At 36.0% G+C, this 72089-nt stretch overlaps 2 protein-coding genes across 3 annotated transcripts in view; one reads left to right on the top strand and one right to left on the bottom strand.

The window, feature by feature from the left end:
- Positions 1–15471, bottom strand: part of si:ch211-112f3.4 (EF-hand and coiled-coil domain-containing protein 1) — a 21031-nt gene extending 5560 nt beyond the window's left edge. Inside the window, exons 1-7 of one of the 2 annotated variants that reach the window (XM_056468583.1) lie at positions 15349–15471; positions 14732–15268; positions 11287–11824; positions 5468–5580; positions 3941–4076; positions 1380–1497; positions 1217–1303 (exon numbers count right to left, since the gene is read on the bottom strand). In XM_056468583.1, coding sequence (XP_056324558.1) covers positions 1217–1303; positions 1380–1497; positions 3941–4076; positions 5468–5580; positions 11287–11824; positions 14732–15266 — 1527 coding nt within the window. In that variant the 5' untranslated portion in view covers positions 15267–15268; positions 15349–15471. Of the gene's footprint in view, positions 1–1216; positions 1304–1379; positions 1498–3940; positions 4077–5467; positions 5581–11286; positions 11825–14731 lie in introns of both variants that reach the window. The other variant, XM_056468582.1, reaches the window with a different exon arrangement.
- A 21829-nt stretch (positions 15472–37300) lies between these two features.
- etnk2 (ethanolamine kinase 2) lies at positions 37301–71814 on the top strand. Its single transcript, XM_056468735.1, has 8 exons — positions 37301–37624; positions 49114–49373; positions 53073–53213; positions 58731–58873; positions 59639–59722; positions 63341–63501; positions 63672–63745; positions 70213–71814. The coding sequence occupies exons 1-8, from the start codon at positions 37445–37447 to the stop codon at positions 70283–70285; spliced, it is 1116 nt and encodes a 371-aa protein (XP_056324710.1). The 5' UTR covers positions 37301–37444; the 3' UTR covers positions 70286–71814.
- The last annotated feature ends 275 nt before the right edge of the window (positions 71815–72089 follow it).

Below are 72089 nucleotides of genomic sequence, written 5' to 3'. Positions count from 1 at the left end.
TATTATTATTTACCTCACTGTCGACATTTTAGCATAAAATGACTTAAATGAAATTTCACACTGCTCACGTTTCTAGCATGTGTTCACACATTGATAGCATAATTTAGCATACTGCTAGCATGTTTTTTACCAAGTAGGATTTTTTCTATACTTCCAGCAGGTTGATAACGTTACTTTTCATGGTGCTAAATGGCTAGTTCACCAAAAAAGGAAACTTTCCTCAATACTTTATGAATATCTTTCTTCCGCTGAACATAAAACAAGATCCTCTGAAGAATTTTCCATAGTAGAAACGAACACATGTAGAAGTCCACGGCTGATTTTCCTATACCTATATTCTTATATCTCTTTTCTTATATTTATATTCTTCTTATACTTATATCATATAACAAAAGAAAGAAACTCAAACAGGTTTGGAACAACTGGAGGATGAGTAAATGATGACAAAACTGACATTTTTTTGGGTGAACTACCCATTTAATTTGTTTCTAGCATGATTTAGCATGCTGCTAGCATGTTTTAACATGATTTACACACTGCTAGCATTTTTCCTCACATTTCACAATGCTAACAAGAATTTTATTTAATTCAGCACACAGTTAGCATGTTTTAGCACATTGCTATCATGTTTCTAACATGATTTAATATAGAATGAGTCAAATATCCTGTATCACCATATGAAATATCACATCATATCATGTCATGCCATTGACTGCAGTTAGCAATGATCCTAAATGCACTTAAAGGGAAAGTTCACTCAAAATTATTTTACTCACCCTAAATTGTTCCAACCAGTTACAATTTTTATAGAATTTTTTTTTAACCAGAGATATTTTGGCGTCATGGTGGCGTAATGGGTAGCACGATTTCCTCAAAGCAAGAAGGTCGCTGGTTCGAACCCCGGCTGGGTCAGTTGGCATTTCTATGTGGAGTTTGCATGTTCTCCCCGTGTTTGCGTGGGTTTCCTCCGAGTGCTCTAATTTCCCCCACAGTCCAAAGACATGCGCTGTTGGTGAATTAGATAAGCTAAATTGTCCGTAGTGTATGTGTGTGAATGAGAGTATATGGGTGTTTCCCAGTGATGGGTTGCAGCTGAAAGGACATCGGCTGCATAAAACATAGGTTGGCGGTCCATTCTGCTGTGGCGACCCCAGATTAATAAAGGGACTAAGCCGAAAAGAAAATGAAAGAATGATTTTGACCAATGAAATCTCACCTTGTGTGGAATCTGCAGCAGTAAAGTGAGCGCATCGGTCAGCCTGTCCTCCAGAGCAGATCTCACACTGTCCTCTTTATGCTTCATCTGCAGAGACAGCAGCTCATCAGAGAAGATCATCATGACTCCAGTAAACACACTCAGATCCTTCTTCATGTCTCACCTGTCCTGCTTCAGCTCTCCTGTCGTCCGCCGGAGGAATCCACACACATCCTGCAGCTTCTCTGCTGTGAGCCGAGCTCTGAGACACCAGCCAGGTACAGATCGCAGCTTTCTGACATCTGTAGATGGGGAACATGTCAGGTTAATGCAAACATCCACGTGTTCGTTAATGCAAGTATTAATGCAAGCATTCATTTGTTGATTAATGCAATTATTAACACAAACATGCATGTGCTATGATGACCAAAAATAGATATTATAGGCTTGTGTTTATATACTTATTTTTTAATTTACAATGTAAAAATTCAGGGCGGCGCGGTTTGCATGTTCTTCCTGTGTCGGCAGGAATATAATTTTTTAGTTCTTATCCAACTTTAAATATCCTGCCAGAGCTGCAATGTGACTTAACAAACTAAAAATACTCTCAGTTATTGTGATTTTTATTGTTATCCAACTGTTAATCCCCTCTGATTTTGGGAATAATTTACAGTTAGGTTTAGGGGTAGAGATTATTGTCCAATCCCAATTCTACCCCTTAGCCCTGGCCCTCGTTCTGTGTGTTCCCGTGAAGGGGTAGGGTGTCCCAATTCTCTTTACACTCAAACGAAGATTTTTCAGGACCAGACTCGAAACCACGGGGTAAGAAAATTTCCCAGAATGCACCAGCCACAACGGCAGGATAGTTACACCCGGAAGTAAGGAGATCCACAAATTAGTAATTTTTTGTCATTATTATGAATAATTACAGCAAACAAACATATTTTTTAAAATATTCATAACCACGTTCGTGTTTTACCGTCATGCTTTAAAGGGCACATAGTTTACCTCTGTTTTATGATTTAATATTAATATTATGGTTCTTCTGAGTGTGTCAGTTTAGGTTCAGTTTAAAACAGAATTCAGATTTTTTTATTATAATGTGTTAAAAAGTGTCATGTTGGGGGCGTGTACACAGTTCGCTGATGTATGGGTGTGTTGCTTCACATGTAGACTAGTTTCGGCTTCCGGCCCAACTTAACAAGGGGGCGGGGCCATGAGCTCACCCGCTCTGTGTTTGCAACACAGATAGGCAGACTGAGAGAAGGAGAGGATCCGCATTCAGTCGTACATGTACGACTCTGACACAGACCAAGCAGAGAGTACAAAATCATTTGTGTCTTTGTACAGTTTTACAGCCAACTGTGTGCTAGTTTCAAGTGCCGAGCTTGTACACAGAAACTAATAACCACGCACACTGAATTAACTTTGACTGAGGCACGGGATGCGCCGCTCGAAGCCGCGACACGGCACACCAGACACTCTGTAGCGCGGCAGAAACATGAAGTGTCCCGAATCGTCGCTACGCATTTTTGAATTCTAAACATAGGTTTCTGCAGCGGTCCGCGGTCATCGGCGCCCAGCCGTCGACTTGAGTGTACCCTGATAGAAACCGATGGTTAGAATTCTAAAACGCATGCTAGTTAAGATCACAGGGAGCTTCTGGGATCGCGAGAAATGCAAACGGCTGAAGTATAAGGTAGACTCAATGAGAAGTACACATGTTTGCAAACCTACCTAAAGATATAACCAATAATTCCGATTAGAGCGATAATGTGGAGAATATTGTTCTTGTGTTGAGCCCAATGAGCCTTGCATCTAAAAATAGAGCAAGGGTGTTCCTTTAGTGATATTGCTTCGACTCACGCTGAAAATGGCGGACATGAATCAACAAACTGAGGATATGATGACGCGCCTGTCAATCAATATTGGTGGGCGGGGGGACAGCTCTCCTACGTAAAGTTGCGGTCGGTTTGAAAACCGCTCCAATTGGTCCACCGTTTTTTATGTTGTTAAATTGAAAAAAAAGCACTGGGTGTGCTTATATCACCCCAATATGACAGTCTATACACCATACATGCACATATGTCTGTCTAAACAGCTTGAAAAGTAGATTTTTTACCATAGATTCCCTTTAAAAAAAACGCTAAAATAAAAACCGCTAAATTCTCGCGATCTATAATCCACAATCATAACTCCTGTATAGCAGTCCCACAACATTCTGACACTCGATGACACTTGAATACCCTGTCAGAAAAGTCTAGTGGCTGGGAAAGAGCTTTTTACAGTGTCTGCTATAATATTAATGTTATTTTTGTGTGTTTACATAGATGAATATGGCCACTGTGTTAAATGCACAGTATTACGATCTTATTGTAACATTATATCGTTATGATAACATAATATATACCTTCAGTGATTTCCTGAAGATTAATACCAAAAAATAACACAACTGGTATAACTACAGCAGTCGCGATCGGCTAATCTCTTATATACCAAGACACTGTGATGACAAATGATGACGTGTGCAGGTGTTGTAGTGCTGTCCCATTTCTTAGAGGTAAATTTTAAAGCCCTTCCCCTTCACACTCAGTTTTAAGGGCTAAGGGGAAGTGGAAGGGGTACAAAAATAGATTTGGGATTGACCCTATATTTTCGAACAGGAATGATGTTCCAGGATCAACATTGATGTTAATCCAGGATCACAGTCTATATGGCAAATTTACACCCACCCATAGTACTCACCCTTTGGTGCAGCTGTGTAATCTGTTGATAAGGCGTTTGACCTGCAGGTGGCAGCACTGTCCTTTATCAATAACCTGCTCCTCTTCCTCCTCATCTGATGCTGCTCGACCCTCCACTGACCTCTGCAAATCTTCTTCTGCACACAAACATCACACAGACACCGCTAACTCATGCTATACTTACAAAATAGTCTAATAATTTTGATGTATGGAAAAAACCCACAATGCAATGCACTCTTGACTAGATTTAACTATCAAGGAGTTAAATATACTCTGGAAAACAAAACTGAAAATGTAAAAGCAACAGATTTTTTGTAAAATCTGTATAAAAACTTAGGATGTTATTGTCTAGTTTTCTACAATTCTAGAGTTGATATGATATTGGTGTGTGTGTGTGTGTGTGTGTGTGTGTGTGTGTGTGTGTGTGTGTGTGTGTGTGTGTGTGTGTGTGTGTGTGTGTGTGTTTTGGTTCATTTTACTAATTTACATCATTTAAATTTATTATTTAATATGCATATACATTTATATGATGTTATCATGTTCTGGTTTATTTATATACAGTTGAAGTCAGAATTATTAGCCCCCCAGTCGAAAATAAATTTAGCTTAAAGGGGATAATAATTTTGACCTTAAAATTCCTTTTTAAAAATTAAAAACTGCTTTTATTCTAGCTGAAATAAAACAAAATAAGACTTTCTCCAGAAGAACAAATATTATCAGACATACTGTGAAAATTTCCTTGCTCTATTAAACATCATTTGGGAAATAATAATTCTGACTTCAACTGTATGTTAATATTCTGTATTTGATTTTTATTCTGTATTATTAGCAAATAAGAAAATCGCAAAATTACGAGATTATGAATATATGTTTGTTCATTATTATTCATAAAATATGTTAATTATACAATTATTTTTTACATTAGTTCAGTTTGCACCCCATGACAATAATAAACCATACTGCATATTTTTACTACATTCATTCATTAAAATTCCTTTCACTTAGTCCCTTTATTCATCATGGGTCGCCACAGCGGAATGAACCGCCAACTTATCCAGCATATGTTTTACACAGCGGATACCCTTCCAGTTGCAACCCAGTACTGGGAAACATCATACACACTCATTCACACACATACACTACGGCCAGTTTAGTTTTTTCAATTCACCTATAGCGCATGTCTTTAGACTGTGGGGGAAACCAGAGCACCCAGAGGAAACCTACGCCAACACGGGGAGAACATGCAAACTCCACACAGAAATGCCAACTGACCCAGCCGGGACTCGAACCAGCGACTTTCTTGTTGTGAGGCGACCACTGAGCCACCCTGTTGCCATTTTTACTACATATAAATGTATATTTTTTTATATTTAGTAAAAACATAGTACATAGTATGCGGTATATGAGCATTCGGAACATAATAGTCATTGTGATATTGTGCATGCCAGAAATAACAATAAAAAGTAATTTCTGAAGATATGAATGAGAAGTCGACTCAATGCTGATCTTTTTTTTTAATTCTCCTTACCTCTTTTGATCATAGGATCATCATGACCAATAGAAGAGGGAAATCCAGACCCACGCAATTCAGCCACAATTTCAGATCTGTTCATATTCGCCTCCATGCAGGTGCATTGGGCCCTATGAATAAATCATGAAACATGTTATGATCAAACAACCCTCTGTGCAGGTGACTCCAGACTTATGCAATCAAATTTTTAAAGATCACACAAGTAAAAAAGGATAATTTCTTTAAATGTCACTTTAAGCTGAATACTAGTATCCTGAAAACTATCTAGTCAAATATTATTTACTGTCATCATGGCAAAGATAAAAGAAATCAATTAGAAATGAGTTATTAAATCTATTATGATTAGAAATGTGTTGAAAAAAATCTCTCTGTTTTCTAAACAGAAATTGGGGCAAGAAATATACAGGTGGGCTAATAATTCTGACTCCAACTCTATATGCTAATGCATGAACATATTTGATTCTAGTCCCTGCAGATCTTGTGGATTTTCCGAGTGAGGAAGCAGGCAGGTTTCGACCTGTTTTTTCCAGGTAAGGAATGAGCATTACATTACCACTCTGTGATGCTAATAATGAAATATTAACCCAGATATTAATCTGTTAAGCGTCTACTGAAAGCCAACCATCTACTTGATTGATTGCGAGGTTAATGTGAGCTGAGGGTTTGTAGCACTGGCGTTTTAATGAATGATAGAGGGACACAGACGCTTGTTTGGTAGTTCAGCAAACTAAAACTAACTACAGTATGTGAACGACAGTCTCTAGTTTGTGTAGTCTCTAATGCAGACAGAGGAGTGTTCAGGAAACCTGTCTAAAAACAGTCATTATTTTTGCAGTTGTATTTGGCACACAACAGCAATTCCTCCAAATGAATTCCCTAATTCCCAGGGAAAGAAAGCTAAAAACAATTACACAGTTCCTCATGATAATAACAGAGTAATGTATCCCTTTACATTATCTTCCATTCATACAAAAGGGAGTATACATAATATTTAGAATTAGGCATGAAACTTAAGGATTAACTACAGAAACGTATTAGGTTTAATAGAAGTCAATTTGAACCAAATATAGTCAGTCAATTTGGACCAAAAGCCAACAAATATATATTTTTGATTATTTATGTAATTGTTGCAGCAATAAATATACATTTTTACAATGTTAAGCTCGTCTTTTTTTTTGTCAAAAATAAATAATATGTTGAAAAGAGTGTATACAACCAGAGTTTTCTTGTTATGACACATTAAAGTATGTTGCTAAGAAATAATTACATTTTTTTTACAGCAAAAAAAGTCCATTGGCTCAAATGGGCCATTAGAAATAATCACTAGTGTTTAGCCCTGTGTAAGTCTGAAATTTCATTCATAATGGTCTTAAAAGGGTCTTAAAAAGTCTTAAATTTGACTTGAAACCTGCAGAAACCCTGTGTTTAACAGAGCAAGGAGTTTTTCATAGTAATTCCTATAACATTTTTTCTTCTGGAGAAAGTCTTATTTGTTTTATTTCAGCTAGAATAAACGTTTTTATTTTTTTAATAACCATTATTAGCCCCCTTAAGCGTTTTTTATTGTCTACAGAACAAACCACTGTTATAAAATGGCTTGTCTAATTACCATAACTTGCATAATTAACCCAGTTAACTTTTAAATTGTACTTTGTTGAATGCTAGTCTAGTATCTTGAAAAATATCTAGTCAAATATTATGTACTGTCATCATGGCAAAAATAAAAAGAAATCAGTTATTAAAACTATTATGTTTAGAAATGTTTCTGTTAAACAGAAATTGGGGAATAATATACAGGGGGGCTAATAATTTAGGAGGGCTAATAATTCTGATTTCAACAGTATATACAGTCTCATTAAACCTGTAGTTTTGACTATTTGATCAATATTAATATGATATGTGCATGTCAATACTTTTTATAATGGTGGTAATAATGTAATACATTCTATTTTAAATATATGTCTTTATAAGTGTAAAAATCTATTTATTGAAAAAAAGTTGAATATATTAAACGTTGATATTTACATGTGTTCATTTCTTATAGTTAATTTTGTCATCATTTACTGTACTCATCCACAATGTCTTCCAAAACGGTTTTGAGTTTCTTTCTTGGTTTGAACACAAAGGCAGATGTAGTGAAGAAATTTGGGTACAAAAAAACAGATAATGACTTCCATAGTATTTTTTAATTCCTATTATGGATGTCTGATTTTTAATCGCCAACATTTTGTGTTTAGAACCACTTGAGTCATGTGGGGAAATGGTGAAGAAATTTTCTCTTTTTTTGGCGAACCTTCCTTTTAATAATCACAAATCTGATCATTATATAAAACATATTTTTACAGTTTTTATTAACTAAATCAGTATTATATCTGCTGTTATGTTTGGTAATGATATATTGGAGCTGAAATAACAGATTTGCTTTTAAAGTTTGTACATCAATTTAATTTAACAGGAAAAGCCCTGTTCTTCAGTAAAATTTAAAACAAATATTTTTAATGCACATTTATCATGTTTAGCTTGTAGGAGTACATGAATATATGTGTGCAATTTTTTTGGTATTCGAATTGTGGTTCAACAGAAGCATTGAAAAGGCAAACTAATAAAACGAAGGCAAACTAAATTAAAGGGTACCAATATATATACAGTTAAAGTCAGAATTATTAGTCGCCCTAAATTATTAGCCCCCCTCTTTATTTTTTCCCCCCAGTTTCTGTTTAATGGGGAGAAGGTTTCTTCAACACATTTCTAAACATAATAGTATTAATAACTCATTTCTAATACCTGATTTATTTTATCTTTGCCATGATTACAGTAAACAATATTTGACTAGATATTTTTCAAGACACTTCTTTACAGCGTAAAGTGACATTTAAAGGCTTAACTAGGTTAATTAGGTTAACTAGGCAGGTTAGGGTAATTAGGCAAGTTATTGTGTAATGATGGTTTGTTCTGTAGACTATTGAAAAAAATTTAGCTTAAAGGGGCTAATAATTTTGACCTTAAAACTGGGTTTAAAAAACTGTTTTTATTCTAGCCAAAATAAAACAAATAGATGTTCTCTAGAAGAAAAAATAATATCAGACATACTGTGAAAATTTCCACATAATTTGGTAAATATTTAAAAAAGAAAAAAAAATTCAGGGGGGCTAATAATTCTGACTTCAACTGTATGTATTTATATATATATATATATATATATATATATATATATATATATATATATATATATATATATATATATATACGTTTAACATGTTTCTCTAGATCATTCCATTATGTTCCTGCATCAAGAACTGTAAAACTCACTGACCACAGGCGTCTTTGATCTCTGACTGTCCTGCATCAACATGCGTCTTAGATTCTTCCTCACAGGATATAATAAGACATGCTGATGCTGTAATAGAAGCTCTGCATGATTCGCAGTAATACTCACACTTGAAAGCAAATGACTAATAAGCGTTTGCAGGAAACTGTGGCGTCCTGTGTTATTAAAGCTGGTCATTAACATCAGTCAGGAGAAATTCAAGCATGCCTATGTGACCTGCAGTCTTACTGCTCTGATTCCTGACTCATTCACACAAATTCAAACCATCAGTGCAGAGATAAAAAAAAAATCACAATGCAAGATTTTATGTTGATTGTGGTCTCTGGTGTGTAAATGTCACTTTGAGATTAGACCCTGTTTTACACCTCGTATTCAGATGGATCCACAAAATCTAAATGTGCTCAGACAACATGATGGAATTAAGTCAACTTATTAGTTTTTACAAATGTAAGTGAATCGAACATAAAACAATTAAGTTGTCCCCAAAAACACGCTCCAGAATTGTGTTATTTCAGCTCTTTTTAAAGGTTTAAGAAACTCTCGAGTACTTTTTTTCAGATTTTAACAGATGTGTGTGTGTGTTTAGCATCAGTTAAGACAACGTTAGCACCTGTTAGCTTTAATTGTGGGAAAAACTGAATAATTTTGAGCTTTTGTCAGCTAATTTCACCATTTCATTCCATCATTTTTGGGGCAGGATCAAAATCGGTGACGTAGCGCTCATCTGCTAGTGGAGCGATGATGCGTCGGCTTCTCATTATTATTCATAGCTGTGTTTTCTTATCCTATGAGAAGACTCTGCTTCTTAATTATTCATGAGAGCATGCCTGCTTTCCGAAGGCAAGGCAGACCTGCCAAGCTGTGAGATATGACTGCATTTACACTGCATGATTCAAGTGACTCAATTCCGATTTTTTTCCCCCATGCGGCACAGATCGGAAATGGCCCATGTATGTGTAAGCAGGAAAAAACACATGGATTCCGATTTAGTCAAATCAGATTCAGGCCTTATTCATATGTGGAAATTTATCCGATATGAATCGGATCTGTGCCCTCATGTCTGCAGTGTAAGCAGGTAGATCGGATTTTCACCTGTCAATGCGAGTCGTGCATCATTAAAAACCATAGCGAATGACGTCAACTCTGATGCTTTCATTTCAGAACAGACTTCAGCAGAGTCCCAAACCTTAAATCTTATACACGAGGACTAAAAATGCTTTTATATTGTCATGTAGCACAAGTATTTAAGCATGTTTGATGAGAGAGAGAGAGCGCAACGTCCACCACGTAACCAATGTAAACTAATATAAAACTGTGGCATACATGCGCATAAATCAGGCCATGGACATGACATTAAGATGCCTGCTGGTTTAAAAAGGCCTAGATTAAAAGAAGATGGCAAAATGAAAACTTTTCTGACATACACTTGTATAACAACTAGTCAAACAGAATAAAATAAATAAATAAACCCTGCGAGCAGATTAAATACATGAATGGAGAAAGAGCGCTCATTTATTATCAGCTGTCAGTCAGCGCCCGCTCTTTTTTTTTTTCTTGCTTATTTGCCATGTGCTGTGTAAATGCAGACAATCGGATACGAGTCACTTTTAAAAGATGATGTAAACAGGTCATCAAAAAAATCAGACACAGTCACGAAATCAGAATTGAACATCAAGATCTGCATTGTAAAGGCAGGCTATGACTGGGTGAGACTGCGTCCGCTCACGGCAAGCAGTTTTTAATCGTTCATGAAGGCTTGTATGTGTTTGTTTCTATGATCCACGGGGTTTGTTTGTCGCATGTTTTTCACCGCGATGCTGTCAAGGCCGATACAGCACTCTTGGTACTGTTGGTTTGCAGCAAGCGTTTTTGTCGGTAGAGCTGTACGAGTATTGGAAAATGGCGGACTTTGTCTTTTATCAGATGAGTTTGTTACTGCTCAGACACATCGCCTATATCTGTGCTGCTGTGTTCACACGTGTTTAAAACCCTCCAGATTACCAGCAGGACTAATGGTTGAAATAGACAGAGAAAGAGACCTGCTGCAACCACTGTGTCTGTATTCTGACTCTGGGATTCAGGAGGAAAGAAGTCCTCCTCATTTATAGTGTTTACACGAGTATCTTTATAATGATATAACAAATTATAGTTATGTGTATATGAAATTACGAATAACAAATGTAGCAGGGCTTTAAATTACTGTTTATTTCTTTGCATTTTAACTTTGTAAACTATAAAATCATGTGTCTCCTCTCGGTTTGTGTCTCATTTTGTGCACAAACTGACAACAGTTGTTCGCTCCCCTCTTTTCTCCCTGCTCTGCTGCCATGCCCACTCCTCCCTCTGCTCGCAGAGCTCCACGCCCATCATGCAGCATTTTTGGAAAACCATCTGAGGTAGACTTGAACCGAAAGAGGGGGGTTTCATGGCCCACTAAATAGGTAGCTTGAACAAGCAGCAAACATAATTCTTTTTGGAGTGTATGTACCTGATCTTCTCCATCTGCTTCTCCAGACACTGGACTCGCTCTCGGAGCAGATCCGCTTGTTTGGCCTGGTCTTGTAAGGTCTTCACGTGCTCCAGTCCTGCAGCCAGTGCTCCCCTGACCTCTTCCGTCCTCTTCTTAATCCGTGCGTTTTCCTTCCTGACGTTCTCCAGCGTCTCCTGCATGCGGCTCAGCTCTCCGTAAGCTGCCATCAGCTCTTCCTCCAGCCTCTGGTTAAAGCGCATGGCCTCCTCCAGCTGCCCGTCTCTGGACGCACGAATCAGTTCCAGCTCTCGCAGGAGGTCTTTAGTGCCTCTTCTGGAGTCCCAGTCCATGTGTTTGGGGTGTTGTGTTTTGGTTTTGCAGTCTTGTTTCTCTGGGGTACCTCCGGGTGTGTGTTTTCGGCGTAATGCCACCTCCAGTGATATACAGCGTGCATCGCTGCTCTGGAGGGCTGAACGCAGGTCCTCCACCAGCTCTCTCAGACTGGCGTTCTCCAGCTCCAGCTGCTGCTGCAGTCGTCTCTGTGGGCTAATATCCACTGCAGTAAATGAAGCCAAATTAGATCTCCAGTAGCAAAGACATTTATCATATACAGGGGGAAAATAAGTATTGAACATGTCATTTTTTTTCCTGGAAATAATATTTCTAAAGGAGCTTTTGACATGGGATTGAACCCAATTTTGGTAAAAACCCAAAGAATACAAACATAAAAACAAAATTTGAAAAATGAGTTATGTGTAATAATGAAAGAACACAAGGAGAAAGTGCTGAACTACTGAAATGTATTGAATACTTTATATGAAAGGCTTTATTGGTGATGGCAGCTTAAATATGCCTCTCATATGGTGGATAAGGTCACATGCATTGCTCAGGTGTGAGTTTTTTACAGACTTCAACAGAGTGTAAAAATCTTGATGCTTCGGTGGGTCTCGTCAATCAAAACTGATCTTTACTGTGTTTTCTCTATTGGATTCAGGTCAGGTGATTGGCTGGGCCATTCTACAGCTTGATTTTCTTTCTCTGGAAGCATTTGAGTGTTTCCTTGGCTGTGTTTTGATCATTGTCTTGCTGAAATGTTCACCCTGGTTTCATCTTCATCATCCTGGTAATGTAGATGTTGGACTGAAGCAGCGAATATCAATTAACAATGATGAAGGGCAGAGGGTTGCTGAAGAACTACTGAGAGATTTCAGCTGCAGACTGGGCTTTCACTGCCTTTCTACACCTCCCTTTCTTCGTGTGTTCAATACTTTTTCCCTGTGTCATTATATTTTAGCACTAATTGCTTTATTTGTAAACTAATTAGATTTTTCTTTGCATATATGGATATCTTTGGTTGTTACCAACAATGAGGCTGATAATTTTGACTTCAACTGTATGTATGTATGTTTTTTTATTCTCATACTATCTTAATTATTTATTATTTATTATTATTATTATTATAATTATTATTATTTTAGAATGTTTTTTTTTTATTATTGAAATAGTTCTCTTTAAAGGTTAGAGTTACATCCAGCATTGCAATAAAAAATAGACAATAATCGTGAGCAAATGTATCAGCATCATCACTTTCCAGCTAGTTTATATAACGGGTAAGTGATTTACTAATAAATAGCTTATTTTAATAAAAATGGCAAATTGTATTTAATGCAATTCAATATAATTCAAAAATGTTCTTAGATGATTTTAAATGAAATTGCATAGTTTAAACTAAATGATTTTGTTATCAAATAAACAAAATAGTTGTTTCCTTCCTAATAAAGTTGCTTTGGATTTTAGTTTCAGTAGACTAAAACCTTGTAAAAACTGTACTTTCATTATTTCTTGATGGCACAAACATTACACTCCTGCAAATCTTCCATAAATAAATCATCATTAATTATAATTAAAGGCTAAAAATGTCCCCTGAGGCTTGGGGTTTTTGGATGGCAAAATACAGCTATTAAATTAGTCTTCTTGACAGCTTAGGTGCGTGCGTGTGCGTGAGTGCGTGCGTGCGTGTGTGCGCGCGTGCTTGTTTTATTATCCCGGTGGGGATTTAAATCTGTATACACAGACTCTTTGGGGACTTGTGTCATGGTTGGGGACCTAAATTGAGGATCCAATGGTAAATGAATCACACTAAACCACACAGAACTGAACTGAACTAAATTGAACTGAACTTAAACTCTGAGAACTGAGCAGACACTGTTTCAGTTCACTATAATCTTCTATGTGAAGCTGCTTTGACACAATCTACATTGTAAAAGCACTATACAAATAAAGATGAATTTAATTGAATAAATCATACAGAATAAAAAACATATTTTAAAAGTGTAAAAATGGTGATTGTTTCCTGTGAGGGTTGGGTTCAGGGTAGGGTTGAGGTAGGGGGATTGAATATACAGTTTGTACACTAGGAACACCATGATATCTATGAAGAGTCCCAATCGGGATACACAGAAAGAACAAGTGTGTGTGTGTGTGTGTGTGTGTGTGTGTGTGTGTGTGTGTGTGTGTGTGTGCGTGTGTGTGTGTGTGTGTGTGTGTGTGTGTGTGTGTGTGTGTGTGTGTGTGTGTGTGTGTGCGTGCGCTTTAATGTGCCAGTGGGAACTTAAACCTGGATGCACACAGACTCATTGGGGACTTATGTCACCATGGGAACCTAAATTAAGGACCCCAAAGAGTAAACATGCTTAAAAATCATACAGAATTAGGTATTTATAAATGTAAAAAGATTGTTTCCATGTAATGGGTGGGTTTGAGGTATAGTCTAACTGGTGAAATCATAATAGCAGCCAATGACTATCAAAGCACAATATTGTTCACAGTCAATTAAATAGTGCTAATGTTGTTTTGAAGTCATATTTACATGCGATATCTGACCCAATATTCAAAGTACTGTGGTCAACTACCGTCCCTACTGAAAAACCCGGCTTAAACCAGCCTAGGCTGGTTGGCTGGTTTTAGCTGGTTGACCAGCCTGGTTTTAGAGGGGTTTTGGCCATTTCAGGCTGGTTTCCAGCCTGGTCTTAGCTGGTCAGGCTGGGAGATAACCAGCTAAAACCAGCTTGACCAGCCTAGCCAGGCTGGGAGCCCAGCCAAAACCAGCTATGTCCAGCTTAAACCAGGCCGGTCAAGCTGGTTTTTAGCTGGATTTAGCTGGTCATTTTCCAGCCTGACCAGCTAAGACCAGGCTGGAAATGGCTGGAAACCAGCCTGGAAATGCCTAAAACCCCTCTAAAACCATGCTGGTCAACCAGCTAAAACCAGCCAACCAGCCTAGGCTGGTTTAAGCTGTTTTTTTCAGCAGTTGTGTCCGTGTCATGAGTTTTCACTGAATGAATGTGCGAATATAAAACCAACTTTACCTCAGCTGTCTATGGAGTAAGAACAAGTGTGTGTGTGTGTGTGTGTGTGTGTGTGTGTGTGTGTGTGTGTGTGTGTGTGTGTGATAAGCTCTTACCTACGCTTCTCTTGATCTCCACAGTAGTGTTGGTTTGTTGATGATCCAAACTCTGAGCGGGTCCGGATCTTCTCACTGTCCTCCTCCGGTTCTGCTGCTCGGCGGACAGATCGAAACTGACGCACTTTCTCCTCCGGACGCGCGGACAGCGGAGTCTTATCTCCCTCTCGATGTGCTCGGTCTCCTCGCTGACCAGCAGTCGAGCTCCTGTCTCACCCTCCGACGCTTTTAAAGAGAAAAACCCGCAGAGTCGCGCGTGGAAGTCTTTAAAGTTAAGCACGCGAGGAAGTCCGTCAGTCTCCGCGCTCGCGGGGATGCCCAAAACCAAACACAGACTCCTAAAGTCCTCATCCGAGACGAGATCGTCTCCGTTGTAAAAGGCCAAGTGATGGAACACCTCCTGGAGATACTGGTCCACGCCGGTAGCCAAAACCACGATCTCGTTTTCCGCGCAGGGGTCCGGGCTGAAGTGGTGCGAGAGCGCGCTTTTCAGCCACTCGCTTTTACGCGCCGCGTGAATCCGCGAAACCTGCATGACTGAAGGCACCCGCAGAAATACAGCTTCTTTACACAACTTTCTTCATTGAAAAATATGTTTTAACTTGTTGAATGCTTACCATAAAGGAGTTTAGGTGTTGACGCCTTACATTACAGCGCTTATGTTAAAGCATATATAGCCTAACAGTAATTAGTTTAATCTATAATGGCTTCAAAATCTCTTCCTCAGACTCTTGCTTCAGGGTTTGTGGTCGTGTGTGTCTTCAAAAGACACACTCCACCCTTTGGATTGACAGAGGTGTGTGTGTGTTTCTTTTCCAGGGCACGTGAAAGCTTTCAGATCTGTCCAATCACTGCGCACTCCACGCTGAGGGTTTTTTGGAGCCCGACCAAGAAAAGTGATCTTCCATGGAGCTTGAAGACACTTAATACAGGTAGTGTGAACTCTTTTAAATGGCAGCTTTTATCTGAGTTTACAGATCACTTTGAGGGAGTTTTCAAGCATGACTCACTGGCTTATAAGAGACTGAAGTGAAGCAGGTAACACCCAAGCAGATGTAAGATATGATCCCCGCAAAGCCTGATATTTACACTATATATGTGACCCTGAATCACTAAAAGATTCTTATATTGCGAGGTATGTTTGTGGGAATAGCCATAAATTCATTGAATGGGTCAAAAATATATGCCAAAAAAACATTAAACGTCATGTTGAAAACATTTTGACCATTTTCTTTTGTAAATATATCATAATGTATTTTTAATTAATAATATGTATTGCTGAGAACTTGATTTGCACAACTTTAAAGGCTATTTTCTCAATATTTAGATTTTTTCAGTCACATAGTTCAGCTTGATTATGTATAGTATTCATTTATGTTTAAATATCTTCATTTCCTATCCTTATGTCCTTGTTGTATATGTTGTATGTATGTAAAGTTTCTCTCAGTTGATTAAAAAATAGTTCAGCTCATATTTTTCTGAAATTAACTGTTGTTAATCCCACTTTTATACACTTTTAGCAAAGAGTTCTAGAAACAACATCTTTATTAAGACTGAAGGCCAGTATCTCTGATGTACCTAGGAAATGTTCTTTGTAACTAAATATTTCACTTAAATGTTCATCCATTCATTCATTTTAAATAATCATTTTTAGGGGGTTTCACATGGGAAACACCCATACACTCTTGCATTCACACCCACACATACACTACAGCCAATTTAGCTTATTCAGTTCACCTATAGCGAATGTCTTTGGACTTTGGAGGAAACCCACGCCAACACAGGGAGAACATACAGACTCCACACAGAAATACCTACTGACCCAGCAGGGCTTAAACCAGCGACCTTCTTGCTGAGGTGACAGCGCTACCCACTGTGCCACTGTGTCGTCCTTACTTAAATGTAATTGTTTTAATTGTAACAATAACACTTTAACAATCCTCAAGTGTTGCATGCAAAACTGTTGCAAACTATTTATTTGTATTGAATTTAAACAAACAAATTAAATTTAATAATGGTCAACTTAATTTGTTTGTTTAAATTCAGCCCAAATAAATTGTTTACAACCACTTAACGTAAAAAAATAGAGTAAATCCAAGGAATCATCTTTGAATCATTTTTTCAGTGTAGTGGCTTAATACCTGCCTATTATTAAGATATTGGCTGAATATTAGTACTTATAAAGAACATATACTGCAAGATATTCCATGGTGGCTCAGTGGTAAGCACTGTTACATCACAGCAAGAAGGTCGCTGATTCGAGACCTGGCTGGCCAGTTGCCATTTCTGTGTGGAGTTTGCATGTTCTACCCATGTTGGTGTGGGTTTCCTCCGGGTGCTTCGGTTTCCCCCCACAGTCCAAAGACCGGCGCTATAGGTGAATTGGATGAACTAAATTGGCCGTAGTGTGTGTGAATGCGTGAACGTATGGATGTTTCCCAGTATTTGGTTGCAGCTGGAAGGGCATCTGCTGCGTAAAACATACTGGAATAGTTGGCGGTTCATTCAGCTGTGGCAACCCCTGATAAATAAAGGGACTACACAGAGGGAAAATGAATGAATGAATATTATGCATGATATTCTATATCCCTAATCTAAACTCAACTACCACCGTAATAACTACTAAGCAGCAAATTAGGAGTTTGTTAAGCTAAAAGTCATAGTTAATCTGTTTTAAAGTGAGAATAGTTTCTTAAATTAAAGTGTGACCAGTGTAATTTTACAACTAAAGTACAATTGTATTGAGTTTTTAACTTCTTGTTGAGTACTATCATTGATAAACTGGACTGGCTACTATCAATTCACATGCAAAGTTTACAAGTAATGCAAATATTTCTGAATCCAGCAGATTGGACTGGACTGAAATAATAATCTGTAAATTATAGTCTCATACACTGAACAAAGTTAAACAAAAAACATTCATTTTTACAAAAACATTCATTTTTACCAGCAGTTTTCATGTCATGTGACCAGATGAAAAAAAGGTACTGCTTGTGTGCTTTTAGTTTTTATGTATTTCTAATGTGAGTTTGATTAGCAACTTCCATGACATTTATAACCATACTGAAAGCATCAGCAGATAGTTTACCTCAGTATTAAAAATAAAATAACTGCGGCTGGAAGGACATACGCTGCATAAAAAAATTCATACTAAAAAAATTGGCGGTTCATTCCACTGTGGCGACTCCTGATAAATCGGAGACTAAATCGAAGGAAAATGAATGAAAGTCTTTTTTTATCTTGACCACAATAAATGTTTTTGATTTAGATTAAATGAAATATTATAGTTTTAACCAAAGTTATTTGATGTTTAATGAAGTTAAATGAAGTTAAATGACAATTACAGTAATTTTTTAAAAAGTTGGTTTAAAGTGTAAATGTTTTTCAGTGTAGGCCACAATTACAAACACCAACCACTACTAGATTTCCATTTTAAATCTCTGACACTAGATACTCACCTATGCAAAGACGGCAAGAAAATGAGCTATGGCTTGAGTCACAGGCCTTTGTTTCTTGCCAGTAACTTACAGTAGGTTGATATGGGTGACTTCCAGTAAAAGACCCTTGAAGACACCTGATACAAAAGTCCTCTGTCAGGATAGCACTCTGGAAAACAACCGTCCTCACCTTAATAGCCTATCATCTTAGTTCATGACAAATACTGTCATCCCGCAGGAAATACTCCCACTATTACACCTGATAGTTCATTCCGGCATGTGTCATTTTTGTATTTGCCCACCAAACCTTTTCTTGTGTGCAGTGACTCAGAGAAAAGTGCTTTTGTTGACAGGTAACACTGAGGTAAAGTCGCCTGTCAGTGTTTTTTGTGTTTTTTTTGGAAGCTGAATCACGAGTGAATCGCTGTCCTACTTCTGTTGTTATGTCTTAAATCTACTTGAATCGTGTTATATCTCTTTCTGCAGCGCCAGATTGTCCATCTAGATGTGAGAGATCATCCTATCGTGCATTTTCAAGTTTCTGTCTGGTCTTGATGAGACAAGTCGAGACTCTACAGACAGATTTGCATAACAGCTTTGCATACTGTAAGTCAGTCGTAGATCACAGTGTTTGAGTATTCAGTCCATCAATCTTATATTTTAATTCAATCATTAAGTCATTAAGTTTTAATCATTAAGTTTTGACTCACTGGCCACTTTATTAGGTACACCTTACTGGTAGCAGGTTGGACCCCCTTTTGCCTTCAGACCTGCCTTAATCCTTCGTGGCATAGATTCAACAAGGTGCTGGAAAATTCCTCCGAGATTTTGGTCCATATTGACATGATAGCATCACGCAGTTGCTCAGATTTGTTGGTTGCACATCTATGATGCGAATCTCCTGTTACACCACATCCCAAAAGTGCTCTATTGGATTGAGATCTGGTGACTGTTGAGGCCATTTGAGTACAGTGAACTCCTTGTCATGTTCAAGAAACCAATCTGAGATGATTCACACTTTATTACATGAGTTATCTTGCTGAAGTAGCCATCAGAAGATGGGTTCACTGTGGTCATAAAGGGATGGACATGGTCAACAACAATACTCAGGCACGATGCTCAATTGGTACTAACAGGCCCAAAGTGTGCCAAGAAAATATCCCCCACACCATTACACCACCACCACCAGCCTGAACCGTTGATAAAAGGCAGGATGGATCCATGCTTTCCTGTTGTTGATGTCAAATTCTGACCCAACCATCTGAATGTTGCAGCAGAAATTGAGACTCATCAGATCAGGCAACGTTTTTCCAATCTTCTATTGTCTAATTTTGGTGAGCCTGTGTGAATTGTAGCCTCAGTTTCCAGTTCTTAGCTGACAGGAGTGGCGCCCAATGTGGTCTTCTGCTGCTGTAGCCCATCCGCCTCAAGGTTCGATGTGTTCAGAGATGCTCTTCTGCATATCTCAGTTGTAACGAGTGGTTATTAGAGTAACTGTTGCCTTTCTATCAGCTGGAACCAGTCTGACCATTCTCCTCTGATCTTTGGCATCAACAAGACATTTGCGCCCACAGAATTGTCGCTCACTGGATATTTTTTCTTTTTTGGGTCATTCTCAGAAACCCTAGAGATGGTTGTGCGTGAAAATCCCAGTAGATCAGCAGTTTCTGAAATACTCAGACTGGTCCGTCTGGCCCAACAACCACGCCACATTCACTTAAATCAGCTTTCTTCACCACTCTGATGCTCGGATTGAACTGCAGCATATCATCTTGACCATGTCTACATGCCTAAATGCATTGAGTTGCTGCTATGTGATTAGAAATTTCCGTGCACGTGTACAGGTGTACCTAATAAAGTGGCCAGTGTGTGTGTGTGTATGTGTATATATATATATATATATATATATATATATATATATATATATATATATATACATACATACATACATACATACATACACATATATATATATATATATATATATATATATATATATAAATTTAATGACAAAATTGTTAGTTGCTGCCTTATGTTTTTTAATTTAATCAAATTAACCTTTCTTTCTAGTTATCTCTACTTGCATCAGTTAATCTGACTAAAAATATTAAGCTAAACTGTATAACTTAAAATATATAGTTGAAATCTGATTAATAAAATGTTTGAGTTTTAATGCAGTTTTAAATGTTTAGCTGATCAAACAGTATAAAAAAAGCATCATATTATTAATAATAGTATACATTATATATGATCTTATTTTTAGAATATCGTGATACTATTTATGATTTATCCATTGCTTTTAAATGTGATCAAAATATATTATAATAATACTAAAAGCATTTTTTTTAATCTAGTTTAATCTAATATTTTTTAGCTATTACTTTTAAATCACACTTGGATTGGTGTAAATGGGAAGGCAAAACTGTGCTTAAAGACTACAACGGATATAATCTCTCTCCGATGTCCAACTCCGATGTCCAACTACAATGGAAGAGTGTCAGCTATGTTGAAAATGCTGTAGTTTTGGTGATAATTTCAGTAAAATCTGAATGTTGATTTATGTTACACAATTGATAATCTGTACAAACATGGCTAGTGAAAGTATTGTAGAAGTGATCATTTGAAAATGCACATACAGGCGCAGTAAGGCAAGGCAAGGCAAGGCAAGTTTATTTATATAGCACATTTCATACACAGTGGCAATTCAAAGTGCTTTACATAAACAGGAATAAAAGAAACAACTATAAGAGACATAAAAACAAATAATAAAAATGGTAAGAATAAAAATAAAATAAAATAAATAAAAATAAAAGCTGATAAAATGTGTTATAAAAGAATTAAAGTGCTGTTGTAGGTAGTGCTGTTGCCTCAGAGCAAGAAATACCAGCAAGAAGGTCGCTGGTTTGAGCCTCGGCTGGGTCAGTTGGCGTGTCTGTGTGGAGTTTGCATGTTCTCCTCGTGTTCGCGTGGGTTTCCCCATTTACTTTTTAAAAATCTATTATTTTAATTATAATTGATCATTTGGTATATTGGTGTTGGTATACTTATTTATTAACCATTTTCCAAAATAAAACCTTTTTTTCTTTCTTTTTTTTTCGCAAGGTATTGCTATTCAGTTGTTAAAGTGTTTTAAGCTTTTTTCATGTTTGCTTTATCAAATATCAGAATTTATGATGATAATATTTAATAAATATCAATTTCTAAATCCTCTAATTAGATTAGGTTGCTAATAATTAATCAATTCATTTTCTTTTCGGCTTAGTCCCTTTATTAATCAGGGGTAGCCACAGCGGAATGAACCGCCAACTTATCCAGCATATGTTTTACACAGCGGATGCCCTTCCAGCTGCAACTCAATACTGGGCAAATTGCTATTAGTTATTATTATTATTAATTATTAGATTAAGGTTGCTATTAATAATCAGAGGTATGCAGATATATATGAACATAATTACAAATGTAAATGTACAGAGGGTGTGTAATTAGAGTATCATTTGCATTTTGATATCATGTTTGTTTATTATATAATAGTAATTATGGTATTTTTAATAGCATATTTATTAATGATCAACAAGTCATTAATTATGCTCTACATTAATCTTTTTTCTCTTTGAATTTTATATTTATTTGTCATTTCAGATCGACCAAAAAAAATATCGTACACTTCCTTTGACCCACAATGTGAAGGACAGCAAACATCTCACATCTGAGTTAAAGATTATCCAGAAACCTGTTCACCTGCTTTAGTCAGTCGACAGGTAAAAAGGTAATAGTTTTCCTCTTGTGTTTCAAAGCAGAATTGTGGACGCATTAAATAGCTTAATCCTAAAAGGAGGTCAGTGAAGCACAAAATAATTGAAGTGCAATCTAAACAAAGCACTGAAAGAGTGATGAAATCAATCTCAGATTTACCACTCACTACTAAAGTCTTCCTAATGACGCGTGAAATCGGTGTCATTTCTTTTGACGGATTACTCTCAATCATCTTTTCCAGATTACTCAGATTTTCAGAATCGTCCTTAGGTAAATGGGATAGAAATTGTGTGTGTGTGTGTAAAATGAAACTCCCCCAGATCAATAGAGAATCACATTGCGCTATTCACAGCCGAACATGCAGCTGCTCCTCTAAAGCGTGTTTACTTTAGTTGAAAGGAGCTTATTTGAAACTCAAAGGTTTTGCGAGCCCACGGCATTGTCATAGTAAGAGATGGGGGTCAGAGGTCACAGGACCACGGGGAGAAGATACAGACCGTGTTTCTGGAAGGTGATTGCCCTCTTGATGGCTTTGGGATCTTGGCTTTTGTTCAGTCCATATGTGCTTCTGTGCCTCAAACTCAATGTATGAGGTGTGTGTGTGAGCAGGTATAGACAAACACAAACTCTTGTGCATATTCAGGTAATACCTTATCACACCCTTCCTTGTCCTAGATTTGCTTTTAGACAATAAATCCCACCTCTTCTTGAGGATCTCAAGGTCTCTAAAAATCTAGATGAGATCCACACTCTATAAAATATGTTTTATTTATTAGTTTACATATTTTGTGATGTTTTCTGTTTATTTTACTCAATTTAAGTTGAAGTAATGAGGTATTTAATTAACTCATTACCTTCACCACTGAGTTCAAACTCTTTTCAAATGAGTAGAATTAACTTTAAGTAAATTTTGAGTTAACTACACTCATTTCATTTGATAAAGTTGGGTTCTTCAAGATCCACCTTAAAGTGACATCTAGGTTATTTTGCAAGTCATTGTATATTAATGGTTTGTTCTGAAGACAATTGAATAAAAAAATTGCTTATTAATATTGCTAATAATATTGACCTTAAAATGGTAACGTCTCTAAAAATCTAGATGAGATCCACACTCTATAAAATATGTTTTATTTATTAGTTTACATATTTTGTGATGTTTCCTGTTTATTTTCGGGTTGTGAATTGCATTATGGGATGTTGATCTCTGCTCTGTCGACTTTTAATGTTGAAAATTCAACTCAACAGTTTAACAAAGTGACTTTTATTGACATTTTAGTAGTAGTTTGAAATAATATAATGTATTAGAAATAATATATAGAGAGAAATAAGTCTAAAATAATTATTACAAGGTTTTTGTAGCATAATATGCAACGCCAACCCAGACAATATATCACTTTAAACTATTAGAGATGTCAATAAAAGTCACCGTCTTTTCTTTTCAAGGTTAAAAGTTGTTGAAAGAAAGATCAAACTCCTATAATGCAATTCAAAAGCAGAAAGTAATGGGGAAAAATCATAAAATATGAATCACAAAATACAGAAAACTGCTCATTTATGGATTTTTTACAGTGCATGACCTTTTTTGTGTATATAAACATTTTAATTTCAGTCCTGTCTAGGGGAAAGTTGTATGTTTATACAATAAAACTGATATTCAGCAAATAAGGCAGGGTATGTTTCATATTTTTCAATGAAAATGAAAGGAGTCAGTTATGGTATATGTTTCATTTTGGTATAAATATGCGTACAGTAAAGATGATGGTCATATAAATATGTAGCTATGCGATGCCTTAACATTTTTGGTGTCTGTTAAGATGTTAATATCGTCGGGGTCACCAAATTGTTGGAATATTTAATAAATTCCATGCGTGTTCAATAAAAAAGGTCAGGAGAGGTTTTTCTTCAATGTCAAAAATCGTTACAAATTATTGGATATAAATGAATAATTCGATTCACAGAACTCTGTTATTGGCAACGCAGTGACGCAGTAGGTAGTGCTGTCACCTCACAGAAAGAAGGTCGCTGGTTCGAGCCTCAGCTGGGTCAGTTGGCATTTCTGTGTGGAGTTTGCATGTTCTCCCTGCGTTTGCGTGGGTTTGCTCTGGGTGCTCCGGTTTCCCCCACAGTCCAAAGACATGCGGTACAGGTGAATTGGGTAGGCTAATTTGTCCATAGTGTATGTATGTGTGGGAATGAGTGTGTATGGGTTTCCTAGTGATGGGTTGTGGCTGGAAGGGCATCCACTGCGTGAAACCTATGCTGGATAAGTTGGCGGTTCATTCCGCTGTGGCGACCACAGATTAATAAAGGGAGAAAGCCAAAAAGAAAATGAATGAATGTTATCCTCAATGCAATGCAAAATTTATATTCAGGAGGTGCGCAACAACTTTCATTTCCTGACTTTAACTTATATAGGCAACTGATATTAACAGGTGGAGTTTAATAAAATTCGTCACTTGTCAATCATTCTTCAGTCCTCCATTGGCCGCACCCCAGACATGAGTCCTCTTTTTCTACGAATTTTCTGCACAACAATAAAAGACTTTTCTCAACTGCACATATTCTATTCAGTTTTAACACCTTTCTGAAGTTGAAGCTGAAGTTAAATTTGGACAAACCTTTATCTACTTCTGCAAAAATGCTTCATTAGTATGCTAAACATATCAGACTCGAGAAAAACGCCAGTTAATATACCTTTAAATGACCAATACAAATAATTGTTTAATAAAAAGGAAAAGAGACAAAAATAATAAAAAATATATTCCTTTTCCCCAAGAGTATCAAAATGAAAATAGGCAGTTCCCTATATTGATTTTATTGTTAAGATAGTGAAACCAGCCAGGGTGATTGTGAATGGCGTTATAATATACATGGTTCCCTTTGAAGATTTACCCGATGTGTCCTCGGGAGTTTGTTTTCCAAACTTGCGAAGTCTGAACTTTGTGAACGTAATATTGAGAAAAAGCCCAAAACGCCTCCGCTTTCAGATGTCTCGGTTTTCCCGGTTTTCTCATACGCAGAGCAGAGTTTTAAAACAAAAACGGCCTCTTAATCGTTTTCTAAATGCTTCGTTTTCAATGCTCGAAAACTAATGTGGAGTAGTGTGGACAGAAGGCGTAACCGTAGCAAACTTCAGATCCAGATAGCAAATCTGTTTGATTTTGAGAAGTGACTTCTCTATGAGGTTTAGTTCACTAATTTCTCTGGAAGCACTGAAATTCCCGCAGTTCTCCTTATCATTTACAATGGCCTATAAAAGACACTAAATTCATGTTTGTCTTCCACCTCTGGATAAACTGTTGGGGTGCACAGTTTTACTTCTGCAATAAAACTGGACTTCAGTTATTGAACATACCTGCCAACACTCCCGTTTTTCCCCGGCAGTCTCTCGTATTTCAGAACCATCTCCTGCCACCCTCCCGTTTTGTTATTTCTCCCGGAAAACTCCCTCCGGGCCTCAGCTTTTTTTTGGTAACACCCTCGGGTCGCCAACTTTGGTATAGTATCCGATCGCAGCAGCTGCAACCACCACCACAGTAACACCACAGTACAGTTACTAACGGTTCACAACTGTTATTCAGACACTTCACCTCACCTCACCATACCCCCGCCTCCCACCCCCCGGTCTCCCGGATTTTTAGAGACAAATGTTGGCAGGTATGTTTTTGGACCTGTGTTTGCTGTATAAAATATCCAATGGTCATTAATAGACTATTGTAATAACAACCATTATTACAAGGCTGTCTGAAATACTCGATTCTGATTGGTCAGTCACGATATATTAAGGTATATTATTACAAGATAACAACCACTGAATAACACAAGCTCATCCAGGAACTGAGAATCACCTTGACCATCAATGAATATGTTCCAATCCATATGTTAACATCCACATTCATATGTATCTGCTTGTCTGTCACATTGTAGTTTTGACTAATTTTCACTGTTTAGTGCCATTTGGAGACTGAATAATGCACAATTTGAGTGTATACTCTATCAGCTGTTTTCATTTCTGTCAGCTTTACAATTAATTAAACAATTAATAAATTGTTACAGCTAAGAGTGTTTTGTGACAAGGAGTGTATAAGTGGGAAAAAGTACATTCAGGAAGGTTGTTTTCTCAAAATAAAGGCCTCCAGTCTTAAAAAAAACAGGGCTCAGCTTTGCGTCGGGCTGCCTATAAACCTATTGGGCTCTATTCTGAGAACTCCTGGATGTTCTTTATCCCTTACATAATGCCTAGTAAGATTCATATTTTCACATAATGCCTTGTAAGATTCATATTTTCAGATATCCCAGATCATTTATTGTACTATGTTGTAGATGCCCGTTTTTAGGCACAAACAAAAACACACCGTTCTCATGTGTGTCTTTAAATGTAAATAAGCTGCTGCCTCTGCCTAAATTTCAGAAGGCGGAGTCTTTACAACATGTGTCTCAGATACTCTCAAGACAAATCATTTGGTGCTTATCTATCTCAAGTGGCATTGCAGTTTATTAGGAATGATTATTATCTGCATGCATTTTAAAACCTTGTCAGTTTAAACTTCTGATGATTTTCTCAGAACATATATACAGTTGTAGTCAGAATTATTAGCCCTCCTGAACTATTAGCCCCCCTGTATATTTTTTTCCATCAATTTCTGCTTAATGGAAAAAAGATTTGTTCAATACATTTCTAAACATAATAGTTTTAATAACTCATTTCTAATTACTGATTTCTATTATCTTTGCAGTGATGGTGATAGTACATGATATTTTACTACACTGCAAAACCCAAAAAGTTAAGGCAACAAACCATTTAAGTTCAAAAACTAATTCTAATGAGTACTGTGAACTTAATCCATTTGAATAAATGAAGCAATTTGAGCACAGAAAAACCCAACAAATGAAGAGAACTCAAACCAACTGAGTACTGTAAAAGCCAATAAGTTAAGGCAACTCAAACCATTTTAAGAAAACCATTTGCAACAAACCATTTGAGTTTAAAAACTAATCTACATGAGTACTGTGAACTTACTCCATTTAAGTGAAGTAATGAGGTATTTAATTAACTCATTACCTTCAACACTGAGTTCAAACTCTTTTCAAATGAGTAGAATTAACTTTAAGTAAATTTTGAGTTAACTACACTCATTTCATTTGATAAAGTTGGGTTCTTCAAGATCCACCTTAAAGTGACATCTAGGTTATTTTGCAAGTCATTGTATAATGATGGTTTGTTCTGTAGACTATTGAATAAAACATATTGCTTATTAATATTGCTTATAATATTGACCTTAAAATGCTTTTCAAAAAATTAAAAACCATTTTTATTCTAGCCGAAATAAAGAAAAGACTTTCTCAAAGAAGAAAAAATAGTATTGCATTTACTGTGAAAAATTCCTTGCTCTTTGCAATTGATTTTGACTTTAACTGTACATACATGATAAATATGCACACACAATACACACATACATTTATGAAAAATGACATTATTACATCAAACACCCTGCAGGTTTTTTCCCTGTTTGTTGTTTTGGGATTATTAACCCATTCAACACATATTTGCATTGTAACTTCCCTTTGAATAAAGGCTTCACTCTTCAATCAACAGTCTATTGAAGCACTATTACTTCTTTCATAATTTATAGCGTCTGTGTTTCCATCATCTGCATAGCGAATCTCTCCCAAATGCACCAGTTCCTCTTTGACAACCTACAATGCAATTGTCTGCCTTCAGCTCTGCAGACTCAACAGATGCTGCATGCTAAAAGAGCTGCAGCAGGAACAGTAAAATTCCCCAGCCTTTAAATCAGGCATTGTTGCTGGCTGCTGTAAAGACTGAGGCCGCAGCGGCTCTGGCAGATTTACAAGAGACCTGAGGGCTGTATAAAGCAGGACGTGTGTGGCCTGACACTAAGCAGAGTGGGTTAAAATCAGAAGGGTTTGTCTGTGAGAGACACATAAAGAAACTCTGACGGTGGTGCAGCTGGCTGCCGGAACTGTCCACTGTCTAAATGAGCCTTTAATGATGTCACTTCTTAATAAGTTTTGATGAAATAAACTGAGAAAAGTCATGTGAGAATTATCTGTATAATTCCCTGAATGCCTCCTCAACTGTAAGTCACTTTGGACAAAAGATTCTGCTAAATGTAAATGAATTGAGGACATTTACATAACATTTTATATCTAGTAAACAACCCATGATCTTGGGGTCGATACAGTTTTGGTGCAATTACAGCATACAGGAATCACGCACAGCTGCATGATTGTAACAATGTTAAAAAAATGTTGGGTTACTGAAAATACTCCCAAAAACCTTCAGTTTACTTTGTATTCATTTTGAAATTGCAATCATTTTGTTATGCTTTTGGTGTATTTAAGGATTTTTTTCAACCTAGGCTCATTCTGAAAATGTACCCCTATATACATTTCTGGAGAGTACCAAATACATGCCAGGAGCTACGTTTTTTTTGCAGTTTTTGTTTTCGCGAATCCACCAGAGGCCACTGTGTATGCTTTTTCAGATCTCAAATTTCTCCCGCAAGTGCCATTCGTGCCTTAAATTTTTACGTAAATTCACCAGAAGCCACTGTCGACTGACTGACTGACTGACTGAATGACGGATCAACTGACCGACCCTCCTCCTTTTCTAAACCCAACCAATAGTGTTTTCAAAAGCACAGATTGGCCAGCACCCACCCACTTCCCTAAACTCAATCGACAGTTTTAAAAAGCAATCCAGAAAAAGAAAAGCCCTCGCCTGATTTATACCACGTTTTCAGATTTTACTACCAGAGTAGGGTGTAAAACGTTCCACAGTAACGCGTTACTGTATTCTAAGTACATTTTTCAGAAACTCAGTTATGTAACGAATTACGTTTTAATTTTGTGTAATTTGATTACAGTTACTAACGTCAAGGTAATTGCGTTACATTACAAATATAGTTTTTGGAAGAAAAAATGCTTCTTTTAAATCACGATTTCTGCTGCAATGTTAGTTAATGAGCATGCGCTTTTAAATTGCTGGAGAAGGCAAGCTAAAATGGTTTCTATCGAGAGTGGTTGCTTCTTCAAATGGAAATACAGACGTTACTTCGATTTCATTGAGCATAAAAACAAATATATTGCTGTGAAATGTAGTCTACGTCCAGTCTCTATAAAACTTTCGACTGCTTTTAACTCGACCAGCAACTTGTTCAAGCACTTGAACAGAAAGCATTCTACGACAATACTCGTCACTAAGGAGGACACCGGTGCCAAAAAACACAGCGGCCCAACTCAGCCTAATCAGGCTAAATTAAATTTTTGTGCAGGATTGGGAATGAAGGTATGTTCTGAATGTGAAGAGAAGTGTAGCTGCTTATGGAGCCGCTCACATATTGCGTAGTTTGTGCGCGCGCATATTGCGAGCGCATATTGGGCGCTAGCAATTTCCAGGTGCACACAGTTGGAAACCGCGAGTCACGTGACAAGAACTGATCTATCAGCTTCATACTTTGGAATATGCACATTTCGGTAGACTAATTATCACAGACAAACACAAAACACCCGAACATTGCAGTGCTTTTGCATACTATGGATGTCAATGGTATCCAGTTTTCTTCTTTTGTGTTAAAAAAGGATTGGAACAAGTGAATGATAAGAGAATTTTAAGTTTTGGGAAAACACTTTAGGTCTTTTGAAAATGTCAAGCTGCTGTGATCAAACCATTGTAATGTTTTTCAGTGTGTATTAAATTACTGAAAGAGCTGCAGTTAAATTTTTATTTTTATAGGTATATTGTATATGTTTTAAAAGTAATGTAATTAGTAATCTGATTACTTTTTGCATGAAGTAATTAGTAATGTAATCAGCTTACTATTTTGCAGTCGTAATCAGTAATTTGTAATCTATTACTTTTTTAAAGTAACTTACCCAACACTTTACCACATTCTCATCCTGTTATTTACTTGTTTATTATATTTATTTGGCTTTTGTTTTTGTCTTACCTGCTTTCTGGAACCGTTCTTCTCCAGACTTGAACCCTATTGTCGTGGTCAACTCCTCTCTGCATCTCAAGTCCGCTGACGTATGCGGTGAGCCACTGGACAAACTGGTAATAGTGGAAATGCCATCCACATGGAGGTAAGCAGTTAGCTGGTAAGCATGAAAAGGAAAGGTGTCATAGCGGCACGCAGCATTAGTTTCAAATATGAAATGCAGCCATACGTATCTCTGGCTACATAATTCGCAATCTCCAGAAATGTACAGTATGTAGGGCTACGTTGTTTAATTTTTTTTCTGCATGCATTTAGCTTTATATTGAACTCAAGTATTAATTAAGGACGTTTACATAAGATTTATGCATTGAGTTGTTTTAGTCTGTTAAACAACCCACGACCTTGGTGTTGCTACAGTTTTGGTGCAATTACAGCATACAGGAATGACGCACAGCTGCATGATTGTAACAGTGTTTCAAAAATAAATGTTGGGTTACTGAAAATACTGTAAAAAAACCTTGAGTTTACTTTGTATTCATTTTGATATTGTATTCATTTTTGTGCTTTGGTTGTGTCATTTTTCTGTGTACATTTAGCTTTTTTATTCTTTATTTTTTTATTGAATTTTTGCAGACATTACAAAGAGTATTTTAAGATGTAACCTCAGTATGTCTGCTAACAGTAACATATAAAAGAAATAAATGCTTTAACAGCACACAAACCTTCCCCACAGGCCAGGAAAAACACAAGGGGATAATATATATATATATATATATATATATATATATATATATATATATATATATATATATATATATATATATATATAAAACACTTAGCTTTTTTATATTGATTTTAATTATGTTTTTCAAATTTCAATTTCTATTAACTTTTCAGTCATTCATTCATTCATTTTCTTTTCGCCTTAGTCCCTTAGCTCCCAATTTAGCTTACCCAATTTACCTTTACCGCATGTCTTTGGACTGTGGGGGAAACCGGAGCACCCGGAAGAAATCCACGCGAACACAGGGAGAACATGCAAACTCCACACAGAAATGCCAACTGACTCAACCAAGACTCGAACCAGCGACCTTCTTGCTGTGAGGCGACCGTGCTAACCACTGAGCCACCGTGTCGCCTCTATTAACTTTTCATTCATTGATTCATTTTCTTGTCGGCTTAGTCCCTTTATTAATCTGTAGTTGACACAGCGGAATGAACCGTCAACTTATCCAGCATATGTTTTATGCTGCAGATGCCTTTCCAGCTGCAACCCATCACTAAAAAACACCCATTCACATTTAATCACACACATACACTACAGCCAATTTAGCTTACCCAATTCACCTATACCGCATGTCTTTGGACTGTGGGGGAAACCGGAGCACCCGGAGGAAACCCACGCGAGCACAGGGAGAACATGCAAACTCCATGCAGAAATGCCAACTGACCCAGCCGAGGCTCAAACCAGTGACCTTCTTGCTGTGAGGTGACAGTGCTAACCATTGAGCCAACATGTCACCTCTATTAACTTTTCATCCATTCATTCATTTTCTTGTCGGCTTAGTCCCTTTATTAATCTGGGGTCGACACAGAATGAACCGTCAACTTATCCAGCATATATTTTATGCTGCAGATGCCTTTCCAGCGGCAACCCATCACTAGAAAACACCCATTCACACTTATTCACACACTCATACACTTTGGACTATTTTAACCTACCCAATTCACCTATACCACATGTCTTTGGACTGTGGGGGAAACCGGAGCACCCGGAGGAAACCCACGCGAACACAGGGAGAACATGCAAATTCCACACAGAAATGCCAACTGACTCAACCAAGGCTCAAACCAGCGACCTTCTTGCTGTGTGGCAAACGTGCTACCCACTGCGCCATCATGTCGCCTCTATTAACTTTTATTATTCGTAATTTTTTCCACCATTTTGGATTGGATTCAACAGCAAATGACTTTTAAAAGCACTAGTTATTAATAACAATGCTGGATGTCAAACAAATTTAACCACATCACAACAATTGTAATAGCATAAGTTTATAGCTTAAAAGAGATTTTATTACATCTAATATTTCATCAAATATATTTAATTCAAAGCAAACATTCTTCATAAATGATTCATTGTTTGCATATTGATATTTTTCAAGACAAAAAAAGGTGCATTTGTAAAGAAAGTGACTTATAAAGTTAATTTACGGCTGTCTTGTGTGGTGAAAGAGCCGATCATGAATGTGTCTGAAACCCCATCTGTCCGCTTTCTTTGTTCACTTACCCAGCAGACTGTATTTGTTTCTTGCGCATGTGTGGGTAATTATTTACTGAGTACATGCTTGTGTTTGTAGACATGTAAATGTATAGTGCATATGTGCGCATGAAAAAGAATCAAGGATCTTTACTGCACATGAAGTGTCAACATGAACTTTGAGAGTGTTGGGTGTGGAGACCTTTGGGTCACACTGAAAGAATAAGCCGAGTTTATTCTAAAGCCAACAGGTAATTCATTGTGAGGGCAAACATTTCCTCAACTGCTGGCTATTGCATGAGCGGCTCTATCTCCGTGCAAAGTTTCCACGTTGAAAAATGAGCTTTTGCCCCCTCCAGAAAAGCACAGAACATTCCTGTGCTCGAGGACAATTGAGGATCCCGGGCTGAAGAGGAAACAGTGGACAGAGAGAGACGTGTATCTGCAAGTGTGAAAGCATGACGTCAGTGTGTGCAGTTTACGCTCTGTCAAACAGAGAACCTGTGCAGGAGAGCGACTGTTTCCGGTGTTATTAGACACGTCAAGTAGATACAGTATTGGAACATTGTTGAGTTCTAATAATTGGTGACAAGTAAGAACACAGGGGCAACACAGTGTTTCAGTGGTTAGCACTGTCGTCTCACTGCAAGATAATCACATTTAGTCCAGGCTGTATCAGTTGGCATTTCTGAGTGGAGTTCGCATGTTTTCTCCATGTTGGTGTGGGTCTCCTCTGGGTGCTGCGGTTTCCCCCACAGTCCAAAGACATGCGGTTTAGGTGAATTGAATAAACTAAATTGGCAGTAGTGTATGAGTGGTAATGAGAGTGTATGGGTGTTTCCCGGTACTCGGTTGCAGCTGGAAGGGCATCCGCTGCGTAAAACATATGCTGGATAAATTGGTGGTTCATTCCGCTGTGGCGACCCCTGATGAATAAAGGGACTAAGCCGAAAGAAAATGATTGAATAAAGTAAGAACACATGATGTGCTCTATGCATTATTTTACAGGATGGAAATGTGTGTGTGTGTGTGTAAACTTTTCTTCTGCAAAGTATTTAAAATGGAAAAATTAATCTTTGTTTTTTTATATTACAATTAATAATAATATTTAGTATGCTTACTAAATATATACTATTTACCATGCTACTTAAAGCCCAAAACTGAAAAGTCTGTCATCATTTAGGCCAGTGGTGAGTAACCTTTTTTCAGCAGAGCCATTTCTAATATTTTTGGCAAATGCATTTTTTAAAAGAGCCATTGGGGTATACAGCTGAAGTCAGAATTATTAATCCCCCTGCCTGAATTATTAGCCCCCCTGTTTATTTTTTTCCCCAATTTCTGTTTAACGAAGAGCAGATTTTTTTCATCACATTTCTAAACATAATAGTTTTATAACTCATCTCTAATAACTGATTTATTTTATCTTTGCCATGATGACAGTAAATAATATTTGATTATATATTTTTTCAAGACACTTCTATACAGCTTAAAGTGACATTTAATGGCTTAACTAGGTTAATTAGGTTAACTAGGCAGGTTAGGGTAATTAGGCAAGTAATCATATAATGATGGTTTGTTCTGTAGACTATCGAGAAAAAAATCAGCTTAATGGGGCTAATAATTTTGACCTTAAAATGGTTTTAAAAAAATTAATAACTGCTTCTATTCTAGCTAAAATAAAACAACTAAGGCTTTCTCCAGAAGACAAAATATTATCAGACATACTGTGAAAATTTCCTTGCTCTGTTGAACATCATTTGGGAAATATTTAAAAAAGAAACAAAAATTCAAAGGGGGGCTAATAATTCTGAATTCAACTGTATATATATGCATATATGCACCCCAATAAAATACGACTACTATAAATAAAATAGGTTGAAACTAAACCTTTATTTATGTTCATTCACAACTCAAAAAATAAACAAATATGAGCCATCACATGCTGAGCAAGCCCATGAATGAAGAAAGAAGATTTATTTAAATTGTGGAAAATAAACTCTCTTTTCTTTCTGAAAAGCAACACAATTTAAAATAAACAAACATTTTACTATTATAAAAATGACATCGTTTCTTGAAATTCTTGAAATGACTTCCATTGTATTTGTTTTCCTTCTATGGATGTCAATAATTACCGGTTTTCAGCTTTCTTCAAAATATCTTCTTTTGTGTTTAACAGAATAACGAGACTCAAAAAGGTTTGGAAGACTTAATAGTAAGTATTTTATTTTAATTTTTGGATAAACTCTCCATTAAAGTGTACATGTGCAGTGTATACAGACTTTTTAAAACAGTTTGCTGCTGGAGGACATCTAGTGGCTTAATGCCGCCATCAACCAGAGACAATAAAATTATTCTAAATAAAGTATGCGGCAGTAATTTTGGCTACTTTTAAAGAACATTTATTATTGTTATTATATTAATTTTCACTAGTTTTGAAGAACAAAAATAATATTTTACTATTATTGAGTAAACAAAGGGCAAAACAACATATATTTATATGGTAACCAACCACTCACACACGTTTGCCCTTTATTGGTGTCACGATTAAAGTTTATCCACAGCACCGCGCATGTACATTGGTCGAAACGTAAAAATTGTAGTCGTATTTTTTAATAGGAAACTGATTTCTAGTGATGGTTATATTTTTTTAACTGTAAAATAATATTGAACTGAGACAGCTGGAGAGCCATGTATTTTTGGTCGAAGAGCCACATGTGGCCCGAGAGCCACAGGTTCCGTACCCCTGATTTAGCCTAATCACTGTTTGATTGTTCCACACCTGTTTGACTGTGTTGAACACAAATGAAGATATTTTGAAGAACGCTGGAAACCTGTAACCATTGACTTCCATTGTATTTGTTTTCCTTCTATGGATGTCAATGATTACCGGTTTTCAGCTTTCTTCAAAATATCTTCTTTTGTGTTTAACAGAATAACGAGACTCAAAAAGGTTTGGAACACTTAATAGTAAGTATTTTATTTTACTTTTTGGATAAACTCTCCATTAAAGTGTACATGTGCAGTGTATACAGACTTTTTAAAACAGTTTGCTACTGGAGGACATCTAGTGGCTTAATGCCGCCATCAACCAGAGACAATAAAACTGAATAAACACAAGGCTAATAATGATAATAACAATAATAACGTAATAGTGTTTTTATTAAATGACTAAATATTAATTTACTAAATAATTATTAAACACTATTTTGAAAATAATAATAATTAATGACAAAAACAACATAAAATTACTAAAACTACCTAAATTTAAACTAATTACATTAATAAAAAACTACAACAACATCTCAATATATAATATAATATAAAATAGTATAATATTTTATACCAATAAATAACTATTATATGTATTATAAACATCATATAATATGGCACTTTTGGTATATTAACAAATGAATTTACAAAAAATAATTAGAGCTATGTGGTGAAGCGATGGCTCAGTGGTTTGCACTCAGTTATCTCACAGCAAGAAGGTTGCTGGTTCAAGCCCCGGCTGGGTCAGTTGGCATTTCTGTATGGAGTTTGCATGTTCTCCCCGTGATGGCGTGGTTTCTGCTGGAAGGGCATCTGCTGCGTAAAACATATGCTGGATAGCAGTTAATTCCGCTGTGGCGACAAATAAAGGGACTAAGCTGAAAGAAAATGAATGAATGAATGAATTAGAGCTATAATAATAAGCAGATATTAATAAAATAGATTATTGTACACATTTAAAATTATTAAATCAGTTAATATTCGTTGATGACACTTTATATAATTTTAGCTATGTAAATATAATAAAAGCTATATCAAAATTAATTTAAATAATGTGTGTATATTATTATTATTATTATTATTATGAGTCATGTTGTATCTGATGTCTCTGTGTGTACGTGGGTTTTTAGCCACCAGAGGGCACTTTAGCTCTTATAATAAAAATAATAAACCAGGTTTCTTCACAGAAACATTTAGTGACCATATAATGGAGTCAATCTAAGGCCATATTTACTTGCAAAATAAAAGAAAGTTTTGCAAACAAAAAATAAAGTATTGAGCAAAAAATGCAAATCTTCAAAAATCGCAAAGCAAAATTTTTTTTTTTTGAGAAATAAAAATTTATTTAGCTAACAAAAACAAAGAACTGCAAAGGGAAAATTAAGTTTTGAGAAATAAAAAATTAAATTTGCAAACCAAAAAAATAAATAAAAATTTGCAAAAATATCATGCAGTGCGAAAAAAAAAGACTAAAATATTTGCAATTTTTGTACATTTTTATAGCATTGCTTTTACAAATTTCCTTTAGCACTGCCTTTACGGACCCGACTCCATTTAAGCGATGTCATCACCTAGAGACACCGAGGTGGTCTTCCAGCCCAGTAGGATATAGATATAGATATAGATATGAATATATTTTTGCAAATAGATATATATTTTTTTTGCACTGCTTGTTTTTTTGAAAAAAATTATGTTTATTTCTGTAAACTTAATTTTCGCTTTGCAGTTCTTTTGTTTTTGTTGGCAAAATTAATTTTTATTTCTCAAAAATTAATTTTCGCTTTTGCGAATTGTGGAGTTTTGCATTTATTTATTTATTCTTGCTCAATACTTTATTTTTTGTTTGCAAAACTTTTTATTTTGCAAGTATATAAGCCCTAGATTGACTCCATACCTCCTAGTGGACTGATCTAAAAATAGACTGATCTAAAAAAACTACGATCTTCATTGATGACACATGATTACAGTAAACATTACTCTAGTTTAGACAACTCGAGTATTTTTTTTATTTAATTTTTTTTTGCATATCATTGACTTTGTATAATAAAACACATGTTATATAAATATAGTTTGTTTACATTACCACAGGTTCAACGTTTTTAAAATAAAATACTAAATAATGTTCATATGTTTACAGAGAGACATGTGATGCCAGCCTATTTATTTACTGTTCACTTACCTTAGCAAGTCGATGGCTTGTTTGGTAATATTCATGAAGCTACGTCACTAGACCTAATTAATATTAACAAGCCAATCTAAAGGTTAAGCCGCCCAGTAATGCTGACCTCATTAATATTTATGAGCTAGGCCTCCGTCATCGGATGATTTCTCGTGGGCGGAGCCTGAAGAAGGAAGAAGCGCCGTTTTTTTCCAGCCGTGATGACAGAAACCAACGGTACCGGCATATGAGCCGCTCCTCTTTTCTCTGCACATACTAAACCAGGCTGGACGTCCAGTGCATGTTCAAAACAAAACCTTCAGAACACAGAACGCTTAATATACACATCCAATACTTGAAGATTCAGAAAGTTTAATGTCGGGCATTAATAGGCAGATAAATCATATGATGGAGACGGAGATCCACGTGCCGGTAGGCTCACCGACGATAAGAAAATTTCAGATATTCGTTGACGAGCACAATGTGACGGAAGGGGCGATGAAGCTGATTAAAGAGCTCAGACCGGGCTGGGACCCGAACCTGATCCGCACTAAGGTAGGTGTGACGGACTGTAGCTTCAGCTAATCCACTCCCGACGTGTTTAGGGCCTTTAAATGTCTCATTTCTGCGTTTTTGATTTTTATAAATCATCGTAGCTCTTAAAATAGCGTAAATGATGTGGAAGGTTTTGCTCCGTATCACGTCATATTTCTAGAATGACCACATGAGTGACGTTGGGAACTAACTAGCCTGGCTAACTTAGCCAGCAGCTGGTAATTACACTCAGTTTGAAGACGTCAAATATACCCTTTAATAAAACGAGTTTAAATAAATAATAAAACAGTCTGTCTAATGCACAAGGAAACGGTGTTGAAATCAGTCGTAATATAGACGTTTTAAATGTTTGACGTGAGGCGCGTCTCTTGTACACGTCACTAACCAAGCTGGCTGTGACTTCACTGCAATATAACTAAAATAAATCACACTGCAGTGTTTTAAATCGGTTTAATCTAGCATTCTATGATGCATTACAGGATTAAAAGCTAATAATATGTTAGCAGTGTAAGTGCACTTAAATGTATTTATCGACCTTCAACTGAGCCGTGTATTTAATAATTTTACATTTATATACATTCAGTAATTCTGAAAAACTCTGAAAAATGTAAAAGTGTAGGTCATGATCATGTGTTAAGGTCTTCTTAATCATGAAAAGTATGTGTGCTGCTATAAGTATTTATTTTAAAATGTCAAAGTACTTATAAGACAATAAAAATGTCAAAATGTATGTAAAATAGGGTCATTCAGAGTAACGAGTATAGTTATTCAGAAATAAAACCACACACTTATTCTGACTTGTACATATGTAAAATATATTAAAGGTTTAACTTAAAATAAAACCTGGTGGTTTGAAGAATTGATTAAAGAAAAGTATGAAGATTAAAAATGACTTTTAGTATTTGGGACTGCACTGTGATCCTTAAAAATTGTGTTATAATTTATATGGTCATAATATTAGTTATTTAATAAGACAGTCTGTCTTATGCACAAGGAAACGATGTTTGATGTGAGACGCGTCTCTTGTACATGTCACTAAACAGCTGGCTGTGACTTCACTGCAATATAACTAAAATAAATCACACTGCAGTGTTTTAAATCAGTTTAATCTAGTTATGTTTTTTGATTCATTAGAATGTTTGAAGCTAATAGCAGTGTAAATACACTTAAATGTATTTATCGACCTCCATCTGAGCCATGTAGTTAATAATTTTACATTTACATACTTTCAGTAATTCACTGAAAAATGTAAAAGTGTGGGTCATGTGTTAAGATCATCTTCATCCTGAAAAGTATATGTGCTGCTACTTTAAAATATCAAAATACTTATAATAATAAAAATGTGAAAATATGTCTAAAATAAGGTCATTCAGAGTAACGGGTATAGTTATTCAGAAATAAAACCACACACTTATTCTGACTTGTACTTATGTAAAATATTTTAAACAGAGGTGGCCAAACTTTTTCTTTTGAAGGGCCAAAAAACCAAACTTGATTGAGGCTAGTGGGCCAAAGGTAAATAGTTGCCATTTGTAATTTCCTGATTTATTTATTAATGTTTAAAAACAACACTATAAAACCTTTGCTTTAAAATGAACTAATACAGTTTTTTACATTTAATAATGAACTTATTGCAATAAAAAACTAAATAATCTCATTTATAACAGAACTACACAAGTTTTTGCCTTGATTTGCTTGCCGACGTCTTCTGCATAGTCCTCTATCAGTCGAGTGACAGTATTTACATTTTTAAAAAAATGATTAATTTACATTTAATTGAAACATTTAAATTAAGTTTGCTTTTTTTGTAGTTCAGCAATAAAACAATCAAAAAAAGATTACGTCAAATTAGAAATACAATCTCTGTGATAAAGACATTCACCCCAAGCCTCCATCATGCTCACTTTTCCTCTCAGAGGGGATGGTGGGCCAAATCAAAGGTTACAGGCCCTACTTTTGACATCTACTTTAAAAGGTTTTACTTCAAATTATTAAAAACTTTGCTGACAAGTTGGTAAAAACTGGTTGTTTGAAGAATTGTTTAAAAAGTATATAAAGATTTAAAATGACTTTTAGTATTTGGGTCTGCACTGCGATTCTAAAAAATCAGAATCAGAAAGAGCTTTATTGCCAGGTATGTTCACACATACGAGGAATTTGTTTTCATGACAGAGCTTCTACAGTGCAACAGAATTACAGAGACGGGACAAAAAACAGACAATAAATATATTTAAAAAAATAGAAGTAAGTAGTGAGTGCAAATATACAGATTGACAAGTGTATGTACGTGTTTATTACTATATACAACGTTATATGTGCAGCTGTTATGTGCAAATTGGCATGTAAAGTGTGTTGTTAAATAAGTGTATATGTGTATAAAAGTGTATAGCAAGTAGTGATGTTGGTTCCACAATTATTATCATCAAGTGTTCATGAGATGGATTGCCTGAGGGAAGAAACTGTTTCTGTGTCGGGCTGTTCTGGTGCGCAGTGCTCTGTAGCGTCGACCAGAAGGTAAAAGTTCAAAGAGGCAGTGTGCTGGGTGTGAGGGGTCCACAGTGATTTTGGCAGCCCTTTTGCTCGCTCTGGATAAGTACAGTTCTTGGGGAGTAGGAAGGGTTGTACCAGTGATTCCCTCAGCAGCAATTGTGAATGTATGTAAAATAAGGTCATTCAGAGTAACAGATATAGTTATTCAGAAATAAAACCACACACTTATTCTGACTTGTACTTATGTAAAATATTTTAAACAGAGGTGGCCAAACTTTTTCTTTTGAAGGGCCAAAAAAAACAAACTTGATTGAGGCTAGTGGGCCAAAGGTAAATAGTTGCCATTTGTAATTTCCTGATTTATTTATTAATGTTTAAAAACAACACTGGAAAACCTTGTGTTAGAATTTATATTGTCTTAATATTAGTGTTACAATTTCATAATATTAGCTATGTTTAAAAAACAAACTAAATAAACAGGATACATTATAATTTACAGGATAAAAATTGCAGTTATATTACACTTTTCAAAACCAACTTTTTTCTCTTTGACATATAGAGGTTATATAGAGCAAAATATTGTATGTCAAAAATACTTATGTTCACCAATTATATACATTTAAAAAGTTTAGTGGTGTGTTAAGTTCATGTGTGCGTCCATCAAAGTGTCAACACAGTTTTGTTTGCGTGTCCCAGTTCAACCACATGTTGACAGCTCAATAAATCCTTAAGTGCAGTGAAATGAGTTTGCTTAGCAAGGTGGATGTTTTGCCAACATGTAAATGTATTTGTCTTGCATTTCCATACATACATAATATAAATCTGATTGAAAAAAAATCCCCTACTCTTTTGAATAAGAGTTTATCACAACTTCCACCTGGCGCTCTGGTTTGAAACTAGTTTATCTTATTAGATTGACAGACTTGACCCAAAACCACATTCGATTCAGCAGTGATGAGCTTATTCCATTTGCATAATCTGTGTCTCACGACTTTCATTGGAAAATATCATTTGTTTAATGTAATACCAGGTATTAATAGTAATAAAGAAAGCCTCCCTTACTGTTGCCTATAAGTTTTTCTCAATGGAGCTGTTTAAATCATAAGTAAGTAAGCTGTAATAAGTCTCAGTGAATCACAGTTATGGTTAACACCCATATAGGTTACATATTTAGCATTATTGCGCTAATTATTAGCCTCACGTTATCTTTTATGTTTATTTGAGTGTTGTCATTGAGTGTGATGGGAAGAGAAGGTAACGCATCTGTCATATTTCACACTAAAACTTTAAATAACTATTTGAAATAAAGTCCTCTTCATTTATGTTAGTTATTACATTTGTTACAACTGTTAAGCAACATTTAGTAATATTTTAGTATATATTTATCATTATTATGCTAGTTGATATTAAATTCTTCTTTAGCTTGTTGGCTGAGGTTTATTAAATGTAATGCAGATGTATCTTTTATTTTAAATAATGAATTAGTAACCGTTAACATGATTATCTATGATCAGTAAATGCTTTAGAAGTATTTTAATTGTTAACTAATGTCAATAATGAATGTTATCAAATTATTTTATTTTGTTATTTGTGTAGCGCTTGTGAAATTACTTGTAATCTATATTATTTACTGAAATTTATATATATATATATATATATATATATATATATATATATATATATATATATATATATATATATATATATATATATATACATATAGACACACACACACAGTTTTAATATAAAGTGACACTATAGACTATAAAGTTTAAAGTGACATTTAAAGACTTAACTAGGTTAATTAGGTTAACTAGGCAGGCTAGGGTAATTTGGCAAGTTATTGTAATGATGGTTTGTTCTGTAGACTATCGAAAAAAATATATATAGCTTAAAAAGGCTAATAATGTTGACCTTAAAAAATTAAAAACTGCTTCTATTCTTGCCGAAATAAAACAAATAAGACTTCCTCCAGAAGAAAAAATATTATCAGACATATTGTGAAAATTTCCTTGCTCTGTTAAACATAATTTGGGAAATATTTAAAAAAGAAAAAAAATCAAAGGGGGGCTAATAATTCTGAATTCAACTGTATGTATATAATAAAGCACATTTCCCTACTTAATTTGAACATTTTTAATCGTCGTTTTATAAGTTTGAGACCTTAACAGTTACATGTTAGCTTTGTGAGGCCTGTGAAGCATTGCATGAAATGGGTTCAAAATCAGATGGACGGGTATCTGCTGCAGCAGTGATTGGTTCAATGTTTTAGAAAGGGTATTCCTGGACAAAGCTCAGTATCCACAGCTGAAGCTTGTGCCCTTCTTTTAGCTTTGGAACAAATAGAAAAAGAACATAATCGCCAGTTTTTAATTTGCACAGATTCTAAATCCTGCTTACAAGCACTGGAATCTATGAAAACTGATCCTCCTATGATTTTTAGCATAATAGAAAAAGTGGACCCTTTTAAATGAAAAAGACTTTGATATATATTTTTTCCTGAATACCTGGTCATGGGATTCATTGGAAACGAACATGCAGATAAAACAGCTAAGGAAGCCCTACAGTTGGAGAGAACAGAATGTAAAATTCCTTTGTCTGTAGTTAAACCTGTTAAATCTGTATATAAATAAGAAATGGCAAATGGAATGGGATGCATGTAGAAACAACAAATTGTATAAAGTTAATCCATTTATAAATGAGAGAAATAATTACCATTTTAAAACCAGACATGATCAGGTTGTACATACGAGATGCAGAATCGGACACTCAAGACTCACACACACATATTTATTGAAAGGGGAAGAAAAATCTGTGGCTTGTGTAAGAATATTTTGATGATAAAACATATTTTAGTAGATGTGTATTCCTAAAAGATATTTGGGAATGTTTTTATTTAGGAGATAAATTAAGGGAAATGTTTGAAAAGGTGGAACAATTCTTAGAATATTTATCTTTAATCAAACTAAAAGATTTTATTTGACTCTTTTCAGTGTTTTTTTGTTTTGTTTTGTATATGTATGTTTGCTAAAAAACTGATATGATTGTTTTATATTTATATAGATACTTATAATTTATTTAGTATAGGTTTTCCCATGAATATAGCCAATGCTGCTGATATGGCGTTAAAATATAAATAAATAAATAACCATTAAACATGAAATAATAGTCAGAAAAATATATATACTGCACATTGATCTATCATTTATGGGTCTCACATTTGTTTATTCCGAGGCCCAAATTAATCCAAAACTATGCAATTTGGCCAAACGGTATGATGAAATTCTGATGTAGATGTAAATCAGTGACATGTTTATCATTTAAAAATGCATGTACATTTTAATTGTCACTTGTTTTTTCCTTTAATGTCCTGATAAGGTGCTTAGCTGTATAACTATAGCTATATATGTTTATCCAACACAATAATATAGCTATGTTTATGCATACAATGATGATTATTAACATTTCCCAAATTCCTAATGTATTATGTTCCATATTTTAAAATGACTTTCCTCTATTCAGAAACAACTTTTGTGATCAAATGCAAACTTGATTGTAAGTTATCCCAACAAATTCTCAGCAAAATAATGGCAAATGCAAAAACCTCACTGATTCATTTATGGCTTTCAGCTCTTTCAAAAGTCCTTGCTCTGCCACTTCAACAAAATATCAACTACGCCAGTCGTCTAGATAATGTAGCCTTGGTGACATTCAAATCAGCCCAATACACTACAGCGATAGTCAAATTATCTAGAAGACTAAACACCTGCACGTTTTCAACAAATGTTTCAAAACCTATGTCTCATTCACACTAGTAGAGAGTTTGTATCTGCCTGTCGTTCTGAGTGGCAATCTGCTGCAAACGCAGGTCTGTGTAGGTCTACAGCACGAAGAATACAACCGGCCTCTGAGCGAGCTGAGAGACGATCATGTGAGCTCTACTGGGGCTCTTATTGGCTGTCACTCAAGAAAGTCGCTCTTCATTTCCATAAAGTTGAAGGATTCTTGAATTTGTAGCGTCACTCGACACGCCCAACGGTTGCTGTCTCTCAAGTAGACTGAGATCACCTGAAGTCGCTCACTTGTCGATTTTTCTGCTGTGAATGAGGCTTTAATCGGCTCATCACTGTAAAAATGCTGGGCTTCACACAATCCCTTCATGCCACCTCAATGCAAAACAATTAAGTTACAATTTTAAGTTTACAATTTTAAGTTGGTTGAACATAAAACAATTAAAGGGGTGGTCCAGAGTGTATTTTTTGGGCTTCACTTGAAGAAAATCACGTTATTTTTTCTTATATCTTAAATTATATACTGCTACTCAGCTGACATGAAAATATTTCCTGATTCCTCTGAAGGCCAGCCCTCAAGAGGCTCTGATTGGTCAGCTAACATAATGTGCTGTGATTCGCAGATCGGCTCCACATCACCATGAAGTGTCACGTCCAGTCATGCCTCTACTAGCACGCTCTTTGCCTCTGCTGTGTAAATATTCAGTCAGTGTAGCCGTGCCAGTGTGAGCCTGAATCAGACAGAAAATTAAGAGCACACAGCTTCACGCCTGCTCTCTAAAATAAAATCTGACAAGTGTCTTTCCCATATATTCGGGTTATAAGCATGTGTATGTAATATGAAACGTTCAGATATCTTTTGCGAGGTCGGTATTTGAGATGTAGAACGCACGGAAAGCGTCAGCATTAAGAAACACTGCAGCGCTGCTGAAGATTGTGGCTGTTTACAGCAGTTTGACTCATAAATATGAATTTTTAGCTAAATTGTTAACAGCGCCAAACAGCATTTCCCGTTATTAACATCTTTGTTTACGTCCTTGCTACAACATACCGTTAACGCTAGAAACTGTGCATGTATTGATCAATTTTAGCAAAGAAAAATACTTACAGGTTGTGGCCTCAGAGTCCACAGCTTCTTCTATCATGGTTGGAGCTGCTCCTTCTTTGAGGAGTTTTAGCTGAATCCAGCACTGAACTGGGAGAGATTCTGAAAGCTGTCCTTTGTCAAATGCTATAGCTATATATTTTTTATAATTCTCTGGAACGTAATTAAAGTTAAACTGTAAGCACTTCTCTATTTGTGTCGTGTCCTTTGGAAGCCCAAATACAGAAACAGAAGAAGCTCTGTGGAAATAGCAGCGTTTAGACAACATTTTAGCTTTCTCTGCTATAACATTACAGCACCTCTGGCCACGCCCCTTCGCTGTGTGGGGTTTATGCGTGTAACCTGAAGGGTTTCTGATCACATTAACCCAGATGTATTTATTTGTAGTCGCCAAACTTCGTTCCCTGTAGGCTTTGCTAGGGTAACTCTGTAAAAGCAGATTTACGTCTCCCTTTGCATTGAACTTTGAGCGTCTTGCATTCAGAGATGTTGTTTATGTTCACACAGCTACATTACACATCACACACAAGTTTAAAATGTCATAGTGGACCACCCCTTTAAGGTGTCCCAAAAAACTCAACCAACTTATTTTAAATAAGCAGTTAAATGTATATATATATATATAATGTGTATATATATATACTACTTCACCACAACATGATTAGTGTTTGCCGCAAGCAAAGATGAATGAAACTAATCCTGTTTTACCTCCACACAAGTGGCATGGCACTGTTTACAGATAGCCAGCATAGTTTTCGTCAATGAAAAACATGCATTGTTCCCAAACGTATTGTTCACAGCTGCTTTGGTACAGTGGTTTGAATGAAGCCAAAATACTCAAAATAAAGCTGCTCTGTTTGCGCGTGGCAGACTGATGCCATTCATCAAATTACAGCGAGCAATTCCTGCCATTTAGGAGAAGCGGCATGGTCATGTGACAGCCAGAAAGAACAGTCATTATGTTGTGGTTGTTAATTATAACCGCCTGACCTGGGTTCAACTAGGGATCTGCAATATGTCAACATATATCGTATTGACAATTAAAAGTATGCCATATTATTTCGTGGTGTCGCAAAATACATTTTGATAAGCAATTTGGATGCTGGGGGCGGCATGGTGGCTCAGTCGTTAGCACTGTCGACTCACAGCAAGAAGGTCGCTAGTTTGAGTCCCGGCTGAGCCAGTTGGCATTTGTGTGGAGTTTGCATGTTCTGCCCCATGTTTGCGTGGGTTTTCTCCAGGTCCTTCGGTTTCCTGCACAGTCCAAAGACATAATGTATGAGTGTAAGGGTGTTTCCCAGTACTGGGTTGCGGCTGTACAGGAATCCGCTGCTTAAAACATATGCTGGATTAATGAATTAATGAATTTGGATGCAGGACGAAACGTGAATAGCAACTGTAAATACTGAGCACTCAAGCATTTACGTTTCTGACCTGCATTTCTTCATTTAGCTATGGATTATTTGCTTTCAGTAGTTTATCTTTAACAAAAGAGTTGAACAGTCATTCGGCACCTGCTCAGAGTGGAGATTGTTTTCAGTTTGTCCTCCATTGATGCTGTTTGTTCATTAGCCATTTCAGGAATTTGAGAAATGCACTAGTGGGTGGCAAAGGCCAGTGCGGTGAATTGTGGGATGCACTGCCACAAGCGCAATGCTTAACTCTTGCCAATTTATGATATGTCCCATCGTGATTGCGTTTCAGTGGTTTAAAGTGATCGAAATGCAGTTCTTTATGGAAGTAAAAATAAATTAAACAGGGTAAATTCTAATGTACATCGGGGGGAAAAGTGTACAGTTATATTAGACTTTCAAAGCCTCTTTTTGCCATTGACACAGAGGTTTTGGGCAAAATATTGTATATAAAAATACCTTTTTCCCAATAATATATATTTAAAAAGTTTAGTGGCGTGTAAAATTCATGTGTAGGTTCAGGTTTTAAATACTATTGACTAATTTTTTGTGTATCTTGTACAAAATTGTCACTATAATAGAGGACATTAGTGCTTAGCAGTGCTGGATGCTTTTTCAGTAGGACTTTGTTTAAAGTCACCATGGAATTGGTTTAACAGTTGCTGAAGTTGGATTGTCTTTTTTTCTCCCTAGTATGGGGATGTACATCCACTTGAAACGGTGTAGGGTGGTGCATGATTTCATTCTTTGGGAACCGATTGGATTGTTGAAAGATGGGCTATTAATATGAAGAAGAATAGACATATGTGCTAATTCAGAGCAGAAGCAAGACACAGACTGATAGCTCCGCCCTAAAGGCATTCCATGTGACCAGGAAGTGAGAAAAAAAAATTGACCAGGAGGGAATGTTATGGCATTTGATTAAAGTTTATGAGGGCAAATGAATTACACTGATACATAATTTATAACAAGAACAACTATATATACATATAAAAATAAGAAGAGTTTGATTTCATGTCAACTTTGAAGTCTTTAAATCCTTTAAGGGTGCCCAATATATTGAAAAAGTATCATTACCTGGATGATAGTATATGTAGTATTCACATATTAGATATGTGTAATTAAATCAAATGTATTATATGTGTCAAGCATCTGTGCATTGCGTGCATTGGTTGTTCATCCAAGTTTAACCAATTAGATGGGGCCTTACAAAAATGACAACAGCCAATAAGGGCGCACTCACACTGTGCTATCTGAACCGTGCCCAGACGTGCCTGAAACGTTTAGGAAGTGTGAGTGCTTCGAATCGGGCTCAGGCGCGGTTCAGTTGGTCCGGTTGGAAGAGGTGTGCCAGAGTGCGGTTCACTTGGGCTTTGGCATGGTACGCTTGTAGTGTGAGTGCAAAGCGTGCCTGAACCCGAAACTGAAGACGAGACGTGACTTTTAGGGGACTGTTTCATATGGATTTATTAATCATTCTTACTGTTCAATGAATGCAAACTGTCGTAGAAGCAAACCCCTCGCTGCACATCAGCTACACCTTCAGTACACCTTCAGCTAATACCTGCAGCACAGGGACTTTTATGATAATTTATGAGTGTCAGAAGTGGTGGATCTGTTCAGCAAAGAGTTTGACTGTGTGTGTCATTGCATCCCAAACAACTAAAAAATAATACAAAACGATATAACTAAAGCAATCTCCACTGTGCTGAGCGAGAGCGCTTCTCTTCCTGTTAACCTGAATAGTCGCATCATCGATGATGTAAGCGTGCTCAGGTCCGGTAGGTAAAAATGCAATGCGAGTGCAGGGAGAGGGGATGGGAGACAATTGCGCTTTAGCATGGTTTAAGGCAGCTGTACCTAATGTGAGTGCACCCTAAGATCTAAAATATCTACCAATATCTGCCGTTTACACTTAGTGTTTTAAAGTTGAAATGTTTGCACCATGGCATTTTATTTGCCCTAATTTATTTTATTAGATCAGAAAATATCAGATTTAGTATCATGAAATAAATCAGTTATTTTAAAAAGTAGCCAAAATGGCAGTTCTCTATGGTTATAAAAAATATCTCTAGGTAGAAAGTATATCATAATCACAAATATTCAGCAACATTGCTTATTTTCCCAGCATCGTGCAACGCTTGATGTATGAGTGGGTGCAGCCATTGGAATGTTTTTGGCTTAAGACTTCCGGTCTCATTCACTTCCATTGATTTTAGACGTTTAGAATGACTCTAAAATTAGGCTGCTTGATGTTGTAAACTGTATTTTTCTTATTATATTATCCTATTTTTTTGTGTATAGTCATGAACGCACTTGTTTGTAGAGCAAGTAGTTTGTAGAGCACGTAGTTTTTAGGATTGGAAGTTCTAAAATAATCGCAAAAACATTTTAAAAAGTCACTAAATTATAAACCTTTGATTTGAGGCAAACAATTATTTGATAATCTGACAAAAAGTGTGCAGAGCTAAAAAGCTCTTGTGGAATTGGTTGAATTGGCAGAATCATGGGTAATGTAATTATCAAAGGTTCAGTTGAAGAACAAGTGTTTTAAAAATACTTTGGAATAATGTAATCGGGTCAACACAATATACCATCAAGTAACAACCTTGCAAAAATCTATTTTAAAAAAAGAATACAGTTTTGTTTTTGTTTATTTGACGGCTTGCATTGATTCGTTGGTCTCTTCAGCTTTTCACAGATGGCACCACCAACAAGCTGGTGGGCTGTTATGTGGAGGATTGCGTAGAGGACGTGGTTCTGGTCCGGGTGTACGGCAACAAGACAGAGCTGATCGTGGACCGGGATAATGAACTGAAGAGCTTTCAGGTTCTGCACGCCAACGGTTGTGCACCCAGACTTTACTGCACCTTCCAGAATGGCATCTGCTACGAGTTCATGCAAGGACGTGCTCTGGATACCCAAGACGTCAGGGACCCCGTGCTGCTCAGGTGAGTTAGTTCAGCAGAAGGCACGAATTAGAACATCCAAATAGATGTTCGTTCTATAAATAACCTATTCGGTTGACTTCAGCGAGACTTTTGACGTTGGCTTTTGGGTCAGAACATTGAGTGCTTCATTCTGATTGTGGCATCTGTTTTGGATTTTGTATCTATAATAGTGAAGTCTAAACTTCACTTCACTTGGTTTTACCAATATTTTTTTTAATAAATGCAGACTTCTTTCAAAAAATTTAACGGGTTAAAATAACTTTTTCTACTTTGATTGCTATTACAAAGTTAAATTTTCTGCAGCCAGTTTTTCCACATTACAGTGTGACGTTCGAAAATCACTATAATTATAAAATGTTTATTTAGCCAGTTAAGTCAATTGGGAACCAGTTCTGATTTACAATGACGACCTGGCCAAGAGGCAACATAAAAAGCAGATACAAAGCAGCAGGGACTCAATACAGTAACAATTTCACAGCTGCAGATAATAACATTTAAAACCAAGGAAAAACTAAAAACAAGCACAGAGATCTTGTATTATTAACTGGATTGAACTTTTAAAGGATGATAGTGGAATAAAAGTGTTGAGCTTTAAGGTCTGCTGCAGATGATTCCAAGCATCAGCAGCAGAAAACTGAAAAGAGTAGCGACCAAATGAAGTGCGAACTTTGGATATGCAAATGTTAATAAAACTACTAGAGTGCAGATTTCGACATGTTTTCTGAATGTTAAGAGTTTTGTAAATGAATGGAAACCAGTGAATTTATTGATGTGATCGAAAAGAAAGCCAATTCAATTAAGAATACAGTTGACAGTGATGAGTATTAAATGGCGCACCAGTAACAAAACTAATTGCTTCATGGCAAACAATATCCAGTTTAATATATCCAGGATTTTTTTTAAGCTGATCTGTAAAATCCCCCAAATCCAAAATTGATAATACTGTTAATTTGACCAAATGCTGCTTTGAAGAGTGCGTAAAAGAAGATTTGTTTCTGTAAAGAAGACCAATACTGGCTTCAACCTTTTTAAGCAATAATTAGCTGATTTAATAAGCAAGAAACATTTCTTATGATTATTTTCAATATTAAAAACAGTTGTGCTGCTTAATATTTTTGTTGGAATCTGATTATATATTATTTTCCAGTATTCAAAACAGCATTTGTTTTGAAAGAATTTTTTTTTTTACTTTTATATTTAAGAAAGAAAAGGAAAAGAATGAACGAATTCAGCAAAAAAGGAAAAAAAGCAGTTATCATAGGCGTTACAGTATCAAATCACAATACATTCGATGCACATTTTAGCATGTTATTTGCAATGGCATACGCGAGTCTTTCATCTCCTTTACAATTCCTATTCATTAGGCCCTTGTTGGAGGATCAGCCTGAAATCATTTTTGAGTTATGTTATAGTTTGAATTTTCTGCTATTTGCTAAAAGTATTTGTATTAAGTATTTCTCGTTGGCTGGAACATGGCTATTTGGAAAGTATTTATAAATTAGATTGATTGGGATAACTCTGTAGAGAATTTGATTATGCATAAAACTACAAACATAGATAAACAGAAAAGAGCAAAGGCAAAAGTGTGATATTAGTAGTGTTTTATGGTTTTCAGGGCAGTCAAATAGTAGTCCAGTGCAGAATTTAAATAATCAATGCAAAATAACACTGCATAAGTTTTACTTGATAAATAATCCAATAAAAGTAATGTTTTTTAAAGAAAGCGATATGTGCCTGAAATGTGCCTTAAACACAAGCTGTTTGGACAGACATATGTGTAGGTATAGTGTATAGACCGTCATATTGGGGTGATATAAACACACACAGTCCTTTTTTTTTTAAAATTGAACAACATAAAAACGGTGGACCAATTGGAGCGGTTTTAAGATCGACCGCAACTTGATGTAGGAGTGTGGTCCCCAGCCCACCAATATTGGTTGACAGGCGTGCATTACCATATTCTCAGTTGGTTGTTTCACATCTGCCATTTTCAGCGTGTGAGTCAAAGCAATGTCACCAAAGAAACACCCTTGCTCTATTTTTAGATGTAAGGCTCATTAGGCTCAACCTAAGATCAAAATTCACCACATGATCGCTCTCATTGGTGCCATTGTTTGTAACTTTAGGTGGGTTTGCAAACATGTGTACTTTTCATTGCGTCTTCCTTGAACTTCAGCCGTTTGCATTTCCCACAGTCACAGAAGCTCCCTGTCATCTTAACTAGGTGCAGCTGGAAAGTGTGAGTGCGTTGCGTCACGTGACCCTCCCTCGATTGGAAATAACAAACTTGCCTTAAGCAGGTCGCACAACAGAAGCGCCGCTCAGTGTCACGACATGCATTTTAGAATTTTAAACATAGGTTTCTATTAGGGTACACACAACGGCGCCGCAAGTCGGTCCACGGCGCTTAGCCATGACTCTGGACACTGTTCATATTTCGGCCACGCCACAGAGTGCCATCTAAATAGTTTCATTTTAAATAACATGCGAATGTGTGCATCTGGTGTGTCGTGACTCTGAGTGGCCCATCCGGTGTGTGACACCCTTTAGTTTTAGCCTCAGTCAAAGTTAATTCAGTGTGCGTGGTTCTTAGTCTCGGTGTACAAGCTCGTAACTTTAAACTAGCACTCAGTTGGCTGTAAAACTATACAAAGAACAAATGATTTTGTAGTCTCTGCTTGTTCTGTGTCCGAGTCGTATATGTACAGCTGAATGCTGGTCCTGAATGCTTCTCTCTGTCTGTCTGTCTGTCTGTCTGTTGCCATACACAAAGTGGGGGAGCTCTTGGCTCAGCCCCCTTGTTAAGTTGGGCAGGAAGTCAAAACTAACTTTCATGTGGAGCAACACACCCCTAAGACAGCGACCTGTGTACATGCCCCCAAAATGACACTTTTTAACACATTATAATAAAAATCTGAATTGTGTTTTGAACTGAACCTAAACTGGCACACTCAGAAGAACCATAATATTAACTCTTTAAAAAGGGGTAAACTAGGTGCCCTTTAAAAACATGTGCAACTGATAAACTTTCAGTCCATTACGGTTCAAATCTGCAATAATGTTTTCTGAACTGTTTCTCTTGGTCAACTATAATCATAACCGAATGTTGAATATCCTGCAATGTGACTATTGCAGATCTGCACATTGCAATATCGATGCTGAAACAATATATTGTATTGTGCAGCCCTAGCTGGGACAATGTCAGACATTTTCCCAAGGTATAATTAAATGCTTTAGTAACATCTTGAGCATTTTTTCCACAAGTGCTTAATAAATAAAAGTACAATTCATGACCTTCTAAAATGTTTAGTATAGGTTAAAAAGTGCTTGGTTAAAATGTCACTATTTGATCTATTTGAAAAGGAGGGAACAAGAACAAACATGAGAAAAATGCACCCATTTAAACCATATCTTTAAATATTGAAGTCTGGCTTTTTTGGAGAAGTTCAGAATGCAGTCTAAGCTAACTGTGAGATATGAAGTAAAGTTTATGTGCACTCAGACAGAACAGTGCATTCATTTCATGAGGGTCACGTAATCTCCTTCCAGGCACACAGTGAACCATATCAAAAACTCTACCGTGACCTTGGACCAATATCCACTTTTTCCACATAAACAGCTTTTTCCAGGCATTGTGTTTGAGCTGAAATCGAAACATTGCCGTTTTGACCAACGTCTTCCTTTTGTTGTTATTGGCAGACTGATCGCCCGTGAAATGGCTCGCATTCACGCCATCCATGCACACAACGGATGCATCCCCAAACCCAACCTGTGGATCAAAATGCGCAAGTACTTCTCACTAGTGGCCACAGAGTTCACAGAGCAAGCCTCCAACATCAGGTAAACCTTTCATGAATGAGTAGCCCTTCATTGAATGCTTATTTACAGAAAAAAAGAAAAGAAAATGAATCCAATGTCAAAATAGTGCATTATTTCTCTTATAATTGCATTAGCTCTCAGCTCTTTTTTGCAATGTCTGAAATGATTCTTTAAAGATTCTAGTCTATTTAAGCCTTTCGATTCTTCAGCTCTGCATTGATTGGTCAGATGACACCGTTTGTTGGGTAACACTTTAGGTCACAATTTACAGTATTACCAACCCCTTAACCAGCAATACTAGCTTAATAAACTAATAATTAGCTGTTTATTAATAAAGGTGGTATTAGTAAGGTAGAAGTTTGTCTAGGTTTTGGGTAGGATTAGGGATGCAGAATGAGATCATACTTTATAAATGCTTATGAAAAGTTAATATCTTAATCATAGGCAGGTTACCATTTGTTGCAATTGGTCTGACCCTAATAGCTTGTGTCGGAAACCAAATACCAATTACTTTCAATTCAATTCACCTTTATTTGTATAGCGCTTATACAATGTAGATTGTGTCAAAGCAGCTTCACATAAAAGGTCATGGTAAATAGGAACAGTGTAGTTCAGTTTGTCGTGTTTAAGTTCAGTTCAGTTTAGCTCAGTTTAGTGTGGTTTAATAATCACTACTGAGAGTCCAAACACTGAAGAGCAAATCCAACAATGCGCAGCTCTATAGATCCCAAACCATGTAAGCCAGTGGCGACAGCGGAGAGGGAAAAAAAACTTCACTAAATGGCGAAAGTGAAGAAGAAAAACCTTGAGAGAAACCAGACTCAGTTGGGCACGACCATTTTAATTTCTCCGCTGGCCAAACGTCTTGTGCAGAGCTGCAGTCTCAGTGGCGGAGGCTGGAAGCTGGCCTCAGCGAAGACTCGTCTGTCTCTGGAGCGTCACAGGAATCAGTCTCATGTTTTCCACTCCTCCATGACCACCACAGAAGCTGCTCAGGATACGGCCTGGTCCAGGATATGGAAACCTTGGGGTCATCTCGTCGTTGATCTTGGATCGAATCAGCCATATCAAATTACCATATCAATTACCATATCAAAATTCCTTAGCACTTGTAAACAGCGATCTAAACAATATAGATGCACCTCCAAAGTCTTTGAAATCCTTGAAATTGCTTGAATTTTAAATAGTTTGAGAATGTAATTGTTCATTTTCTCATGATTTACCTTTATAAATAGTTTCTTTTTTAAATAAAATAAAAACATCTTTTGGATGTACTGGAACTGGAGTTCGACCGAAGTGTAGCATGGATCATGTAGGGAGCACATTAGGGAGTTTCACAAATGTTTAACCAATCTGTGTTACTTTTTTCTACCTATTTCAGTGAGTCGTTCTTAATGAGTCACTTAATTCATGACTGATTGAGCCGTTTTTGAATAAATCTGAAAGGATTGTCTCTATACCACCCCTAGCAAGATACCGGTGTTCATGCCGCCTTTTCACGGATGAAAGTGTAGAACAGGGGGTGGTGGTTGGGATTGTCTCCATGCTGCCCCTAGCAAGATGCCGCCCTCCCCGATCACCTACATTTCCCATGCCTAAATCCGCCACTGCTTTAAGGGCTGACTGATACTGAAAAAAATGAAACACTGCAATATTTTTTTTTCTGGAATATATAATGAGACATTAATACAATTTCACCAGATGACTTCATATCTCAATTTGGAAAGAATTTCTGATGTAAGATTGATTCGGACATGGAAGTGCATCTCTATAAAATCTAATAAGCGATCTATAAATGCAATAAAAAAAAAGATACCACTGAAATAAACAGACTTTTATCGTTTTCCAGTTAGGGCTTGGTGATATGGCAAAAAATGCAATCTCTATAATTATTTTCCGTATTGAACAATCTATATTTCGATATCAGTTGTTAATGCTTCCAGAGTTAAAGGAGTACCCCAACAATGACTGAAGCTGAAAATTCGGTACATCTCTAATATCAACACACCTCTAGATTCCCATTGTTGCACATTTCTGTTGTGTGATTGGCTCTTAGATTAATATAGAGTAAAAAAGTCCAGAGCTTCTCATTGTTATTGACATATTTTAGCGCTATTCAATATAATATCGTTTATCGGCCCAGCCCTATTTTCAAGTGTAATAGTATTCAGGTAGAAGTAATATAGTACAGAATAATGGAAATAAACATAATGCAATCAAATCAATGATTATTAAAGTGACAAATGGTACAAATTCTTATGCTTGAATGATTTATACAATCACAGATTTAAAAACTATTGACTATTGTGAATGATCACATTGCGATATTGATGCCGAAACGAGCCCTAAATTCTTTCTTTGTTATTCAAAAGTTTGTGCATTTTGTTGTTTGAAACACAAACTGTTCATAGTCCAATTTCAATATTATTCATATGAAGCCATTTGAGCCATCAGTAAATTATATTTTGCTTAAACAGGTGTTTCACAAGACCTAAATTGCATTTGTTTGTTTAATCTCAAGCGTAGAGAGATGTTGTCACATACTCCTCTCATCAGTCTTCCTTTAAAAAACGCTTGCTCTTGTGAATCCTTTTATTTAGGTAGCATAAATTTAGATGGATGGATTAATAAAGACAAGAAACTGTTATTTATTCTTCTGGCAGCTAATAAAAAAGTAATAACAAAAAAATGGTTAAAATTAGAGGCACCTAAAGTTGAAGAATGGATTGATACAGTGCACACTGTGTAGGTCATGGAAAAATCTTTCTCATTAAGAACACAGACTGAACACTTTTTTTTCTAATTTGGAGTAAATGGATTGAGTATATTTCACCAATATACCTGAATTTTTCTTGAATTGTAACTTTTAAATGTAATATTATGCGTCTAAATAAGTATCTTTTATTTTTTAAAGGAAAACTTAGAAAGGATTTGTAGCTCCCCATGTTTTACTGTTTATAGTTGTTGTTAAAGTGAAGAAAATACAAAGCATATATAAGATCTGTAAGTCTCTTTATGTATGAGAGAGTGCTTGCTCTTAAAAACTACTGCTGTTTGCATTGTGGCGTTTATTCGGGAGCCAGGGATCATGCACATGCAGTCGTTCACGTCATTAGTTTCATAAGACTTTCTGTCATGATTTTTCCAAGCATAAACTTGGGCAACAACAAAAAAAACATTTAAAAAATGATTGCAGATGAGTCTGAGAGACCGCAGGGCTTTGAGTGAGTCTCTGCAGGGCAAAGGAAGAGTCTAGAAATAACTCCTTAAGCCCATTATGAGGGGAGAGTGGTCAGTCGGACAGGGCTTTTTCATTGGTGGGACTTGACCATATTATCACCGTCCTAATTTCTCTTTTGTTAATCTATTCTTTGAGTTAAAAGCAGGATGTGGCTTTTTTCTAATTGTTGGTAAAACTTGTAAGATCCCATTTGGTAGTTATCATTTGTTTAGTTTTATATTTGTGTACATATTGAACTAAGAATGAATAATTGTATTTATTTTACTAAATGAGGTTAGTAAAAAGAAATGATTACTATAACAAATATTTTGCTCGTTATTTTTAATTATTGTTGTTTAATCACAGTTTTAATTTATTTTTGCCATCCTCTTTTAATAAAAAAATGCAATTATTCATTCTTAGTTCATGTAGGATCAGGTGTATTAAACAATATGAACAGATACAACTTTAGATTTTGATTATGATATATACACAAATAGAAATGAACAGCTAATTGCTAACAAATGGATTTAACCAACATTGACTTATGAAACTTCATTATAAAATGTTTTATTATTAAAAAAAGGTTTATTTGTTAACATTAGTTAAATGGAAAATACTTTGAAAACATTAGTACTTGATATTTAACATTAATATAGTACATTATTGTTTCAGTAAATATGATTAACTGCACCTGAGCTAACACAAGTTAATAAGGAATTGTTGTATTTGAATTAATAAATTCTGAAGCTAACATATTGGTCATTATTAATGCATTGACTAACTTTGCAAATTGAGACCATCACTGCAAAGTGTTAAAGCTTATTTGAAAGTGTTTTAAAGGATTTTTTCAACTGTAAATAATTTATTATTACTAATTTCATTGATTTATAAGTAATAGAGTATTTAAGCTGTTCTGATGAGCTTACTAAGGGGATTAGTATTACTCGTCATACTTCAGATTAGTGATTTGAACAGACCTGTAAACCTGAATATTAAACCTGTATGGCACATGTGTGAAGATACAAGATGTGCGGCACCTGAAACTACGGATACTATAAGCCTGTGCTGGCATTTCTCCTGCGGTGTTGCTGTCAGTGTGTGAAGAGTGGGAGAAGAGGGTTGCATTGACAATCCAACACAATGGGCAGCACATTGAACATATTTTATAAGTGGTCAGAAACTTGTAAATAACTCATAAAAGAATAAAGTTATGCTAAAACCGAGCACACCATTGTTTTTCTTGTGAAATTCCTAATAAGTTTGATGTGTCACATGACCCTCTTCCTATTGAAAAAAACAAAAGTTGGATCCAAGATGGCCGACTTCAAAACGGCCACCATGGTCACCACCCATCTTGAAAAGTTTGCCCCCTCACATATACTAATGTGCCACAAACAGGACGTTATTATCACTAACCATTCCCATTTTATTAAGGTGTATCCATAGAAATGGCCCACCCTTTACTTTCGACTGCAAATGTCACGTCCATAACACTGGAATTGCTCTAATACTGTTTTTTTATAATCACACTTCATTAAAACAGTCTGCAGAAACACTTTGATTGACATTCTCTTGTTGTACATGTCATCAGAGAGGAAAAGCTCCACCCGTTAGTTATGATCTCTCTCATTAGCATAAACAGCCCTGAGGGAAAAGCAGCCGTCCACCATTAGAGTTTTTCGCCAGATCTGCCAAAGATAATGACAGTGACTAAGAAGCATTATAAATGAGTTTTAGGGTGCAAAACTGAACACAGTAGTCTCCATAGAGTGTCTTCTTTTTATATTTTCAGTTTTTCACAGAGATAACATTAGTCCTGTTTTGAATCTGCCACTATGCTGATGCACAGGCGTTCGCAGCTCTACCCTCTATTCGAAAGACCGCTAATCTCGTTTGCATTTAAATCGGCAATTGTCCCAAAATGGGGGAGTTTCAGAGTAAAAAATAAAATTAAATGTGTAGTATTTTGACCTGTAACGTCACATACACACTTATTTACATATTCAAAAGGGGCATAATACGTCAGCTTTAACTAATGTCAACCAACTTTCAATCTTAACAAATATATTGGCAAATGCTGAGATTAAAATTAAATAAATCCTGCAGATCCTTGCTGATTTAGTTTAAACTAATGACGTTTGCCAACATCAACAAATGGAACCTTATTGTGAAGTGTTAATTCTTTTACTAGCAGAATATTAGATAAAACTAAAATGCAAATCGGTTTTGCGGCATTGTTCTGTTATTAAACACTCTGTGCCTCTGTGTTTGCCTTTCGCATCACTAATCTCTAATTTCTGTGGTCTGTAAACTAGAATTCAGCAGGAAGTGCCCAGCCAGGAAGTGCTGGAGCAGGAAATGATGTGGATGAAGGAGCACCTGTCTCAGCTGGGCTCTCCTGTAGTGCTCTGTCACAATGACCTGCTCTGCAAGAACATCATTCACAATGCAAAAGAAGGTGGGTTTGTGAATCATGACAACATAGAAATAAACTGGCCATATTTACCTTCTGATAAGCCTCACAGTTCTTATTGTACCTCAGATACTGTCTTATTACTTTTTATAAGTTGAATAAATACTTCATACGGGTATTTAAAGTGCGGTTATTCTTTTTAGGATTTCCAGTGTAACTGCTTTACTTGCTCTATTTCTATAACAAAATTGCACAGAATAGTGTATCTGTATGTGATTTGGGATCTTTTCTGTGCCTCTGAAACTAATTTTTTGTTCTGCTTGTGTAACTAAATTCACGTGGGTGGGAATAATAATATTAATAATGACCCAGTTTTATGATTCATTCAGTTCCCACAGGTTGTACGTTTGTTCTGTTGTTTTGATGCTCTTTTATGCTTCGCAAGGCTCCGCTGATTGATCAAAATGCAGTAAAAAAACAGTAATATTGTGAAATGTCTTCAGTGTCATGTGATCTTTCAGAAATCATTTGTGTATGCTGATTCTGTGTTCCAGAATAATTACTTATTGCTATTGATATAAAGATTTTTGTGAATGTAATATTTTTACTAAAGAAGAAGCCTTTACTTTCACTTTTGATCAGTTTAATGCCTTATTTTAATGAATCTTTTTAAAAAAACAAAGTCTTTTTAAGGTGTTTACAGTTTTCATTTGATGCATTAAATTTGCTGGTACATTTTAAGGCATCAGAAAGCACTTGAAACTCAGATTTGTCTTATTTTCTACAAATCAACCCCTTTTCTTTTTTCAGGTCATGTTCGATTCATCGATTATGAATACTCAAGTTACAATTACCAAGCATTTGACATTGGAAACCATTTCAATGAATTTGCAGGTGAGCAGCATGAAAAATATCACCTATATCACCTATATGTGTGCATGTGTACATGTTTTTGGGACATATCAGTACACAAATCTATATAACATAGGTATGACAGTGGTAATGTAAGAAGGTGGTGAATTATGAGGACATTGCTGATGCTGATTTCTCAAAAAGCTTATCACATCGAATAGATTGTATATATAGAATAGAATTAGAGGTGGGGTGGGGTGGGGTTACGGCAATACAAAATACAGTTTGTAAAGAATAAAAACAATGGAAATCTATGTAATGTCCCCACAATTCACAAAAACAAATGTGTGTGTGTGTGTGTGTGTGTATATACTGTACATATAGCAGGTAAAATAAGTATTGAACCCGTCATGATTTTTCCTGGTAAAAATATTTTTTAGAGGAGCTGCTGATTTGAAAATGACCCAGATTTTGGTAAAAACCAAATCAATCCAAATAAACCCTCACCAAAAAAAATAGTTGATTGACAAAAGGATAAAGTGCTGAGCTACTGAATTTTATTTAATAATTTGCACAAAAGGCTTTTTCGGTAATGACGAGAGAATGATCATGGAGAATGAAGACTCATGCATTTGCACAAGTTCATTCTTTTTATTATTATTTTCTTCCCCAGACTTCAACAGAGTCTAAAAATCTTCCCAATTCTGTTGGTCTCATCCATGAATTCTGAGCTTATGTTCATTTCTGTTTATTTTCTATAGGATTCGACTCGGTCATTCCAGCAGCTTTATTTTCTTTTCTTTTCTGAAACCAATTGCGTGTTTCTTTGCTGTGTTTGGGATCATTGTTTTGTTGAAATGTCCACTCTGGTTTCATCTACATCATCTGGTAACATAATAGTTGGAACAGAAGCAGCTAATGTTCATTTACACTAATGAGGGACAGGGCTTTTTTTTGTTTTTAACTAAGACTTTAGCTACTGTCTGGGCTTTCCATGCCTTTTTGCACCTTCCTTTCTTTATGTGTTCAATAGTCTTTCCCTGCGTCATTTCATTTTATTACTCATAATTTCATTTCTAAACAAATTGCTTAATAATTTCATAGAAATGCATAAAGAGTATATGCAATTAAGTTTCTATGGTGTTGTATTGGATCATAAAATTAGTTGGACACCTCAAATAAATGAGGTGACATAAAAATTAGTAAAAACTGTAGCAATAGTTTATAAAGCAAGATTTATCCTGGACAATAAATCAATGTATATATTATATAACACGCTTATGTTGCCATATATGAGTTGTTGTGTTGAATTTGGGGGAATACATAAATTTAACTTGCGATCCTCATGTACGATACAGAAAAAAGTAAATACAAATACAAAATATAAATTCTTTATTTTTTTAATTGAAGATACTTCAGTTCAATGATTTAGTTAAATTTAAAACAGCACAATTCATGTTTAAAGCTGGGAATAAATTACTTACGGAATGCACACAAAAGTGACAAGGGGGGATATAATCTGAGAGAAGAACAACATTTTCGGAGGTTGAAAACAAGGACAACTTTAAAAAAATTTTATGTCTGTATGTGGTGTGAAATTATGGAAGTCTAGAGCAGATTCTCAAACAATGTCAGGACATTAATCATTTAAAAAAGTTGTATAAATGTATATTATTAAAGGAATATAGCGATGAATAGAGGTGATTGAAAAAGAATAAAATGAGAAAGGTATGATGAAATTTTAATTAATGGCTGTTTGCAATACCATGTATTTTTTAGGTCTATGTTATAAAATGTAAGCCGCTAACGTCATTGAGTGAACGCTTTAAGCACGTAGTGCACCATTAACAAATAGATTTGCTTCAAATCATCCAAATCGCAGTGTCAGCGCATTCAGAAATAACAGTTTGTTGGCAAAAGCCACTTGCCTTTGACAGCAAAAGCCGCTATATCCCGAGAACCAATCAGAAGGCGCGAATCAAATCAAATGCTTTCAATTTAACGGCGCGCTGATATGCTGGCTTTTATTCCGCTTTCAATTTCGATTTTAAAAGACGGAGTTTGATGAACTGGATGAGACTGTCCGACTGTCAGTGAATGGCAAATGAAAACATCCCTTAACTCAAAACTCTGTGCATTATAAGAAAAAGAAAACACAACGTGCAGTCGGAAGTGTAACATGCATTCATAACGTTTGTTTGCACAGCAGCACTACTTTGAGTCTGATTTACTATACATTAAACAGCAACTCCATTTCACGATAGAGTTAAGATGCTGTTCTTTTATCCCACATGGATGCTATGAGGATAAACAAGAGACCAAGACCTTAAGTATGGTGAGAATGAATGAATGACAGCTTCTAGAATTGTCTGAGAGACAATTGCCCAGTAGCCCTGCCTTGTGTTTTATTTGCTAATTTGAGCTATTTTTAAAAGATAAATATAATGTATAAATCTATACATTATTTGTATTACTTCATAATACCTATAGATCTGATAAGCTTTTTATATTAATGGACAATGCACAGATATTGATGTTTCACAATGTTTTTACACTACTTGAATCTACCAAGCTTAGCTTACAATGTTTGCCATGTTTACATTGTTCTTCTTACATTAAATCTAAATCACAAATATGAGAATTGCCAACAGATTGTTCAGATTTAATTAATGTCAGTTTTAATGTTATTGATTAATGCACTTACTTGACAGATTTCATTCATTCATTTTCCTTCTGCTTTTTTCCTGTTTTACTACAGCTGAATGAACCGCCACTTACTCTACAGATTGATATATTTTAAATTTTAAGTGGTTTGTGAAATGTGTTTTATGTTTGGTAAAGTAATTTCTAATTTAATCTTTAGTGATTTTCAACTAATTCTTCTGTAAATAGGTGGATTTAGAGGTTTTTGCCAAAAAAAACGAAAGTGGATTTAGCTGGTTTTGACACAAAAGAAAATTGACCTTTTTAAAAACCAAAGAATTGTCTAATGTGACATTTTTGGAATAAAATGTATTTTATTTACTAGCTAATTACCTTGTCATTACATGTAATGAAACTTATGAACCTAATTATAGGATCCTGATTAGAAAATGCTCATTTACCAGATAAGGGGTCTGATGGATTTAGAGGGTTTGCATCTGAACTCTTCAAATGGAATCAAACATATAATATGTCAAAGATGCCAAATGGGTAAAATATGTCTCATGTAAAGCTCATATGTCTCATGTAAAAAGAAGAGATGAGTAAAAGAAGAAATAAGTTGAATAGACGAATGATGTGTGTGGTAATGGGGTGGGAAGATAATAAGCTTGTGCTTCATCCCACTCCATTTCGACCATGTTGAAATGTTTTTTCAACAGTTTTTTGTTAAAGAATTTTTATGTATGATATTTCTGTTTGAAATAAACAAATCAATAATCAAATTAGTTCTGTTTTCTTTGTATGTATGGATTACTTTGGTTCTTTCTAGTATCTGGTGAAAATTTCAGGTCAACAGCACCTTTAGAAACATGGTTTCTGTGAAAAATGGTGACGTGTTCAATACTTGTTTTACCTGCTGTAAGTTTATATGTGTATACCAAGTATATGTGTGTGTATATACTGTACACATACATGTCTATATTTATATATCCATGTTTGTTTGTGTTCTCTCTTCAGGAATGAGTGAACCAGACTATAACCTGTACCCCAGTCGAGAGATGCAGCTGGACTGGTTGCAAACGTACCTTCAGGCCTACAAGCTCTTCACCAAGAAAGGTGAAGAGGTGAGCGAGCGTGAACTGGAGACGCTCTACGTACAAGTCAACAAATTTGCTCTGGTGAGTCACAGCGTTATGATAGCGGCCGGAGTTTTAAAGTTGATTTGCGTTTGTTTATTCCTGCAATGTAATCTGTTTACGTGATGATTTGTGTCAGTGATACTGTACATCTGTGTGTGTATCGAGCTGGAAGGCTTTGGTCTAAAGTTTTCGTTCTTCCTCTTTGGCAGGCTTCTCATTTCTTCTGGGGTTTCTGGGCCCTGATCCAGGCCAAGTACTCCACCATCGAGTTTGACTTCCTCGGGTAAGCAAACCTTTCATCTTTCTGATGGAGGAGGATTTATTTACACGCATAAAGATCTTTATCAGCTCTGACCGTGTTAAGAGAAATGGGCATTAAATGCAGATAAAGTGTGCAGTAAGCTCTGACTAATGCCAATAACAGTAACCAGGAAGGTTTTAGTTCCTGTAGGTGCTTTTATAACCCAATATAAAACTGTGAAAGCCATTTAGATATGCGAATGTTTTGCAAAACAGTATATCTTATTATATACTGTTAAAATTATTGTGCTAATGTAAGATTTAAATGTGATATTTGAGGTTTATTTTTTTTATTCAATTATTATAGAGAATTTGAATATATTGTAATTTTAAATGTAATTTTAGAATTATTTTATAAAAAGCCATTAATATATGAGAATGTTTCGCAAAACAGTATATATTATTATATACTATTAAAATGATTATGCTAATGAAAGATTTAAAGTTATGTTTGGTATTTTTTATTCACTTGATTGTCAATATTAGAGAGAATTTTTCATTTGAAATATTTAAAATGTATGTAATTGTAGAATTATTTTATAAAACTCTATAAAAAGCCTTTAGTATATAATATTTTGCTAAAATTTGTTTATTTTAATATACTGTTAAAATGATTATGCTAATGAAACATTAAGAAAAAGTCAACGATGGTGTTATTATGACTTTCAGAAAAAGGAAAACAATTAAGTGAGACTGATAGCAGCAGCCAGAAGAGAGAACAACATCAAATTTACTGTCCTGCCCCCATACACACTGCATTACAAATGCCTTGCATAAGCAGTGATTCATTTTTTTGTAATTTGATGCAAAGACGATGTAATACATTAATACATACACTCATTGGCCACTTTATTAGGTACAACTGTCCAACTGCTTGTTAACGCTAATTTCTTATCAACCAATCATATGGCAGCAACTCAATGCATTTAGGCATGTAGACATGGTCAAGACGATCTTCTGCAGTTCAAACCGAGCATCAGAATGGGGAATAAAGGTGATTTAAGAAACTATTTCTGAAACTGCTGATGTATGGCTGATGTGCATGATGGATTTTCACCATACCTGTCAACATTGGGATGTGAAAATAAGTGATATGCCTTAAAAAAAATAAGGGATATGCAACCATAATAAGGGATATTGCATTCACTCCGCTTCAAATCGCGTATACAGAATGCGTTTGGGAAACGGCGTCTATTTATCACTATGGACCGCATCAGCTGATAGTCATGCACAATTATATGACTGTTTTGAGGATTGCATATGTAGGGGAGACGGGGTTGTTGCTAGATCGGATACGTTTGCGGCTGGAAGTTAATGAGAATTATTTCTATTATTTATAAAATTTCCCATTTATTGTATTTTATTAACGTCTACCCCTAATCCAACCCGACACCCAACCATCACAGTAACGTAAAAACAGTAGTTGTACTGAGTATTATTTTTTGCTATCTATTAAATTACCCAATAAATTGTATTTTTACGCCTGCCCCAACCCTAAACCGAACCGTCACAGTACTGTAAAAATATTAATTATTGTTATACAGTGTCATAAAAAATGCTGCTATATTAATGTGCATATCGCACTTCCGGCCGGTCGCATATCCGATCTAGACTTTACCGGGAGACGGCACCTGTAATGAAAAGGAAAGGGAATCCCAACATAAACAAAGCAAAAGCACAGAACAGACTCACACCCCTGGTGGTTCGGCGGTATGGGTTGCGTATAGGGAGGCTCGGCTCTTTAATGTTTATTTGCCACTTTTCAGAGAAAGACTGAAAATATGGGAAAATACTTTTACGGGATGATAGCGAAAAGAACTGTAAAATACAGGAGAATCCCGGTAAAAACGGAAGGGTTGACAGGTATGATTTTCACACACAACCAGAAGAGCATTTCTGAACGCACAACACCTCCAACCTTGAGGCAGATAGGCTACAGCAGCAGAAGACTACATCGAGTGCCACTCCTGTCAGCAAAGAACAGGAAACTGAGGCTACAATTCACACCAAAATTGGAAAAACGTTGCCTGGTCTGATGAGTCTCGATTTCTGCTGCAACATTTGAATGGTAGGGTCAGAATTTGGCATCAACAACATGAAAGCATGGATCCATCCTGCCATGTATCAACGGTTCAGGCTGCTGGAGGTGGTGTAATGGTGTGGGGGATATTTTCTTGACACACTTCAAGCCCATTAGTATCAATTGAGCATCATGTCAACACCAAAGCCTACCTAAGTATTGTTGCTGACCATGTCCATCCCTTTATGACCACAGTGAACCCATCTGCTGATGGCTACTTCCAGTAGGATAACACGTCATAAAGCGTGAATCATCTCAGACTGGTTTCATAAACATGACAATGAGTTCACTGTACTCAAATGGCCTCCACAGTCACCAGAGCTCAATCCAATAGAGCACCTTTGGGATGTGGTGGAACGGGAGATTCGCATCATGGATGTGCAGCTGATGAATCTGCAGCAACTGCGTGATGCTATCATGTCAATATGGACCAAAATCTCTGAGGAATATTTTCAGTACCTTGTTGAACAAATGCCATAATGGATTAAGGCAGATCTGAGGGTAAAAGGGGGTCCAACCCAGTACTAGTAAGGTGTACCTAATAAAGTGGCCGATTAAATATTAAAAACTTTCAAGGATTTAAGATGCTGATGACCGTTTACCGTGTCATAACAGTCTTGTGAAAAGTGTCCATTTCTTTGTGCATACATTTGGAAATTTTTGAAATATTTTTGTTTGTATCTAAATGTTATTATCCAAGTCCAAAGTTTGCTGTCCAACAGAAAAAAACACATCAGACTTAAAATACATAAGAGATCTTTGACTTAAAGTCCTAAAAGCAGGGTCTATTGTCTTTGCACCTTAAAAATACATTAAGCTGAATCAGTGTATGAATGCCTCAGTTGGAGGTTGGGGTCTTGTATGAAGCTCTCCCACATACTGCGCATGAATGGCTGTGGATTGGTCCTTCTGTTGCCAGTCAATGGGGTTTGTTTTCAAGAGGTGAAAAGTACATTTGATTCAGGACAAGTGAATTACACCCTCTGTGACTTTAGCAACATAAACCACACACTGAATCTTCAGGATTGTGTATTTGAAACTTTACTCCAGTTATACTTTAGTTGTTGTTTTTTCTTGGGAGGTTGGTGAGTTATATCATCCGTAGGCTGAGGATATTTTTGTAGGCATCGTGGTTCACTTTTATTAAACTGGCTCAAGTAATATATTCTGCAAACTTCCTACATTGCCAGTTTCTAAGCAACAGGTCGTGGCTCCTCTCAGGCTGCACCGCTTAACAACAAATCACTGCCCGCGCACATCAGATCAGGAGGAATCTCACAGCCGGTTTGATAAATCAGCCTCAATACAAAAATACAATTGATTTTATTAAAAGTCTTTGTGTTGTTTTGAAGTAAAAAGAAGATTACCAGGTGTTAGGGCTAAAATATAACAGAATTTCACAAAACTATCTTGTCATATCTTTATTAATGTTACATATTTTGTTTTTGAATGTTTTACATGTAGTTACTAATACAACACTGTGGCTTAAAGCATATTATCAGAGCAATTAATGTGCTATTGTGAAAACTATTTGTGATTTTTATATTTAGTTCTAATTATTTTGTTTGTATTATTAATTTTTATTATACTATTATGGCTGTTATAGATAATGGCCACTTTATTAGGTACACATTACTAGTAGCGGGTTGGACCCCTTTTGCCTTCAGGACTGCTTTAATCCTTCATGGCATAGATTCAACTAGATACTGGAAATGTTCCTCAGAGATTTTGGTCCATATTGACATGATAGCATCATGCAGTTGCTGCAGATTTAACAGCTGCACATCCATGATGCAAATCTCCCGTTCCACCACATCCCAAAGGTGCTCATTGGATTGAGCTCTGGTGACTGTGGAGGCCATTTGAGTACAGTGAACTCATTGTCATGTTCAAGAAACTAGTCTGAGATGATACACGCTTTATGACATAGCGTGTTATCCTGCTGGAAGCAGTCATTAGAAGATGGGTACACTGTGGTCATAAAGGGATGGACATGGTCAGCAACAATACTCAGGTAGACTGTGGTGTTGACACAATGCTCAATTGATACTAATGGACCCAAAGTGTTTCAAGAAAATGCCCCCCACACCATTACACCACCAGCAGCCTGAACCGTTGATATAAGGCAGGATGGATCCATGCTTTCATGTTGTTAATGCCAAATTCTGACTCTACCATCTGAATGTCGCAGCAGAAATCGAGACTCATCAGATCAGGCAACGTTTTTCCAATCTTCTATTGTGAAATTTTGGTGAACCTGTGTGAATTGTAGCCTCAGTTTCCTGTTCTTAGCTGACAGGAGTGGCACCCGGTGTGGTCTTCTGCTGCTGTAGCCCATGCGCTTCAAGGTTGGACGTGTTGTGCTTTCAGAGATGCTCTTCTGCAGGCCTCGGTTGTAACGAGTGCTTATTTGAGTTACTGTTGCCTTTCTATCAGCTGGAACCAGTTTGGCCATTCTCCTTTGACCTCTGGCATCAACAAGGCATTTGCACCCACAGAGCTGCCGCTCACTGGATATTTCCTCTGTTTTTAGATCATTCTCTGCAAACCTTAGAGATGGTTGTGCGTGAAAATTCCAGTAGATCAGCAGTTTCTGAAATACTCAGACCAGCCCGTCTGGCACCACATGCCACGTTCAAAGTCACTTAAATCACCTTTCTGATGCTCGGTTTGAACTGCAGCGGATCGTCTTGACCATGTCTACATGCCTAAATTCATTGAGTTACTGCCATGTGATTGGCTGATTAGAAATTTGTGTTAACGAGCAGTTGGACAGGTGTATCAAATTAAGTGGCCAGTGAATATTTAATACGTTAAAAAAAGAATGATTGGACATCAAATAAAAATTTCTTTATCAATTATTTCTAAAATTATGTTTAACAGAGCAAGAAATAAGGAATATTTCACAGTATGTCTGAAAATATTTTTTCTTCTGGAGAAAGTTTTATTTGTTTTATTTCGGCTAGAATAAAGCAGTTTTAAATAAAAAAAAAAAAAACATTTTAAGGTCAAAATTATTTGCCCCTTTAAGCTATATAATTTTTTAATAGTCTACAGGACAAACCATCATTACAATAACTTGCCTAATTACCCTAACCTGCCTAGTTAACCTAATTAACCTAGTTAATCTTTTAAATGTCACTAAGTTGTAGAGAAGTGTCTTGAAAAATATCTAGTCAAATATTATTTACTGTCATCATGGCAAAGAAAAAAAAATCAGTTATTAGAAATTATTTATTAGAAATGTGTTGGAAAAAAAGAATCTTCTCTCCGTTAAACAGAAATTAGGTAAAAAATAAACAGGGGGGCTAATAATTCTGACTTCAACTGTATGTGTATATATATATATATATATAAAATTAACTAGTTAAGGACACTTTTTTTGTAATTAATCATGGTTAATCACGAAACGAAATTAACGTAATTAATCATGATTAATCACGAAACGCTGTATTTATTACAGAAATAAAAACACAGGCATGTAAGTGCCATTTAAATTTCAAAACAATCAATGCCAATAACAAACAAAAATGATTTCCATGTTGGATTCTAAGTGGACAAACACAGACAGACAGACAGACAACGTGCGCAGTACAGTGCACCCAGTGAGCAAGGCATCTCTTCAGATTCATTAACTCGCACAGTCACGTTCATCAAATTTGCCTAAACTAAGCGTTTTTAAATGAAACTTAATGAAACATTTGTGGTTGCATGGAAGCAACTTAAAGACAGAGAAATGGGCTGTCTTTGACCGCTTGCGACATCATCTGGCACTTTCACAGAGTACATTTACATGGACACCAATACTCCGCTTTTATGATTAAGATAGCGCTGATTAAGAGTCGACCATGTAAGCAGCGATTTTTGATTACCTTAAAGGACCACCACAAATGCGGAGGTTTTTCTTTCTGTTCACCATGCAGCATCAAATTCCATTAAAACGGCTCTCTTCCAGCAGTCCTTACTTCATATTTTCATCCTGAATGAAAATATGCTGAATGAGAGTGAACTGCAGTTAAAGCCTAAAGAAAATGAAACACCCGAAATTGCATGAAACTCTGGAGGAAACGCTGGATAGCCTGGTGATGTGACATGAATTGTTTTATGCTAAAACTTTCCTTCTTAAAGCGCGTCCTTGGTTTTATCCATATTTCTTTGCACGTTAAACACACGCTGGCCACAACAGGAAATAAAAAAACTGCAACTGCGTTATTTACGTTAATATATATATATATATATATATATATATATATATATATATATATATATATATATATATATATATATATATATGTCAGTTATATTGTGGATAATTATCATGTCCTTAAATTTAAACATATTAATAGTCGTTGTGTTTTTCTTCTGTCTAGCTATGCAGTGCTACGATTCAATCAGTACTTCAAGACCAAACCTGCAGTAATGGCCCTGGAGATTCCCAAATGATTCTTCAAGACTGAGAGGACATCGCTGCTATCGGTTGGCCTCATCTTTGACCATCTGACCACTGATTCAGAGGCTTTTCCGGTCAGGGGAGGGAATAGGGTACTATAGGGGGTGAGCACTAAGACCTCTTTTGATTGGTTGGCAACTTGTCTACCAAATCATACCTCCACAAATTCTTGATTCCTTCTCATTTCTCTTTGGGATTTCACTCCTAGTTGATCAAGTTTCCCAAGAAGTGAGTGCATTTTTATGTTTTAAATACAATTTATTTATTAACTGTTATGGGGCACTTAATTTGCACCAAAGTAGTCTGTTCTTGAAGCCGACTATGGGATTTCTTTTGTCATAGGTTTTGCAGTGTGAGAGCTATAGCAAACTTATGCAGAATGATTTGCTGTGAAGGAGGCCTGTAGTGATGTTTATGTTGATACTGCAGGTGAAAATCTCGGCCTGTGGCTTCATAATGCTTTTGTCAAACGGATGTGGCCCACCGCTTCCTATTGCAATGACCAAAACTCCCTTAAGAGGAACACTCCTTCTTTTGTAAATAGGCTAATTTTATTAGTCCTCTAGAGTTAAACAGCTTTACCATTTTTAATGCATTCATCCGATCTCCGGTAGCACTTTTAGCTTAGCTTAGCATAAATCATTGGATCTGATTAGACCATTAGCATCTCGCCCCAAAACGAAAGGTTTTTGATTGTTTTCCTATTTAAAGCTTGACTCTTCTGTAGTTAGATCGTGTACTGAGACCAACAGAAATTAAAAGGTTGCTATTTTTTATATTTTCAGGTGCTGATTAATAGCATTGCACCTGCTGCTGCCATGTTACAGCGTCAAAATATAGTTCCTAGAAATATTGACTTGGAAAATGGCAAGCTTTTTATTTTTCTGTTGGTCTTCTGTACAGAAGTTAAGATTTAAATGGGAACATTATCAATGACATTTTTTAAATGCTAATGGTCTAATCTGATTTAATGATTTATGCTAAGCTAAGCTAAAAGAGCTCCCGCTAGTCCCAGAGATTGACTTCATGGATTTAAAATTGGTAAAACTCAACTGTTTAACTCTGTTAGTGACTTGTAAAATAAGCCTTTTTCCAAAAACGTGACATGTTCCTGCTTTTCGATTTCTCTCACAGCTCTGTAATCTAAAGTTTCTAATACAAAGTGTCCAGTTTAGAGCCAATCAGTGGTAACTCAAGAACTAGAAAGATACTATGGTCAAAATCCTGCACTATTACGCACTTGAGCAAATGACTATTAGTCCACTGTAAGCCACTTTGGATGAACGGCAAGTAACCAAGTAACCATTTAATCTGACCTCCCTCCCAACATTCCCAAGATGTCGAGACCCTAGAGCATCTAGGACCATGTTTCCGCCTGTTTAGCCTTTATGGTTGCGACTTTTGTTGAATTTTCCACTCATCACACACAGGCTGCGGAACATTACCACCTGCTTCATCTCTCACTCTTGACCTGAATGCGTCTGCATCACCTGGCAGAGCTTAAACAGAGATTTGAAAGTTATTATATGCTCAATGATCATTAAGCTCTTTTCTCATTTCAGACCCACCAGTTAAACGACAATGTAATGGTTTTTCCAAATGTGCAAAAGGGGCAGTTTTTATGTAACAGTGTTGTGTGGTTTGATTCAGGTCACCATCTGTGAGGAGGACTCAATGTCCTGGAGCCGAAAAGATAAGATTATTTAAGTTCAGAATATTAATTACAGATTTAGGGATGTGATTGCCATCTCACTGGAGAAAGGCCTTAAAGAGATAGTTCACGCAATAATTAATTTT

Source organism: Danio aesculapii, chromosome 11 (genome assembly GCF_903798145.1).
Source record: "Danio aesculapii chromosome 11, fDanAes4.1, whole genome shotgun sequence".
NCBI lineage: Eukaryota > Metazoa > Chordata > Actinopteri > Cypriniformes > Danionidae > Danio > Danio aesculapii.
The sequence above is the reverse complement of the archived record's forward strand: the minus strand, read 5'-3'. Positions and strand labels throughout refer to the sequence as shown.

What these genes read in the sequence shown, in the direction of transcription:
- etnk2 (XM_056468735.1), top strand. Translation starts at nt 37,445, where the DNA reads ATGTCGGGCATTAATAGGCAGATAAATCATATGATGGAGACGGAGATC. An exon ending in CGAACCTGATCCGCACTAAG is followed by an intron (nt 37,625 to 49,113) that starts GTAGGTGTGACG and finishes TGGTCTCTTCAG; the next exon opens with CTTTTCACAGATGGCACCAC. An exon ending in ATCGAGTTTGACTTCCTCGG is followed by an intron (nt 63,746 to 70,212) that starts GTAAGCAAACCT and finishes TCTTCTGTCTAG; the next exon opens with CTATGCAGTGCTACGATTCA.